The sequence below is a fragment of the Pyrus communis genome, chromosome 16, assembly GCF_963583255.1.
Source record: "Pyrus communis chromosome 16, drPyrComm1.1, whole genome shotgun sequence".
NCBI lineage: Eukaryota > Viridiplantae > Streptophyta > Magnoliopsida > Rosales > Rosaceae > Pyrus > Pyrus communis.
In genome coordinates, this window is record NC_084818.1 from 15025015 (window position 1) to 15097103 (window position 72089).

The 72089-nt window shown below is 39.2% G+C and overlaps 3 protein-coding genes across 3 annotated transcripts; 1 reads left to right on the forward strand and 2 right to left on the reverse strand.

Annotated features, from left to right (window-relative positions):
* The first annotated feature begins 23705 nt into the window (after nucleotides 1-23705).
* On the forward strand, nucleotides 23706-24447 carry LOC137719538 (uncharacterized). The gene has a single exon (XM_068458577.1). It carries the CDS (start codon nucleotides 23800-23802, stop codon nucleotides 24418-24420), a length of 621 nt encoding a protein of 206 aa, XP_068314678.1. The 5' UTR covers nucleotides 23706-23799; the 3' UTR covers nucleotides 24421-24447.
* Nucleotides 24448-24874: 427 nt separating this feature from the next.
* LOC137720515 (ATP-dependent RNA helicase DEAH11, chloroplastic-like) lies at nucleotides 24875-31354 on the reverse strand. Its single transcript, XM_068459594.1, has 3 exons — nucleotides 30317-31354; nucleotides 26782-29902; nucleotides 24875-26322 (listed from the first exon to the last, which is right to left on the reverse strand). Exons 1-3 carry the CDS (start codon nucleotides 31145-31147, stop codon nucleotides 25109-25111), a joined length of 5166 nt encoding a protein of 1721 aa, XP_068315695.1. The 5' UTR covers nucleotides 31148-31354; the 3' UTR covers nucleotides 24875-25108.
* Nucleotides 31355-45161: 13807 nt separating this feature from the next.
* On the reverse strand, nucleotides 45162-51658 carry LOC137720478 (bifunctional riboflavin biosynthesis protein RIBA 1, chloroplastic-like). The gene is made up of 7 exons (XM_068459551.1): nucleotides 51303-51658; nucleotides 50113-50449; nucleotides 49747-49962; nucleotides 49044-49366; nucleotides 48449-48578; nucleotides 46503-46799; nucleotides 45162-45912 (listed from the first exon to the last, which is right to left on the reverse strand). The coding sequence occupies exons 1-7, from the start codon at nucleotides 51350-51352 to the stop codon at nucleotides 45646-45648; spliced, it is 1620 nt and encodes a 539-aa protein (XP_068315652.1). The 5' UTR covers nucleotides 51353-51658; the 3' UTR covers nucleotides 45162-45645.
* Nucleotides 51659-72089: the final 20431 nt, after the last annotated feature.

Genomic DNA, 72089 nt, shown 5'->3' on the forward strand with positions numbered 1-72089 from the left:
GCCTCCTTTAGCCTTAAGGCACTTCAAGAAGTTAAGAAAACACTCACTAAGTTGTACAAGGCTCAACAAATGTCAAAAAGTCCAATATGAGTCATTCATCTCCTTCTTTGAGAACTTGAGGGCTCTAAGGGATCAACATCTTTAGGCTGAGAGGCAAGCCAACCGAGTGAAGTGTTATAAGGAGAAGCATTTCATAACATTCAGCTCCTTGCAATAACTAGTGGAGGAGGGTTCGGCCATGAAGGATCACATCATGATGGTTGCTGTTGATATCCAGAAGTTGGAGAAGCAACTTTCTACATTGAAGGCTGAGCAGATGACCCTCTCAAGCAAGTTATATCAGAAGATTGAAGAGGTGAAGAGGGTCAACCAAGAAGTGGAGGATTCTAAAGCCCAATTAGCTAACCACAACATCGTTTTAGAAGAGCCTGGTCGTATATTCACCATTATGCAGGCCTATCATTCTAGGATAGCTGCTTTAGTTAGGGATGTAAACTTGCTAGGTTATGATCTTTTGTAACCTCCTCTTTGATGAAATGAAATGAACACCTTTTTGATGTAAACTTGCTAGGACAATATAAGGCATGTCCCATTCCCCCCTTAGTGAGAGAAAATCCTTGCTTTAGGAGCTTTTGGGCCGTCACCTTGGTAGGGCGGTTGTTCTTATCAACACTTAAGCATTGTAAGATACCAACACTAGGATTGTAAAAAATTTCCTCTGCAACATTGGCTATGAGGAGAAATGGCGTAATTCGGCCTCCACTATCTCCTCGAATCCTGGTTCCTCAGTTATGGCTTTATGGTAGACAACAACTTGTTGGTGTAAGGTTGTTGGCACATATAAACTCTGGTAGATCCAATCTCACCCCAGCAATGACCTATAGGTAAATCTGTTGTCCACCACAAAGAACGCCAACATGATTTTCTTGGATCCCAAGTCTTCCTCTAAAGGCAATATCCTATAAGTTCTAGTGATAGCCCCAAAGAAATTGGACATTGTGAGATCAGTAGGAATAAAATCTTCCTCACTTATGCAGAGTCTCCTCATCTATTTGAGTGGAAGCACATTGACTGCTACCCCACCATCTATTAATACCTTCTTAAAGGGTACTCCCTCCAGATGAGCTATCATATGTATGGGCTTTAGATGGTTTACCAAGGCTAGACTTGGCTTGTTGAACACCATTTTGTCATAATAAACCTTCTCGAGCTCTTTTAGTGTAAAGTAGGGCAAGTTGGCCAAGCTTGATCCTTCTTTCCCAGCTTCTTCAATGTTCACAAGTGCCATCATGGTTATGGTGCCAAATAATCACCATTCATTGCTGCTGGTTGATCCGGTTCTGCATAGAACATGGCTGATAAGACATAAGTCATGTTTACATAGAGGTTGTTGGGTCCTGGCACTTCTTCTTCTTTCTTTCCTCAAATTTGATACACAAATTGATCCATCCATGCCTGTGCATCCTTGGTTAACATTAACTCGAGCACTTCCTTTTCTTTTGTTATACCAAAGTCATGCAACTTCCTAAGGATTTCACGGAGAGTATCTACCAGTAGAGGTAGAGGTATCCCTCTCTCAGGGGAGATGGTCCCAAAACAGATAGGCTCAGGATTTCAGCTTGGTGTAGGCATCATCACCACACTCTCTTGAGCTCTTCTCAAGATTCTATACTTCCTTAGATGAGGGTTTTGAGGTACATGATCTCCTTCACCTTCAGCTTTACTATTAGCTCTGTCTATTTCTTTCTTACTTCTCCATTGGAGTTGTCTTCTTCCCCCTTAGGTGACCTTTTCGAACTTGACATTCTCAGAAGATTCTGAAATGGTAGGGATTTTCAACGAATTCATATGAGCCTTATGTTGCCTTTGAACCCTCCTTATCATGGATGCCCTCATCTTTCTAATAGGTCTTTTATTTTTCCCAACTATGTGCCACCTTCGGCCGAGTTGGGCTGAATCTTTTTTAGTAACTAGGGAAATTGGGTTCATTGTTCTCTTTTGCCATCCTTATCTTACACTACTTTGGTAACTTGGCTGGGGAGGTTTCACATCCACCCATCTTGGCAACTTTGCTTATTTTTTCTCCACCTCTTCAGAGGCTTCATAGTTTTTGAATACCTAAAATAAGCCCTTAGGTTCTAAATCTCCTCCCAATCTCTGGAACACATTCTTGGAGATTTGTTTTTATGAAGCCCAAATAACACTTATGTGGGCTTCTTGTTCCTCCATCTTTCTTCTTTTGACTAACTCTTGATCAATAATGGCGCTTGATGCTGGCACCTCGAGTGCACACTCACACTGAAACCTGCTGCATAAAATCACTCATCTGACCACAGTTGCTTGGGGTCTGTCGGGCAACCTTCTAATACCTTCTGTAGGCCTAACAGCTTGCCTTCTCTCTCCCATCATATCCTAAGTAGCTTTTGCTTTTCCTTTTTCAACCCAGTTAAGGTTAATCATGTTGATTGAGGCTTCTAGGAATGGATTTGTGTCAATCATCATATTGGGTTGGGGTTTTTCCAATAACAACTTTCCTTTAATTATATCCTGGATCCAATCCCTGAACTGCACACAATTAGCTATGGAGTGATTGAAGGTGTAATGAAGCTTGCAGTACTTTTTCCCTCTAAGTTCTTCTGGTTTGGGCATCTTCTTGGTGATGTCGGGCAAGATCATCCTAGCCCTCGCTAATGCCTCATAAATGTTTGCTGCCTTGGTTAGATCAAAACAATAAGCCTGGTACTTTGGGGGTTTCATAGGCACAAAACCTCCATCATTCATCACGATCTTCTGGTCCTTGACAGGCTGGACTAATCCTTTCACCATTAAAGGTTTGAAAGGAGTGCTTATCTTTGCAGCACATAACTCAATCCTTTTTTCCACATTACTATCATTTTCTCCTAGCTCTAGGCCTTCAAACTCCAACTAATGTATTGGGGCTTTGTTCTTATAGAAATGAGGCACTTTAGATAAATGCTCCACTTATTGTTCCTTTGTCAGCAACTTCTCATGCTTAGTAGCTACAATCACCAACTCTTGAAGCTCATTAAACTGTACATCATAGAACTTCTTTCTCAAAGGTAGCCTTAGAGCCTTTTGGGCAATGGCTATGAGCTCAGCGTGATTGATTGGGAAGTGGCACCTCATCTTGGTTCTCCTGAACCTCATCATAAAATCCTTTGTAAACTCATGTTCATACTGCTTTACCTCCACCAGATCGTTGATGGTCATTTCTGGCTCTATCCTACAGAACTGCTCATGGAAGGCCATCTTTATTTGCTCCTCAGTTGGCAATGGAATTAGGGGGTAACAGGGAATACCATTGAGAGGCTAATCCTACTAATGAATTTCCAAACAATCTCGACTTGTAATTAGGGTTGTCTTCAAATGTCACACAATAGTTTGAAAACTTAAAATTATGGTGTCTGGAAGACACATTACTGTCTTCCCCATTGAAGGTTGGGAATGTGGGCATCTTGAAGTTAAGAGGGAAAAGATTTTTCTTACCAATGTACTCCAAATAAGGCTTCTAGTATGGTATCCTGAATTGTGGGCAAGCCTGTGGTTGAGCATTGTAGACCATCATCCTTCTTAGTTGTGCTAACCCATTTCTGAGTTGCTGGTTAGCCACGTTGTTGTGTGGGGTGTAAGAAGTCCCCCACTTTGGGTTATGCTCATTGCCTAAGAAAGCCTCCCTCTATGGTTCTGGCTGCCTCCACCTTGCTTATCCTCCCTTATTAACCAACGATGGTGGCCTATAAGGTAGGGGTTTGCCCACAGCTATGGGTAAACCTTTCTCGCTTGTCTCTCCCACTTGATGGGTCGTCTCAAACTTCCTTCCTTTTAGCCCGATCTGCCCTCTGCATCTAGTGGGAATAGTAGAGGGTCTGGCAAACTTGTTTCTTGAATCTCTTCTTCCTCTGGCCGATTAGTTCCAGCATCCCTATTCTTCTTCCCCTTGTCTTTCTTTTCCTTGAGTAAGGGGAACAAAAGAATCACTGGTCCTTTCTCTGGACTTGCTTTTCTGGTTGGATCCCTGGCATAGCCATCCCTTAGTGTAGAGTACTCTAACTCCAGCTTTTTCTGCAGAGTTCCTGTTAAGGAAAAAAGTCTGCTAACTTCTCCTCTGGTCTCTAGAGTAATCTTCTCCATACATCCTAATACTTGCACCATAGTAGCTTACAAGTCTTCATTAGTAACTTTTCCACCTGAGTTTTCAGAAGAAGACGGGCTCTCTAGAATGTCAGGACCTTGTAATGAGGGAAAATCTTCCGGGTGATTTGTCATGTTCACTTTTGTCGGACAAGGGGGTTGCCCAAACTCTGTTTTCCACCTGAACTTTTGCTTATTGCTTCTTCTTGGCATACAAGATTATCAATGGTCCTACCAAGCGTGACAAAACTATGTTCGGGCAAGATTTTTGGATCTGGTCCCATGCACAGCTCCTTGAGAAAATGGTTATTTCTTGCCTGTCGGGTAAGATCTTGCTGCTTGGTGTGCTGCAAGACAAGTTTATGGTTAGTTTTAGGGGTAGAAAAAATTCCCAAAAATCCCGAACCGAACCGAAAAAATCCCGATCCCAAACCAAAAATTTCCCAAACCGAAATTCCCGAAATTTTTGGGATGCTATCCCGAACCGATCCCAAAATTTCGGTATGGGATTCGGGATTGGCTTCTCGATATTTCAGGAATTCCATACCAAACCGAAAATATATAATATTAATTATTATTATATATATATATATTATTCTTTTATAATTGATGCTAGTAGTTTTTAATTCATGCTCTGCAACCTGGAATGCCCTACACCTTGCATATTTTTCATGTTTTGTTTGATATTCATGTGGATTTTATTATTGCTGCTGCCATGGCTGATGATTTTAGAAGGCTTGATTAGTTTGTCTCTCAACATATTGCAAAAAGGGTTTAATTAATTTGAATTTTGACTATGATAAAAACAGTCAGGCATGCCAGTGTTCAATTAAATAGTAGTGTGAATGAAATGAAATTCCTAGTTCATGAATGTGTTCTTGAATTATATATTTGAAGAACAATTCATAATTTCATATTTCAATTTGGGATTCCCGATTTGTCCCAAAATCCCGAAAATATTTCGGGATACCCGAAATTTGGGATTCCCGAAAATTTGGTTTGGGATTGGTCTTCAAATTCCCGTCCCGAAAAATTTTGATTTGGGATTCGGGATACTAGTTTCGGTATAGTATCCCATACCGAACCACCCCTAGTTAGTTTGAAATGTGGCTTTATGGGACCTTTGGTGTAGGCCTTAAGGCTCACAATCAAAACTAACAAAGATCTGAGCGTGCCACTGTTATCTTTGTATAATAGATTGTTGAATAGATGTGATTTAGGTCGATTACTTGCACCGCAAGTTATTTAAACTTCCTGTTTATCAAAGGATTGTCGCAAATGGGTTAATTCTACATTAAGTTCTTTTTCTTGCCTTGTAAAAAAGGGCTTTTAATTCATAACATTGTATATCCAAGATGAAAGGAGTTCAAGGCCCTCTCAACCATTTCCTCAATTAAAGTTTGCTTTAATAAAAACAGGTTCATTAAGTTACCCAGATTCGATCGCAAATGAAACTTTTAAGTGTAAAACAGTTGAAAATGACTTAAATACATAAGGGAAAATGCATTAAATGATAGATCTACAATATATAAGTACAAGCAAAAGAGATTTGGGCAAGATTTAACCTTGTCGGGCAAGGTTGAACTTCTTGCAATGACTTTTCTTTTGGTTTACAGAGGTTTGTATATTGAGAGGGATGAAAAGTAAATAGGTTTTACTAGAGGGAATCAACACTAAGGGAAGGTAGAAGAGCTTCTAAACTTGACAAAAGATGGTTTTGCCTAAGGGAACTATAGCTAAAAAGGACTGGATCTGGACAAAATTCAGCTTTCTCTGTACGAACTAGCTTGAGAGTAGAGTTTGGATGTCTTTTGATTGGGTGGTTGAGTGTCATTGTCTCTGGTGTCCCTCTCTGCTTTTATAGACAATATGGCCTAATTGTCCCCTCTTTGCCTTTAGCTAATATCTTTTAGAGGGCTTTTAGCTGATATCTTTTAGAGGGCCTTTAGCTGATATCTTACAGAGGGCAATGAGTCATCACTTAATTACCCATCCATACCCTTAAAAAGTGCTTTTTGGCTGGTGGTGAGGCATTCTCTACTCCTCATCACTTCAATCATAGGCATGAGGCCTATACTTTTGCTGAAATGGCTTCCCACCCCTCTCGAGCCTATCGATTAGGCTCGAGCAAGTCTTCATTTGCTTTTGCATCTCTGGGCCTCCATTATCACAAAGCCCAATGTTAACTATAAACCCAAACATAAACCACACTCTAGGAGGCTGCTTGAAATCATACAAGGTCTATCGCAATCTGCACACAAAACCTTTACATCTTGGAGATGCTATTATTCAAGAAAACTTGTGGTTGATCATGGTAGGCTAGCAAGAACAAGTCATCGATCTGTTTCGTACTTTCCTATTGTCAAATGTGTTGGCGTGCATACATATACCAAATCCATTAATAGATTATGGATGAGTAAATAATCATGGAGCCCCTCTTGGATTATTTCTATGTACTTTCCTCAACTCATTTTCCCATTGAACCCAAATAGCCTATATATACTAGAACCGAACAAACAAACCTCGCATGACCAAAAGTACTTGAACAAACCTCGCATTCACATAAATTGATTTTTGCAGGTTGTCCCACATGTAAAGCCAAACGGCTACAAGCGTTCCACATCGCCTCGTTGAGCTACTCCCCATCACCTTGTTGAGCTACTTCCCATATTACCAATTGATTTTATGATGGAATCCTAACTTTTTTTCACGATTCTCCAAAGAATAAATTCGACCAAATATAACCAACCTCTATTATGCTCAAATTAACATGTTTTCCACCTAATGTTTACTAATAAACAGATTATCGCATTTTGCAAACACACCCCTACCTTTTATAAAAGGTCCAATTTACAAACATACCCCTGCCTTTGATTTTATTTTTCCTTCGTTATAATCCTATTTCACGAGCAGCTTTTACCTTCGCGTTTATAGAATCGAGCTCTATCAAAAATACTAAAAGCGACCTTGTGAAGTCTATGAATTTTCAATGACTAACCATGATATATCGAACTTTAACTAACTAACAAAAAATCCAAAGATTAATTTAAAAAAAAATTCTCAAAAATACAAAATACGAACAAGTGAATAGTGAAATTTGGGACAGGATTCACATCCTTCCTCAATATAAAAAACTTTGTCCTATAAATTTTCAGTACCTTAGTTCAAACCATAACAATGTAGGTAAGAATAACATAAGACTTCAAACCAACAAAGTCAACCGCTTATGTATAGTCTCGTCTTAGTTACCCATAACACTACCCAAAGATTTTCCTCACGGTCAAATCCTAAGATACGTCTACGATCGATAAGTGACGTTTAATCGTACATGCTCAACAACCATGTCTCGCTTCCGAGACATGACCAACAACAAACTAATGATTCTACAACATAGTAACCTTACTTTACTTTCTGGCTACATCTAACAATTAGATTAGGCTGCCTACATCTAACAATTAGATTAGGCTGCCTACATACCCTAAGTTGGGATCAAGCCATTCGTAGTTCACCATTTGTTTAGCTCCGAAATTTCTCATGCCATTAACTGGCCATAAACATAAAGTTCCAAACCTCTCCCAATAAGAGTGATGCATCCATCTTCCATATATACATTATATTTCTTTTTACAACAATTCCACAATCACAATAAAAAATAATCGATTCAATGAATCAAGGATGCTAAATGTTAACATTTAACTACATTGATTAACCATTAAGATCATATATCGCTTCACTAAGTTTAATAAAGCCAACCTCCGTAAGGTTTGTCGTATTTCCCTACTTGAAATCCAAATATCAACGGAACGGAATAACAAAAAGGATTCCGAACCACTCAAGGGAATCCAACGAAGATAGGATTCCAGACTACTCAACAAAACTGAATAGGAAAAGGGATTCTAGACAACTTAACGGAATTCAAATAGGAAGAGGCCGCCCAACGTAGATTTATCAAGTACAACCACTCCTTAGGTAGTTATCATCCACCATGGATATACCATCATGAACACCCGTAGAATGCTTATGGTCCCCCAATGCAGATTAACCAAGCATGAACATAGACATGCATCTAATAATGAGGCCTCCCAATGCTGATTAACCAAGAAGGACTGTATCATGTAGTACTAGGTAGTGGTCAACTATCGTGCTATACTAAGCATGATCACACCCCTTAAGTCAGATTAACCAGCAGAACCATAGGCATAACCTAATAGTGTGGCTCCTACTGTGGATTAACTAGGCATGACTAGTTCATATAATACTAGGTACTGATCACCCATCTCGAATATACCAAGCAAGATCATCCCTGGAATGTGTATGATCCCTCATTGCAGATTGACCAAGCAGGACTATCCATGTACCAAACTACTACATGGTGCAGTTGCATCATCACACATCAGACAACATACGTCATACATCCTATATCAACACCCATGATTTGTATTGTGAGCACATACACTATCGATTCCACTTGATGACCAAATATCTAGTCATATAGACATACAAGTTCTACAAAATACTTCTAATATGGTCATTGGCTCATCTTTTCGTACTAGCAATCACACATTATTCTTACTCTCCACTAGAGGTCTAGTACACACTTAAATCTCGGTAAGGTGCCACTTAGACACAAACCATGGGGTACATGATGGCCCGCTGACCAAAGTAGGCTCACTAAGCTCTATCAAGTCTTTAATAATACTAATCTCAGTAATTAAGGTTGATACAAAACATGTTGACAAAAAATCAACCCTCCATCAACAGGGTCAACTTCCCTTTTTTTGCCAACCAGTTGATTGAACATGAATCAAACTAAGCTATCCTTAGATATGTAGGGTTTTAACATTGTGGCTTAGTAATATTCTCTCATTTGTAAGTAAAAAGTTGTAGGTTTGATTTCTATGAATAGCGATTTTGATATCAAATTATTCTAACGGTGACTTTGCATGAATCACACACTCCTTAGTGCAAATATATTATATTTAGTATAAAAAAATAATAATAATAAAAAAGGTTATGGGTATTAAATATGAGAACCACCTTATCATTCTCCCACATGGCTGGCTTATCCTTCGTTTTTTTTCGAATTAAAATGATATGAATATATACCCTGTTCGTACCTAATTCTAATGGACGAAGGGGGCATATTTACTAAATGTTGTGTTGTCCGTCTATATCAATAAATTTTCTCTGCGACGTTGTTTGTATGGCGGCAATGTGAAAATGCCATCTCTGGTACATGAAAGATTCAACTTCTATGAAATATTATTAGATTATATTGTTCGATGTTCCAAGTTAGTGAGCCTGTTTAACTGTGGCCACAGACATGATGGAATTCCCAATAGCCACTATGGGCCCATAAATGATGGATACTCGTAACTTGCCACCAACTGTCCTTATTTTGAATAAATAAATAAATAAATAGCTACCAATCACTTTTATATTTTGTCTAATTTTTTTTTCCAAGTCACAGAATAGTGATTAATTTGCTTGATTTATTGAAGCAAGATTTTTGAAAGCCATTGTGTTAGCGCAGTGATGATGAGTTAGGGTAGACCAGATTCAGTTTCGAAAATATCCATCTCAATTATCATAAAATGTAGTTGGAGGTCAAAAATGGCGAGAGCGCCCTTACATTTAATAAAATAAATCAAAAGTCGTTATCCCCAACAATAAAAAAATCAAATGTTTTTTCCCTTCATGAATGGGATACAAAGTGCCTTTGAGAATATCTATATCCGTCACAGAAGATTTTCTTGTCTACTAAAAGGTGATGTACGTGTAAACTAGTCTGTTCTCCTTTTCTTTGCTCTTCCTTGTTCTATTAGAAACATCTCCTTTCGGAATTGATCTATGGCAACCATCAATGGCTTCCGATACCCTAACATGTACAAGTCCCAACTCCTCCATACCACGTTTGCATATCAAAGATCATCATTCACCAAAATCCCATGTGATCGTCATCAATTGATCAGAAGAAATCATCATCAGAGACTAGTCACCTTGTAAGCTTCAGTTCACTAGTATTATATATTTTTCTGCATAAATCTTCCACTTATTGTTTTTCTAAATTGTCACAAAATCTGGCTGTGGTTAAGGGGTCACTCATGCATCAAATAAATCCGCACCAGATGCTTAACTTCCTGCTCATAACTCCCCATTATCTTCTTGGTGACATTATTTGAATCGTAGTTGTTATTTTTTTGATACAAATACAAATGATATTTTACTTTATAACTAATCTAAACTGCGGATGCTTTTGATTAACTTGACTTGGCACACATATTAACTCGGGTGCTTTTGGCCTTCGTTGCAGGAAAAACTAGATTGTGGGATTAATGTTGACAATCATAATACCTTCTTTGAGACACAAATGGGGACCCTTGCTAGCCCTTAAAGGTACTTTTTCAAACCTAATTATCATTAATTTTCCATCGTATTAACTTTTCTATTATTATTATCTCGATTATTAAGCTTCTAATTAGTATATTTAAATTTTGGGGTTTTAGGCAAGGTGGACATGGTAATAGAAACAGTGAAATCTGTGACACAGGTGGTGGAAGAGTTAGTTGAGGAGGTAGAGAAGGTTGCTGAGCAAGTGACAGACAAGCTTCCTGAGGATGCCAAGCTTAGAGAAGCTATGGATCGTCCATTGAACATCTTGCTGACGAGGCAGTAAGAAAGCTGAGCTAGCCAAGGATGTCATTCATAAGGTGAATAATTAAGGGAAATGATAAAGACACTATTTTTTTCTTCTTACACATCCAGTTTAATTATATTTTTTTTTATTTGATTTATTCAATCATCAATAAAAATATTGTGAGAGGCTAAAAAATATAAAATCAGCTCGCATAATTAATTACTATTCCGTTACAAAATTGTAATTTGCTCTGGATTTTCAAAAGCATTTTTCCACATTGTAGGTGCATTATTGATGAATGGTGATATGATGTCTCATATATTTTAATTGCAGGTAGAGGAAATGGAGAAAGACGTTGAGAAGGCACTAACAACTGGGTCAGATACTATTGATCCTGGGAAGGGAGAGGAGGGCCAAAAGAGTCCTTGACTACACTACACTACCAATTTATTGAGATTTTCTCATTGACCCATTGCAGCATAAACCTATTTTGCCATAAATTTATAAACAAGTATTTTCTCATTCCATGTCTATTCTGTAGATCACAAATCTCTCTCTCTCTCTCTCTCTCTCTCTCTCTCTCTCTTATCCACACAAGGCCGGCAGAAATGACAAGTAGCTTCAGGTTTAGTCATCAATTACAAGTTTTCTTCCCCCTCAGAACAATTAGTAAGAAGTAAGAACTAACTCTTGGATAGAATAATCCTTGGTCCCCTCAAGGCCTCAAGCTCCAATCTAGTTTAATTTAAGAATTTTTTTTTCTGCTTTTTTTTTTTGGAAATAAATCAAATGTTATCCTTAATGCAGAAAAGATTGAACTTCTGAGTACAAAAATAATCAAAGCTTATCCTATTTTGGTTCGATCGATTAGTGGTTGTTGAGTCGTTAAGAGTTTGTTATTTGTCACCGTTGTTTTCTTTTGAGCACAAGGTAGCATCAAGCTTTACCTTGTGTAGTGTAACCTCAACTGTCAACTCTGTTTCTCTAAAGTGGTGTGACATGCAATATATTGAAAGTTAACAGGAGTTGCTAAAGAAAGAAAATTTAAGTGAGGGAAAATAAAAAGACTGCATAGGGAGTGATATTATTCAATGATCCTGCAGTTTATTTATTTGTTTGAGCTGATTAGTATTTTTAATCTCTTTACGTTTCTCTATATTTCTAGTCATCGAAGTGGATAAATTACATAGAAACAACGAACATGATTAAACAAGAGTGTGTGAAAGGAGAAAAGCGTATGTGTTTATCATTTTTCTTGTTTCTACAACAATATATTAATTTACACTAAATTCATGTAAAGCACGGGTTGGAGGATTCAAATACGAACCTAGATACAAGAAAAAATGCTCTTAACCAATTGAGTTATAATCCCTTTGCAAATTCAACTTTTTATTCAACTTATTAAACTTGAAAATGGCAGAAGAGTGAATCAACTCTCTTTGGTTGAAAAAGAGAATTCTCTTAAATGGAATTTCTGTAAACCATCATGGGTTTCAGGCCAATGAACTTGTGCCCCTTTAGTGTTCAGAGGATGGGAATCTTGTGGGATTCGGAGCTTTCTTGCGGAGGTGACGTAAGTGATTTGCTCATCGCGCGACGAGCCTTTACTCGGATCACCGATGTCTGTTGGGGTCGAAGTAGTGGTCGACATGATGACCTCTCCCTCAGGAGTTATGATACTTATGTTACCATATTTAGAAGCAGGAATCTGAGTTTGGGGCGTAGTCCCACTGGAGTTCTTTAAATTCTTCATCCGTTTTTCGATGTCCACAAAGTTAGAATGGCTCTTTGCCCGAAAGGCCACGAGAGTTTTCTGTAGCTTGTCAACATAATCGTTGATGTTTGTCAAGGCCTCCCAAATCTGATCCATGGATGGATGAGGCCGGTTCACTGGGACCTCATTGTTTCATGGGGTAGCTGTCGTCTCCAGAGGTTTGTTGCTTGCCCTAGGAATGATGGAGACATGGGCAAGCCGGTTGCACTATTCGGGAGAGAGACCTTTTAAGGATTGAATTCTATATTAAGCCGGGAGAATCCTAGAGGATATCTAAGAGGAAATATTGCATCCTCTTCGAAATATGATTACTTGCGGCACACGTAATTCCTAGATTGTTGGAACTACAACAATACAGGGAACCTGGCTGATTCCATGCTGGATCATATTCCCGTGTCTTACGGAACAAACGTGGTCAATATTAGTGAAGTCGTTTGGACTTCACCCTTTGCTACAAAACAAGATGATGGTGGCACTACTGATCCGTTCATTTAGCCCCACTTAGAACTGTTGAGTCCATGACCGGACTTTCAAGGTATCTGTATTTTGATCCGCCTTCCTCCCCTGGAAAATCATGGTCCCACAAACATTAGATAACCAGCCCCCAATTTCATGTTATAAGGAATAGGTCAAACCGTTGCTAGCTTCCAAGCTTGATTTTGCATGACAATTTTCTTGTTGTACTTGAACTTGAAATTTCATTGTCTTTTACAGCATTGCATGCATGAGCATGTGAAAGGAATCAAAATTTGGCTTTGATGGAAGAGACATGTAGCTACAAGAAGAAGCTTCAGGCCCTGCTGAATGAAGTTTTAGTTGCCGGGGGAAGCTTCCGGCGCTGGTGAATGAAGTTTCAATTGCTAGGGAAAGCTTCTGGTACTACTGAATGAAGTTTTAATTGCTGCTAGGGAAAGCTTCTGGCACTGATGAGTGAAGTTTTAATTGTTGGGGAAAGCTTCCAGCATTGCTGAATAAAGTTTTAGCTGTTGGGGGAAGATTCTGGCACTGCAGAATGAAGTTTTAGTTGTTGGGGGAAGCTTCCAGCGCTGCTGAATGAAGTTTTAATTGTTCGGGAAAGCTTTTGGCATAGCGTAGCTAGCATGTAAATTAGTTGTTTTCGTTTTTATTTGCATTGCTTGGCATGAGTTCGATTGATCCATAGAGCACAAGTTTGTCCATTTTCTTTATTTGCTTGGCATGTCATTTTTTCAACAAGTTTGTCCATAGAGCACAAGTTCGATTGATCATATCGAGTAGTTCGTGTAAGCAACTTCCAGCATGTCATTTTTTCTTTCCTTCCGGCAGCGGCCTTGTTTGAACCTGGTTGTTAGTGCTGACAGACCTAGTAGCCACACAATTTCTGGCGTCAGTTATACATATAGAGTCCCAGGGCTCGATTTTCGAGTGTAACTGGCATGGAACGCAATTTATCATGGAGTAATATGCATGGACATGATCTTATACAAAACGAAAGCTAGAGTTCGGACAATTACATATAATTTGCATATAGATACGTATCACCAATTGAGTACCTGGCAGCGTGGAGTCGTGAAACTTTAATATAAACTTTCATGTGATTAGGTACTAGTAAATAATGAATGACAAATAAAAGATATGATCATGATTTGTTGAACCAATGTCGACAAGTTAGTATAATTTATGTTCGTGCATAGGTCACATATTAAAATGGTGAGACAACCAAATTTAAGATATTAAGCATAAGTCATATGCTTCAAAATAGATTATATGATAAATAGTTTGTAGATATAAATATATCATGTAAAACCATGATGCCTATTTCTTGGCGCATAAGCCTATATTTGACCTATATAATCGATATGCACGTGTATAGCATAGTGTGAAAAATAAAATGATGCGTGTTGGCTAGTGCCAAATAGTGAGTGGCTTGCCAAAAAACTTTCATTCTTGGCATGTACGCTTGTATTAAAAAAGTGGAGTAAGAAACATATAGTTTGTTTGTACCATACTTGACCAATCCCGAAACTACTAAGCATTGGTCAACAGTATACCGTCAAGGACCCACAAGACTTTTCCTCCAACCAAGAGGCCAATCACAACACGACACATGTCGGTATCAGAAGCCAATCACAGCGCGACACGTGTCGATATCAGAGGCCAATCACAACACGACACGTGTCAATGTCAGAACAAAGCTAGAAGCTCTCTTCTATAAAAGGGGGTCATTCTCCCACAATAATCCCTAATGTCATTTGTACTAAACTATTCACTAGAACTCACAAAAAGAGAGCTTGAACCTATATATTTGTGTAAACCCTTCACAACTAATGAGAACTCCTCTACTCCGTGGACGTAGCCAATTTGGGTGAACCACGTACATCTTGTGTTGTTTGCTTCCCTGTCTCTATTCATTTACATAATTATCCACACTAATGACCAGAGTAACCTAGCGAAGGTCACAAACTTGACACTTTCTGTTGTACCAAAGTCCTCGCCGATTTTGTGCATCAACATTTGGCGCCGTCTGTGGGAATCACGCTTATTCCTACTCTCTCCAGCTTTGTCAAGCTGGTTCCACCATTCGCACACTTTCCTTCAACCAGGCACCCCTCTCCAACATGGGGAGTGAAGGGAGCCACAGCATGCAGAACGACACCCCCCTCACACTTTGTGCAAAGCAACGAAAGAAAGAACGAAAGAGGTTTGCTCTTCAGGCTAAAGTCGATGAGCTAAAGGCTCAGAACAACAAGATAACGATAAAGAATGAGATCCTCCAGGAGCAATATGAGAAGCTCTTCGGAATGCTCCATGAAGCTAGGCATACTTAAACACACGAACTCATCGTCCCCGGGGAAGTCAACCACCACTTGGGTGCCCCCCAACACGGGGGATCACCTGCCTTCAACATGGATATCCATAATGGGGAGTGAGTTACTCATCAAGGTGTTGATCAACATGAGACCTCTCTCGACCCAGCTGCTTCAACCCGAAGCAGGAGAAATGAAGGAAGGCACCTTCTTGCAGAAGGAGTAGAAGGATCAAAAGCCGTTTATCCCGACTGTCGGGACTTCCTGAGGCAACGTCGAGAGAACCCCATCCACATAAGCTCGAAGGTCAATGATCCAAGGGTTTTTGAAAGGTTCGGTCCTCTTCCATGCCCTAAGCCAATTGCCAATCTAAGGAATGAGCGACATATCCTAGAGGAATATGAAGGTACGAGGGACTCGAGGGCGTTTCGACAGGCTCGCCCTGGAAGTCAGTACGGTGAGTCCAAAGAAAAATCCCATGCCCTTGACCAAGCTTTCCTACTTCCAAGAGGAGATGGAGACTTACGGAAGAAAGATCCAGCAGTACCTGACTCCACTCAGGACCTCCTTGTCCTACAACTCCTTGAGGAAGTAAACAAGTTGACGGCCGAACGTCAAGCCGAAATACCTGACTGGAACCAACCTAGGCCTGGCCCTCTTACAAGGAGGATCCTCGACACCCCCCTCAAAGCAAAGACAAAGCAGAAGCTTGGCTTACAGCTCTACACTGGAAGGGAGGACCCGATTGAACACCTTAACCTCTTTGAGTCCACCATGGCATATCGGATGCACACCGACGAAGAACGATGTCTTCTCTTCCCCTCTACCTTCTCTAGCGGAGCTCTGAATTGGTATTGTCGTCTTCCACCTGAGACAGTAGACTCATTTGAGGAATTGAGGAAACTGTTTATCTTTCAACACATCTTCCAGACAGATCGCTTGCATTCCGCAGATGACTTGTACACTATTCGCCAGAAGCCGGACGAGCCACTGCAAAAGTATGCCGACCACTTCAGCCATAAGTCTTCTCGCTGCACTGAGGCAGATGACAAGACCGCCCTTAAAGCCTTCATGGCAGGTCTACGTGATTGTTTCTTCAAGTACATAATCAATGCCAACACTTGGAAGACTTACTCTGGGGTGATGGCACATGCTTACAACCACGCCTCCACCAAAGCAAGGACATACCAAGGGAGCCCCTATATGGTTAACCCCTATCAACAAGTGGGAAGTGGAAGTCAAGTTCTACCAAGTGAGGAGATCTTGGCCATTCAGACACACATTGCATCATCTCTTACCTCATTTAGCTACTCGCTAAGTCACCAAACGTATTTGTCTCTTGGTAAGAGGAAGAATTTTTACTCTCAGCAAGCTTATTACAACAAGAGGGATAAAAGTTCGTATCAAGACAACCATAGGTGAACGTACCGTTGACTATTATGACTATGGGGCCAAGCCTCATTTTTTCAAAGAAGAGGACTGGGTACTAAAGGAAATGCTATTATAAGAAGGCATACACATTACAAATGTTTTGACTCTCAACCACTTGAGATCTTTTGTCACACAGGCCGAATTCGGCAAATATTTAAAGAAGAGGGAATTCAGACAACTTATTCTCTGAGTCTTTTGCATTCCTAGCACTAGAACACTTGGTCTACGCTGACCTACCCCTATACTCCAACTCAGAGCTTCAACATGCGTACTTTGACACAAAGTATGTGATACTAAGTGTTACAACCAACATGGTTCACATATCGAAAGCATGGATCCCTTCATGCATAACAAAACATTCATAAGCATCACTCATGTCAATAAACATGAACATCATACATTCCAACACATTCATACATAAACATCATACATTCCAACACATCCATACATAAGCCAATTGTGCTTCGAAAGGGTTCAACATACTTTGTGTCATTCGACACTTGCTATAATGTGCCTCGACACCTCGCCCTTATTCTCACCAACCAAGTGATGAAATGTACAACCTATACTCTCCTTCATGCCACCAACCAGGTGATAAAATGTACAACCTGTACTCTAATATCCTTTGGCAACTTGCCACTCATGCCACCAACCAGGTGAAGAAGGAACTTATTTTCATGCCACCAAACAGGTGATGAAATGTACAACTCGTACTCTCCTTCATGCCACCAACCAGGTGATGAAATGCACAACCCATACTCTAATATCATTTGGCAACTTGCCACTCATGCCACCGACCAAGTGAAGAAGGAACTCATCTTCGTGCCACCAACCAGGTGATGAAATGTACAACCCGTACTCTAACATCATTTGGCAACTTGCTACTCATGCCACCAACCAAGTGAAGAAGGAACTCATCTTCGTGCCACCAACCAGGTGGTGAAATGTGATGAAAGGTGATAAAGGAACTCACATTCGTACCACTAACCAAGTGATGAAAACAACTCACCATTCATTCTACCAACCAGAAGACGAGTGGTACAACTTGTACATATGAACGCCTAGCATTCATAAATAATCAAAAACCCTCAAGCTTTACAACTCAACTAGGGGAGCACTTATGCCTAACAAGAGTTATAGTCACCAACAAAGTCTTATTGCAAGCCAACAACGGCTTCAGTGCATGGTATACGAAGATCAAGCTCTTCAGCCCTCTTACATCTGCTTTACACATTTCTCATCTGTAACAATGCAAACACTACAACTCGTAGAAAGCTTCACACACTCTTGATCAAGACTGTTCGAAGCAAATTCAATTTATATGGTTCATCCAAACCTTCGACTATTACAAGGTATGGCTTGCATCACAATCTCTTGCTCAACAATGTGGAAGCAAAATTTGTATATGATGTCTCTCTTCCAAAAAATTTGTATATGTTGTGTTTCCCACATTTTCAAATTTCTAATTCCCCCCCACCCCCCCAAAAAAAAAAAAAAAAAAAAACCAGAGGAAATTGGGAAATTCAACAACTTCAACAAATAGAGGGTAACTACAATTCTCAAAAGCTTCACACACTCTTGATCAAGATAGTGTGAAGCAAAATCAATTTATGGTGCCGAACAAAGCTTCAACACAAAAGCTTCACCTACAAAGTTTCAACATCAAACAAAGTTTTAACAACAAAGCTTCATCAATGGAGAGCAACTACAATTTTCAAAAGCTTCACACACTCTTGATCAAGATAGTGTGAAGCAAAATCAATTTATGGTGCCCAACAAAGCTTCAACACAAAAGCTTCACCTACAAAGTTTCAACACAAGAGCTTCACTTACAAAGCTTCAATACAAAAGCTTCACCTACAAAGCTTCAACACAAAAGCTTCACCTACAAAGCCTCAACACAAAAGCTTCACCTACAAAGCTTCAACACAAAAGCTTCAACTACAAAGCCTCAACACAAAAGCTTCACCTACAAGCTTCAACACAAAAGCTTCACCACCAAAGCTTCACCCGCAAAGCTTCAATACAAAAGTTTCAACACAAAAGCTTCACCCATTAAAAAAAAAAAAAAAAAAAAAAAAAGGAAAGAAAGAAAGAAATGAGCCTAGGCCTCCCTTCTTTGGGCCTAACAACTTTCATACCAAATATATATATGAAGGAGGAATTTTGGGCAACCACTTAGAACGGAAAATGGTGAAGTTTTGTTTGGAAAATTGCCTACTAGCAAGACACCTCCCTCGTCAACTCTCTCGACCGGAGACTTGGGGGACTCCTACCATATACCACTACACCTTGGTACTCAGAAATTTCGCGACTACTCAGTGCCTTAGATTTTTCAAGTCCCCAACCGAGAAGTTTTCCTCACTCAAGAAATTAAGGGAGCATTACTTCAACCTACAGGGTCCACCCACAAAGTTTCAACATGCAAACTTCAACAAAATAAAAAATCCAGGCTCGGTATCATTGCTCTAATTGAAGAGATCGAGAAGCCTTAACAGCCATTTGCCAACACCGTTGTCGAAGAACAAAGCCTCGCCATACCACATCTACTACTTTGTCAAACAGCAAAAGTATCCCATATCATCAGGATCGAACATACCCCAGGTTTGACGGACTTGTTTTGACCCTCAAATTCTAGAGTCGGCTCGCTCCTTTGGAGGAAACTAGAAAACCCTCCAGCCCAGTTCAAGAATACACCTGTGGAAAATCAAGTACAACAAAGCACGTGCCGATTCGTCCGTCTTCTCCAAAAACAAGAATACCTTATATCATCTCTTCTCCCTGTTTCTTCTCTTTATCCTTGTTGCTGAATGAGAGATAGGGAGAATGAATACAATCAACCAGAACCCAAGATCAACCTACCGATCTGAGATTGATTGATTGGAACCCTGATTGCTTTCCTTGCCTGTCACTTCCTTCGGCAGATCTCCTCGCTTAGAGACTTGGGGGACTCCTACTATATGGTTTGTATCGCACTTGACCAAACCTGAAACTACAAGTAAGCTTCAAATGAAAATGATACATTACCTTGTGCATCAACGCCAACTAAAGATACCACTCCTGGATGAAGGAAAAGTACTTCCAAGAGAAGATGCCACATCTACTTACAGGATAAAGAAGGCAAGTGAAGGCGACACCACACTTCGGTACTTGGAAGTTTCGTGATTACTCAATGGCTTGGATCTTGCAAGTCCCCAACCGAGGAGCTTCCCTCACTCGGGAACTTAGGGGAGCACTGTTTGTACCATACTTGACCAATCCCGAAACTACTAAGCACCGGTCAACAGCATACCGTCAAGGACCCACAAGACTTTTCCTCCAACCAGGAGGCCAATCACAACACGACACATGTCGGTATCAGAAGCCAATCACAGCGCGACACGTGTCGATATCAGAGGCTAATCACAACACGACATGTGTCAATGTCAGAACAAAGCTAGAAACTCTCTTCTATAAAAGGGGATCATTCTCCCAAAATAATCCCTAATGTCATTTGTACTAAACTATTCACTAGAACTCACGAAAAGAGAGCTTGAACCTATGTATTTGTGTAAACCCTTCACAACTAATGAGAACTCCTCTACTCCGTGGCCGTAGCCAATCTGGGTGAACCACGTACATCTTGTGTTGTTTGCTTCCCTGTCTCTATTCATTTACATACTTATCCACACTAATGACCAGAGCAACCTAGCGAAGGTCACAAGCTTGATATTTTCTGTTGTACCAAAGTCCTCGCCGATTTTGCACATCAACATAGTTGTTGAACACATCATAAAGGCAAGTATGTCACATGTCATTTGAACTCTAACGAAATTTATCACGTTAAATTTTTTAGTTTATAAACATGCTTGGTTCTTACATATATGCATAGATGTGCGAAGGATATTTATGTAGCTATCCAAAGTTCATGCATTTTCTATATGCATCATGTAATAAATGGCAATGGTAGATGGAAACTCTTGAGACACACAGATTCCTAAGTAGGGATGGGCAACCGTTAAGACGGACCGATAACCGCGGTTATTTACCCGTAACCATTTATATTCATACTCGTATAACCGTTTACCTGTTGGGTAATTGCATAAATGGTTATCCTTATACTCATAACTATTTATAAACGGTTAACCATACTTATAAATGTGTACCCATTTAACCATAACCGTTTACCCATTTAACCATAACCATTTACCCGTTTTTGAACCCATTTATCCTTTGTTTACCCATTTACCCCTTTTTTCACCCGTCTACATGTTTTTGTTTTTTTTAAACAACTTGAAAATTACAAAAGAAAAATTTGTCATAATTTTCATTTTCTGACAATTAAACACTGTTATAGGTACATTTAGCATGCATTTTCCTATTTTAATCATTTAAGTCCTCATACAATTCCAATAATTGAAATAACAACATTTTTCTGCTACACCCAAGCAAGTCTTTAATTATAATCCATATGATTACAAAGTAAAGCTTCTAAAAACAAAAAGTTATCATTATCTCGAATACTAGATGATTCAAAGCTCCAAAATATTTCGATGAATACCCATTATAACTACCACCTCCAGGCTTTGGAAGATCAGTTAGGACTCCCTTATAAGCATTTTCAGAAGTTGAAACATGATTCGTAAACACACAATAACCATTTCATTCCCCGTTCCTAATAGCATCAATGGCAACTGAAACATGATTTAAGAAAACCATTTCATTTCATTAGTCCAAACACACAATAATCATGTGAGCATCGATTATTTTGTAAATGGATACCTATTATAACTGCAGAAAATTCAAAGCTCCAAAATAAATGGGTAAATGGATATCCTTTATATTAAATTAAATGGGTAAATGGATACCCGTTGTAACCACAGGTAATACCCATAACTGATGGATACCGGTTATAACCGTGAGTAATACTCATAACCACCCCATTTAACTTTCATGGATAAATGATTATACCCATAACTGTTTGTTCATCTAAACGGTTACCTATAACCGTAACCGTGGATTTTAAATAGATGGGTAACCGCGATTCTAAATCCATGAGTATTTTGTCCATCCCTATTCCTAAGTCACGATATGCATGAGTAATATGTAAATATCAAAATTATCACTTGACATGGTATAAGTGTGAAACCGGGAGTTTATAAAATATGCATTTGACTTTCTAATTGATTTAAGGAATAGAAAAGCAATATACAAAAAATAGCATGGGTTAAAAGAGTGCTTATCTTCCGTACGGAGCTAAGCTCAAGGGAGTTGTTGGTAGCAGTGATATGGATGTTATGGCTGCATGAGAGGTGGCCTGCATGACAACTTTGACAATGGCATGGTGGCTTGAGTTCGAGTTTGCCATCGTTGTGGTTGTTCCTCCTTCTCTTTCTGACGCCTCTGTGCTTAACTATGACAAATTAGCAGAGTTTGCTTGGCTTTGATAATTGATGGTAGTTGAGCACGACATTTTGCTTGTAGGCTAGTACATGAGTTGTTTGTGGATTCCTTTCCGGCATACGTATGCACCATTATGCTCAACAGTGACGTTCCCCAACCACCCCGCCCCCCCCCCCCCCCCCCCCCCCCCAAAAAAAAAACATCTTTATACTCAATATGGTTCGGCGATTTAGTGGTGCATGCTAATAAAAAGTTATTATGCTAGCACGGGCATTATAAATTGTAGGTACCAAGTAATCTTGCTCATTCAAATTGGATGGTGGAACGTAGTAGGCAGAGGCTCTAGTAGAGCTGGCCTGGACTCTAGCGATGTCACGGGAATATTGAGCATGGACAATGGCATGGTGGTGTCAATGTCTCGAAAAGAAACCTGAATCATGTGAACAAAAAATGATAAGGGAACCGAGGATGATAATGTCCTTGGATCTTGCTGTGGAAAAGCGAACTGGGCATTATGAAATTTTTTTTTCTTTACCGGCATAGAGCCCCCGAGTTGCTGAATTCATTTTGCTTGAGGGTAGACATCTGAAGTATAAACCCATAGAAAAGGGTAGGTAATCTTTATGCATAGTTATTTTGAAAGAAAATATAGGTAAAATAAAATTTGAGAGAAAAATCTTATCTTTCAATTCTTTTTGGCAGCTTGTGCATCAAAAGTCTGTTAAGGTAGGGAGCCCCTAAGTTGCTGGACTTTCCAGTTTGTCATTGACTTGGTGCTTTCCATCACAACAACACAACGCATATTTGTCTTTCCTAAGCACTCGACAAGCCCCCTTAAGTGGCTTGAGCTCATTTAAACATGTCGTCTGCTTTGCGTGACTCGAATTAATGTATTAATATTATAATACAGCTTAGCACGAAAAATATACATGAGTTGTATGAGATGGACGTCTAATAGACTATTATTTTATTGACATGGCATGATCGTAAATATGCATGCTCTTCATTTCGTACTTTATGCATAGATTTAAGCTCGGTTTGTGACACTTGCACAACGATTGGGATTTTAAGTGACGTTTTTAGGCCCTAACATATCCAAAATATTTGTAGTAGTAAAACTGCTATCATTTCATTTTAAAAAGACCAGGCATTCTGTAGAGACAATTTTTATCTTGTAAAAAGCAGGCTAAAAGTCTTCGATATGTTAGTTAAAAGGTTAATTACAAGCGTTGCGATATTGGTGCATTGAATTTTTCATAATCCCCTTTTATATTGAGTAGTTAAGATAAAATTATAGTTGCAAAGTGATTGTCTAGGTGGGGGAATCTCTCTCCCCACCACCAAATTGTATAATGTATTGTTTGTGTGTAAAGCTAATCAAACAAGCAAAGCAATGACCAACAATTACGTTCGTATTCAATCCTCGTAGCTTTTGTTTTGCCAAATCCTAATTCCTAACACCCCATTTCTTGCGGGCACACTACTCCCTCTCTCTCTCTCTCTCTCCCCCTCCCCCTCCTTGTGTTTCCCAACCACCCCACCACCACACCCACCAAATTTCCAATTTTCTTTCTGTTTACATTTTCAATCCTCAACAAATTAAGCAGTTTTCAATTTCTGATCAATCACACACATCAATGGCTGGGTGGATATCTAATAACACAAAGTTGAATCCTAAAGCTGTTGACGGGAACGAAATGTTTCTGGGTCTAACTGCTGTTTCTCACAAGACTGCTGGCTTACACCTCATACAGAACTGCGATCTTCCTCCACCCTCGAAACTCTTTACGGGTTCGGGTCAAACTGTTGTGTCATCCATGAAAAGGGTTTGCAGCGTGAACTCGGATCGCCATAATGATGATCACACGGATGATCAGTGTGACACGGATGGTAACCAAATTGACGGCGAGAATGAGAAACTGGAGCTGCTGAAGGCGTTGAGGCTGTCGCAGACGAGGGCAAGAGAGGCGGAGAACAAGTCTGAGAGGTTGGAGAAGGAAAAAGACCATCTCTCTAATGCCTTGCTTGCGAAGGCTAAAGAGTTGTTTGCTTACAAGCAATGGGTGAGGTTGCTTGAGCTTCAAGTTTCAAGGTTGCAGTCACATTGGGCGGAGGAAGAGAATATTCAGGCGAGTTGTGGTTGTGGCAGATCAAAAGGAGACGATGATGGGGATGGCATCACTTGGGTTGTAGCTTTGGCGCTTTGTTTCGGCATCACCGGCGTAGGATTCGCATTCGGATGCAGATTCTTGTACTGAAATTTCATTTTCGTACTGGAAAATATATAGGTGTATATATATATATGAACAAGCACCTTGTAAACTGAAAACACAGGTCTATTTCGAACGAGATTCTTTGGGATAATATGTTTCTGATTTAGTGGTGCCATTGAGTATAGGACCCACTTTGCACTCCTCCATGGTCCCAAGGGCAGTTGCCGAATACGCGAATGGAGCAACACCTAACCATTGATGCAATGTCGACCTACATAGATCAATGGTCAAGAGCTGTACACTCGCGCTTGAGCGACTTACCCTAGCACAGTTCAAAATTACTAAATAAAAGAGCTTATTAGAGTTTCCGATCCGTTTCCAGGTCATGGTTAAAATCAAGCACAAAATTGGATCAATGATCTCATCAGAGCTCCTCATTTCTTAATTATCCAGACTGGATGAGAACACCGAAAAGCTTGGCTAGAATTCACTCAGCTGGTTAAAGGAACTTACAGAGAAAAAGCGCTTTACAGTTTACACAGAGAAAAGCCCTTTACAGTTTACACAGAGAAAAGCCCTACCAGCTGTACATGTCTCGGCAACGCTGTGCTGGGAAGAAGCTATAAATAGAAAAGACGCTACTACTTGCTATACTCTGTCTATGTTACCTATTTCATATCATGCAACAATAATATAAGCCAACTGATAAGTAAACATCATGAGCGCTTCATATTCAAATGATGGCCAGGTGAATAGTCCTCAAATGGGTATAGCATTCGTCGCTCGTTCCAAAATACTCCAAACAGACCCAACAAATATGCTTCCCACACCGACATTCTATATGGTTGCACCCATCTATCTTCTCAATTGTATACCTGCAAACCGGGCAGCTCTTCACATGTTCTTTTCCTTTGCACCACTTCTTCAACGATGAATCTGGGTCTTCCTTGAACTCTCGGTACTGCTCACATGAGAGGTATGGATGATGTTCTAAATGGCACCTAGTACATGTCTCGGCATAACATGCACCACAAACAAATGGTTCACCGTCTGTTCCCGGAGCAGCTACCTGATACACAGAAGAGCAGTCGGGAGACGGGCAAAACCTGTAGATGCCCCCACTTGACGCAACAAATGCCCCCAATGAAGATCTAAATAGCTCCTCCAGCTTCTCACTTGGTAATAGAGATTTCAGATCACTGAACAAAATAAGAGACCTGCAACCCATGTGTGCACAAAACATTGGGAAACTATCTTGGTTTTTAATTGCTGACTCACACTGCTCCACTAAACACGAGCGGCAAAATAAATGACTGCAGTCCTCAAGCCGGTATTCATCTTCAATCTCACACATACATATGGGGCAATCAACATCAGTCTTAAACCTCTGAGTTGAACTACCTGACATCTGTACAATCTCGTAGATACTCTCTTCTACTTTCTGCTTCACATCCTTGCTTCCATGGATGGAAATTACTTGACGGCGAACATTTAGACTAAAATCAGCCCCTGGGACCTTCTCTTTGAGCCCCCGGAGGTCTGGCCCAAACCTGTTAACAACCTCTTTCATTAACTCAGGAGGCAAGGCATTACCTTGAAGCCGGACCTCAAGCAGCTTATTGTCGTGGAGGGTTAAAAGGGCGTCAACCAATTTCTTCTCGACCACACCAACTTGGCCTGAAGAACCAAAGACCTGTACACTGAGGCTACGTCTGTCAAAAAGAATATAAGTTCCCGTCTCTCGCTGGAGTGCATGCATTAGACTGATGCCATCTCTGGAGAAAAGAATCTGTAAAACTGCTGGCGTAAGGCTGGCGTGGTCGATAGTCTTCCCTTTCACAAGCTCCTCCACACGTCTTCTCAGGTCTGCAACAATTTTTGTAGCATTGGCAGATATCTTCACTCGGTAGGAACCATTAGAATTTCTATCCAAATTGCATTCTACACCTGTAAACAACACAAAAATAAAAGATGGTCAAACACCCACCTATGTCTAAGAAAACAGACCTATTGTGCTTAGTTTTAGCCATCGGTAGTATAAAACGAGTGACCAAAATAACAATATAATTGACAAGATATAGCTGAAGAGTGCATTAGATTGTAAATATTCCCATATAATTATGAAAATTAATATGCTTTAAGAAGAATGACAAGACTCAGTCAGTGCAAGAACCAAGTTCTCCAGAATGGTTTTTATCATAATGCAGCAGTTACATTTTGTTTCCAGGATATTCAAAAAACAGCCAAAAATATAACTACAAAAATCCCAACAAGACGTGAAGGATAAATTAAAATGAAAAAAAAAAGGGTGTGACACTAAACTAGTAGAAGAAAATGCCAATATACTTGCAACCACAGATAAATATAAGATCAAAAGAATACATAAGCTTGGATAAGAAACGGTACCATTTAGATGCATAAAACTTGAGAGTAAACCATCCAGCTGCTTCTTGATCACAAGATAGACAGGGGCAGGACAGGATAGAGAGCTATGAAATAACTGTTGGCACTTCATCTTTTGCCATGGAAGGAACCCAGGCAGTACTTTCCCTTCTAATTCTTCTAAAGCTCTCGCCGCTTCCAAGTGTAATCTTCCGTCAAAAGTAATCAAAGCTCTCATGAAAACATTCTTTGGTTCAGGCTCGAAAACCTGAACACTGCAGCTATTGTGGGAATACCTCTTAGGCATAAAGGGTGATATTTCTTTTAAGAGTGCTCCTTCACAAGAACTACATGACGGATTTCCTACAGCATCTCCTCTCAGCAGGAAAAAATCAAGGATTCGCCTACTTGTAGCAGTCCTCAACACATTTAAAATTTCAGCCTCAGAAAGATCTTTGCTTAGTCCATATATCATGATAGCATCTGTGTCCCTTTTGCTAATCTCACAGCGAATTACTTTTCCTCCAACTTCAAGGTTAGAAAAGTCATCAATCATGGGATGGGTGTCATTCATGTGGCATTTAACAATTGCAAACCCCTTGCTTAGCCTGCGAGGCCAATAAACCTTAGCTCTAACAGCGGGGAATGAAAACATTTTATGATCACCACCTACCTGCGAAGGAATAACCTTCAGTATGGAGCCATTAAATTCAGAATCGTTTAGCTCAGCTGCTTTTTGAGCCGCTTCAGGAGTTTGAAATGTTACCCTCACCCCCTTTCCTTTGTCAAAATTTTCCTGCCCAGTGTTGGTGAACTTGTGAATAGCACATATACTGCCAGAGATAGACTTTTCAAGCTCACTAAGTAACTCCTTATCATCTTCAGAGTCCAGCTTTGAATGAAATACATCAAAAGTCAAACACCTTTTTTGAAGCTCCAGATGTTTGATCTCAGCACCAGCTCCAAACAATGCTACAGGAGGCAACACGCCTGAACTGTGATATAAGCATTTCTCCAAGCATTCATTACGCATCCATTTTTGTTCACGCTCCAAGGCATCATTTACAAAGCTTTCAACCCTATCCATGTTATGTGAAGTGGCAAACAACATAATCTCATTCTGACAGTAATCGACTTTGATGTTGATAAGTTCATCCCCGCAAATTGTCCTAATACGTGACACGAGATGAAGCAGATAACTGTTGCCCTTCCCACAAAATCTTTTAAGGACAGTAATGCCAAAACCAGTCAACATTTTCAGCTCAAGCTTTCGACTTTCCATCTTAGATACATCAAACAAAGGAGGAGGATAAAGCGTAGACAGAGAGTTGAAATCAAAGGAGGTGACGCACACCAAATACTGATTAGAAACTGACAGAATTTCACCAAAAACTACCCAACTAGGTTTCTCCCCGAATACTAGCAATGAACACGAAGGATGCAGTCTAACATGCTGCCCATTTAATGCCACTTCATAACCAAGTTGATCATAACCTGAGAACATTGCAACATTATCTGCAAGGGAAGATAGTATAACCTTTTTCAAATGTTTATCACAACCAGTTGATTCATGTGGATCCCAACGCCAGGTACCAGAAATTATCATGTTGAGTTCATGTTTAAGGCAAGATTCCAATTCCATCACCGTGTCTTGGCATCTCCTCATAGTTTTTGCATTGATGCTGTTTTCCCAGCACCATGTGTTTCTCTTGTCTCGAGACAAGGAATCCCATTCCTTGTACACAGAGAGAAGGGTAAAGAGGTCACCATCACGATGACAAAATTTCACCTTAATGCAGTCTGATCTAATCTTTTCTTCGTCATTACCAACTCTACAAAATATGCTACTGGAATTTGCCATCACGGCTGCAAGAACAAGACCCTCGATACGCAAGTTAAGGTCACAACAACCAAGAATTAATTTACCAAGCCGAGGTTCAACACCCAACTTAACCAAGCACCGACCTTCCTGAGTTAACTCAAAAACATCATCCTTGTGCATAACAGCTCCCAACTGAACAAGGTTCCTGATAGCCAAGTCAATAGCTTCAGAAGAAGGTGCATCGATAAATTTAAAGTCTTGTAAATTCTTGACGCCTAAAGCCAGAATCCTCAGAACTGCAACACCAAGATGAACTCTGCGGATCTCAGGTTCCTGACAAGGAGGCATAGCCTCAAAGTCATATTCTGAGTAAAGTCTATAACATACTCCTGGTTCAGTTCTTCCAGCACGGCCACTTCTTTGATTAGCAGAACTCTGGCTGATCATACAAACTCTGAGAACATTCATGCCACTTCCCGGTTCAAATTTGCTTTCTTTAGCCATACCAGAATCAATCACATACTTTACCCCAGGAATTGTCAGTGATGTCTCAGCCAGATTAGTGGCGAAAATAATTTTCCTTTTTCCAGGGTAGTTTTTGAAAACATTAAATTGGTCTTCAAAAGAAAGTTTTCCATGCAATGGCAATGCAATTGCACCAGGTGCTATAAACTTCTCACAGCACCATTCTACTTCCAACTGGGAAGTCAAAAAGGCGAGAATTGTCCCCTCTTTCTCTTTCCTGTGTACATCTGCTGCTACCCTCAGCACATCAGAAACATAGGAAGCATCACTAGAAGTTCCTTCGCTGAAACACGGTACATATCTAACATCAACAGGAAAGCTCCTCCCCGTTACAGAAAATATTCCACAACCATAAAAATAGTCGGACACCACATTGGCATCAACTGTTGCTGACATTATAATAAGTCGTAAACTAGACCTTCGACCAAGTAAATCTTTTAAACATGCCAACAGGAGATCAGTATTCAAGCTCCTTTCATGAGCCTCATCAACTATGATACAAGAAATACCTGACATATTCGTATCATTCATGTAGTGCTGCAGTAAACAGTGATCTGTCATAAATGTAACCTTAGAAACCAACCCCTGCCCTGACAAAAATGTTGAATTGCATGATACTGAGTTTCCTCCGTAACACCCACTACTTTCTTCTCTAACTCTTTGCGATAACGACATGGCAGCAATCTTACGAGGCTGAGTGCATACAATGGATTGCTCAGCAGCAATTCCAGAATCAGCAAGATACTGCACCATCTGCGTACTCTTCCCTGAGCCAGTCTCTCCAATCAACACCATGACCTGTGCAGATTGAAGTTAGAAAGATAGACAAAGGGGAAAATCTAAATTCTAAATAGAAACCTATGTAAGATGTCTAAAGCACCTAAATTTGAGCTTAAATAATTAATTATTGCTTAAAACAAACAAATAAACAAATAACCTACAATGCAGAAAAGCATCAATTTTTTGTATTAAAAAAAAAGGCATATTTTTAAACTATTCAGGAATATTTAGTACATGCTTGAGCATTAGTTTTCACAATCATAAAGTTCACTCCCAACAAATGCAATTGAGCCTTTAGGCAAACATGTACCGTTGACAATCAAGAATGTTGAAAATTGAGTAACACTAACAGAGATTACTAATCAAAACCAAAATCAAACATAAAACCGAAGACGGAAAACAACTACACAGCCAAATTTAACCACATTGTACCTGCTGGCTAAGAATTTGCTGAAGAATTTTCTGCCGATAAGCATAAATGGGCAACCCTTCTTCGAGCCTGCTGCATTCCCGAACAATTAAGCTCTGAATTTGACTCCAATCATAATCTTGACTCGAAAATTTGAACACTTTCACGCCTTCTTCACCAGTTTCCTCCGCCCCCTTCTCCTCAAGATAATCAAGCAAGCAATTCATGGCGGACTTGAACTCCCTAATCCGGCTCTCAACCAATTGAATTTCACTCCTGTTCCTCTTCATCGTCTCATTCAACTCGCTGAAACTCCGCAGATTGTTATGCCCACGAAGCAACTTCGAAACTCGCTCGTTGTCGTTGCACAACCAGACCCTCTTCGCTTCCCACTTCTTCACCGCCCCTCCGTCCATCAATTTCTTAATCCGGCCGGCGAACAGGGCTTTCAGCCTCTCCCGGAGCTCGTCGAGATCGGAGGGAACCGAGACGATCCGGTTCAACTTGGGAGTGAGATCATGAACCTGGTCCAGCCGGGACTCCCAAAAATAAACGAGGGCTTCGAGAACGTCGACCCATTGCGTGTAGAACAAGGAGGCGACGATGCGATTGGCGGGAGAAACCTCAACGCCTTCGGGCCTGGACTTGCAGTTAGCGATCACAGCGTCGATTTCATGCTTCCGGAGGCTCCGGTGGTCGGAGAGAAGCTCGACGATGAAGCTTGCGCGGCAGGGACGAAGGCGTTGGTGGTAGAAGTTGTTGGGCGGGTAATTGGGTCGCCGGGGAAGCAAACGGCGGGGAATTTCCGAGGGCTGAGGTTGCCGGAAAGTAGAGCGAGGGTACGACGACCTCATGGCATCGAAAGAACCGGAAAACCCCTAGAGAGAGCAAGAAAGCAGAGAGAGAGTGAGATAGTGAGTGCGGATTTGAAGGAAGAGAGAAGGACAGAAGAAATACAATTTTCAGGGGAAATTGCAAGTGTGAATCCGTGGCGGGCAATGCCTTAATATTAGGGGTAAGAAGGTGTCGACTCACTTGACCGTGGTCTATAATGTAGTCAATTACAATTGGCTCTCTCTCTCTCCTCTCTTTATCTCTCTCTCTCTCTCTCTCTCTCTCTCTCTAACCAACCAAATTCGCTTGCATTTTCAGTAAGTGCTTTTTTTCTTTAATTGCTTTGTTTCGTGCTTGTCAAGATTATGGAAATCTAGGGTTTCTTTTGGGGGTGTGTGGGGGGTGTCATTGGTTTTGTATATCAATAGGAGAAGTGAAAGGTCTTTGTGACTTGGGGGTTAAGTTTGGTGTGTCTCTAGAGATTTCGTTTTGTTCTTTTCTATTTTTAATTTTTGGACTAAGAATCATTATAAATTGGTGGGTGAGGAGGTAACTAGCATGATTGACATGTGTACATCGTTTTCAATATGCTACTAGTACTCATCAATTTATGAGAGGATTCTACACCACTAGGTAGCCGTTCATGCGTTTGTGCATGATGTACACATGAACGGCTATTAAATTACCTTTTTTGATTTCTTCTAACAATCCCTTGTCATTTTTAATCAGTTACTGGTCCAGTCAATTTCTAAGTGGATTTTACATGCACCAATAGGTGTTGTACACATGAGCGGCTATTCAGTACCTTATTCCAATTTTTTTTTTTTTTTTTTTTTTTTGAAACAAGGATTCATTACCAAGCCAAAAGGCCAACCAAGAACAAAGAAAGCCAGAAAAGGCTAACAAACATGGAAAAACCATCAAACAACATGAGACTCAGGATTACATATAGACGCTACCACATATGGCGAACACGTCGTCCCAAAAAAACAACAGCCTATACTTAATACTTGAAGGACAAGGCATGCCATCCTTGTTCAAAATTCTAACAAAGGAAGATGGGGACCTGTCGACCCAAACAAAGTTGCACATCTCTGGAGTATAACTCTTCGCAATGAAGTTCGCCGCAATATTTGTTGGTCTTGAAATTCAAGACCAGGAGAAAGCTTGCAAAGTCTTCCCAACCACACTAATACGATTACAGATAGGAAAGATTTCCCAAGCACATCTCAAAGAACAGTTGTTCAAGCATGATATAACCTGTTTCGAATCCAATTTGACCACTACTCGAGGGACAGTGGCAGAGCCAGGAATTTACAACAATGGGGTCAAAAATAGCTTTAAAAATTTTATCATACTAATAGACGAAGCTACGTGAGGGCAAGGAAATTTCTAGTTTTCTGGCCTTTAGGGTTTCCCTGCTCTAGCACAGAGCAAGCTGCGTACAGGTTCTCATTTTTTTTTTCTTAAAGAAAAATATTAGGCTTGGCCAATGAAATGAGAAATGAAGATCTGCATTTTGCAACTTTTGGAAATGGAGTTCTAGTTCTAAGTCTAACGAAGAAGATGAGGGAGGAAGAAGAGATACTCTTTCTCTTTCTCCTATCCCACCCACGTGCCCTTTCAAAATTGCCCCAATTTGTTTTTTTTTTTTTTTTAGCCATTGACCAATCAATGTGCGCCACGTAACTAGAATTGTCGACATACAACTTCTATTCTCTCAACTGCAGAACCAAAAGGCATAATAAATGCCTTAATATATTTTGGATGCTGCCAAAACAATGTCTTTTCCCATTTTTTCTCTTATTTGCACCGAAAAGGAAAAGAGCAGTCTAAACTTATTGGGGTCAAGGAATCCCAATGCACCCACCTTGGCTCCGCTAGTGCCGAGGGATATTCAAACTCTTCGCCAGATTGTACCCATCCAAGACCGCCAAGGATTCAGCCAAGGACGCGCTAGATGCTGAAACCTCAACCCTTTTGACCACGATACATCTGGACCCCGAGTCACGAACCACCATAACCACTCTAACCCACATTGAACATACACCATGCTTCCAACTCGCATCCACATTTATCTTTATTGAAGGGCAAACAGGAGGAGTCCACATTTATCTTCCACCACGATACTGTTAAAGTATTTGAAGTCTCCTAGCCGTTAGGGTTAGGGTTCCTTATTTCTAGGGATCAGTTTCTAACCATGCAAATAATCTCTCCTATTCTTGAGGGACAAGCTTATCTTTCTGTTTCTGACTTAGTCATGCACCACGATCTTAGGCAATGTAAATCGTGGGTTGTTATTTCCTATTTCATTGCATTGTAAGGCTATTTAACGGCCACAAGTTTCATTCAATAAACAAGGACATTCTCTCAGGTTTCTAGTGTTATCTGACTATACAAGTACAAAAGCTTTCTGCCATTTTCTCTTACTTCCAACATCTGGTATTAGAGATCTGGTATTAGAGCCCCACCACGGGGCCTGATCAAAACCTGCTACACAGGAACTAGTATGGAGGAACAAAGATATGATGTCCGAAGGCAGCTTTGTGCAACCTGCAATTCCACGGTTTGATGGACACTACGATCACTGGAGTATGCTAATGGAAAACTTTTTACGTTCCAAAGAGTATTGGAACCTAGTGGAAATGGGAGTCACTGCAGCATCAGAGGGAGCTGACTCAAGCGAAGCACAGAAGAAGATGATTGATGATCAGAAGCTGAAAGACTTGAAGTGCAAAAACTATTTGTTTCAAGCCATCGATTGTTCGATCTTAGAGACCATATGAAGAAGGACATTGCGAATGACATCTGGGATTCCTTGAAGCAGAAATATCAAGGAACAGCATGTGTCAAATGTGCTTAACTGCAGGCTCTTCGAAAGGAGTTTGAAGTGCTGCACATGAAGGCTGGAGAATTTGTCAATGAATATTTTGGACGAACTCTCGTCATTGCCAACAAGATGAGGATTCACGGAGAGCACATGGAGGATGTGGTGATCATAGAGAAGATCTTAAGGTCTATGGTCCCAAAATATGACTACGTTGTATGTTTTATTGAGGAATCAAATGATCTGGATGCTTTGTCCATCGATGAGCTTCAAAGCAGTTTGTTAGTGCATGAACAACGGATTAGTCGCCATGTTGTAGTGGAGGAACAAGTGCTGCAAGTCACTTCTAAGACTCAACAAGGAGGACGAGGTGGAGGTCGCAGTAACTATTGTGGAAGAGGAAGAGGAAGGGGCAAATCTGGGTTTGATAAATCAACCCTAGAATGTTATAACTGTCATGAGTTGGGACACTTTCAGTGGGAATGCCCAAAGAAAGCATGGGATCCAAAGGCAAACTATGCAGAAATAAAAGAGGAATCAAATGATCTGGATGCTGTTTGAGGAATCAAATAGTCGCCATGTTTGAGGAATCAAACTATGCAGAAACAAAAGAGGAATCAAATAGTCGCCATGGTGTAGCAACCATATGAGTGGCAAGAGAGACATTTTTGTTGATCTTGATAACAGTTTCAAGGAATCAGTAAAGATGGGAAATGACTCGAGTCTTATTGTTCAAGGTAAAGGCACGATTCGAGTGGAGGTAAAAGGGATAGTTCATGTGATCACGGAAGTTTTCTTTGTACCCGAACTGAAGAACAATTTGTTAAGTATTGGGCAGTTGTAAGAAAAGGGACTCACTGTGCTCATTCAACGAGACAAATGTAAGATATTTCACCCTGAGATGGGGCTCATCATTGAAACTAAAATGACTCTTAACAGAATGTTTATCGTGGTTGCTCACTGCCCACCACCAAGTGAGACAAAGTGTTTCTCCTCTCTAACCACAGATCAGGCCACTATTTGGCACCATCGATATGGGCACCTGAGTTGGAATAGACTCAAAGTACTTCAACAAAAGAAGATGGTGGAAGGGTTACCCTAGTTCAAAGCCATTCAGCAAGTATGTGAAGGCTGTTTGGTAGGACGACAGCATCGACATCTATTCCCAAAAGAAAGCATATGGAGGGCTTCCAAAGTTCTTCAGGTGGTGCATGCTGACATTTGTGGTCCGATCAACCCAACCTCGAACAGCAACAAAAGGTATTTAATCATCTTTATTGATGATTATAGTAGAAAAACCTGGGTTTATTTTTTGATAAAGAAATCAGAAGCCTTTGCTACCTTCAAAACCTATCAAGCTAGAGTGGAGAAGGAAACTAGAGCATTCATTCGAAGTCTGAGAACATATCGAGGGGGTGAATTCACATCACAAGAGTTCACAAACTTTTGCAATAAGAATGGGATACATAAACAATTAACTGCTGCATACACTCCACAGAAACACGGTGATGCTGAGAGGAAAAATCGTACCATAATGAATATGGTATGAAGCATGCTGATAGAGAAGAAAATTCCTAAAACTTTTTGGCTTGAAGCTATGAATTGGACAGTACATGTGCTAAACAGAAGTCCAACCATTGCCGTGAAAAGCAAAACACCTGAAGAGGCGTGGCAGGGTCTCAAACCATCAGTGGAGCACTTCAGAGTCTTCGGTTGTATTTCACATGTTCACATACCTGACAACAAAATAGTGAAACTTGAAGCCAAAAGTCTCAAATGCATATTTTTGGGGGTAAGTCACGAATCTAAACCTTATAGATTGTTTGATCCTATATCTTCCAAGATAACTGTTAGCAGAAATGTGGTCTTTGAAGAAGACCAAGAATGGAGTTGGGATGAGGCCCACAAGCAAACCATATTGGCTGATTTAGAATGGGAAGTTGATGAAGAAACAAGTACAGAAGAGGAAAACGATGAAAATTGTTCTGAGACAGCCGAAGAACTAGAAGAACATTGGTCCAACAGCAGTGGTTCTTTCGAAGAAGACACTTCAAATGTCACCTCACTCCCAGAAGGACGAACATGAAGACCTCCTACATGGATGAGAGATTATGAGACTGGTGAAGGTCTCTTTGATGAAGAAAATGTGAATATAACTCATCTAGCCTTATTCACTAATGGTGATTCGATGACGTATGAAGAAGAAGTGAAAAGTGAGAAATGGAGGCAAGCAATGGATCAAAAAATCAAGGCAATAGAGAAAAATGAGATGTGGGAATTAACTAATCTGCCACCAAGAGGAAGATCTGTTGGAGTGAATTGGATTTTCAATACCAAACTCAATGAGCATGGGGAAGTAGACAAGTACAAGGCACGGCTAGTGGCGAAAGGGTACAGTCAACAGTATGGAGTGGATTATGCAGAAGTATTTGCATCGGTGGCTCGCTTGGACACAATTCGCATAGTGCTTTCACTTGCTGCGCAGAAAGGTTGGCTGATATACCAACTTGACGTCAAATCAGCATTCCTGCATGGCGAAATCAGTGAAGAAGTGTTTGTTGATCAACCACCAGGTTACGTACAGAATGGAGAAGAATCAAAAGTCTATCGACTCAAAAAAACACTATATGGACTCAAACAAGCTCCCCTAGCTTGGTACAGTCGCATAGAATCATATTTTGTCAAAGAAGCCTTCAACAAATGTCCTCATGAGCACACATTGTTCACTAAAACAACAAATAGAGGTAAAATATTGATTATTTATTTGTATGTTGATGATCTTATATACACTGGGAACAATGGAAATATGATTGAACAATTTAAGAAGTCTATGATGGTTGAATTTGACATGACTGATCTCGAAAAAATGAGATATTTTCTAGGGATTGAAGTGTTGCAGAAGGAAGATCGGGTTTTTATAAGCCAACGAAAATATGCTTACGAGGTCCTTGAAAGATTCAACATGGATTAGTGCAACTCGGTTCAAAATCCAGTGATTTCTAGTTTCAAACTCACAAGGGATGAAGAAGGAGTAGGAGTCAATAGTACTTTTTACAAGCAACTGGTGGGAAGTCTTATGTACCTTACAGCCACATGCCCTAACCTGATGTTTGTTGTAAGCTTAATCAGTAGGTATATGGAACGCCCCACGAAGACTCACTTGAAGGCAGCAAATAGGATTCTAAGGTATGTGAAGGGAACATCCAGTTTTGGGGTGTTTTATAGGAAGGGAGGAGATGAAAAGCTTTTTGGCTACACGGACAGTGACTATGCAGGAGATCAGGATGACAGGAAAAGTACATCAGGATATGTCTTCATGGTGAATTCAAGTGCAGTATCTTGGTCCTCAAAGAAGCAACCAGTGGTTACTCTTTCCACTACCGAAGCTGAGTTTATCGTTGCAGCTTCAAGTGATTGTCAAGTTGTTTAGCTAAAGAGGATTATGAAAAGTCTAAATTGTGAGCAGTCTGAACCTACTGTCTTGTACTGTGATAACATCTCAACCATCAAACTCTCGAAACAGCTTCAAGTGATTGTCAAGTTGTTTGGCTAAAGAGGATTATGAAAAGTCTAAATTGTGAGCAATCTAAACCTACTGTCTTGTACTGTGATAACATCTCAACAATCAAACTCTCGAAAAATCCAGTAATGCATGGACGTAGCAAGCACATTGACGTTCGGTTTCTTTTTCTTCGAAATTTGGTCAATGATGGAGTAGTGGAGCTCAAACAGTGTTCAACCCAGGAGCAGATTGCAAATGTTATGACTAAACCATTGAAGTTAGAAGTGTTTGCAAAGATGCGAGAAGCAATGTGTGTCTGCAAATACCCAAAGATAAACTGATTATCAATGATATTCAGTTTAAGGGAGGATGTTAAAGTATTAGAAGTCTCCTAGCCGTTAGGGTTAGGGTTCCTTATTTCTAGGGATCAGTTTCTAACCATGCAAATAATCTCTCCTATTCTTGAGGGACAAGCTTATCTTTCTGTTTCTGACTTAGTCATGCACCACGATCTTGGGCCATGTAAATCGTGGGTTGTTATTTCCTATTTCATTGCATTGTAAGGCTATTTAACTGCCACAATTTTCATTCAATAAACAAGGACATTCTCTCAGATTTCTAGTGTTATCAGACTATAGAATGAATTTTTATGACACTACCAACATTAACTTTTCATAAGTGATCTTGTTAGATAACTAAACACTTCTCAAGTTGAATGAATTTTTGTAAGGATTATATTTCAATGATGACATTCAAACATAAAAAATTGGTTTCAAATCATCAATAATAGGTCTAAACGAGTGGTCGACATTGTATTAATTTAGCAACTACTTAGAGCTTGAGTTCTATGGTATACATATCACCTATAGTATTATTAACATAAGATGGCTTGCTCTTTTAAAAATACCTACCATATCCCCGTTTTTCTTTTGTTATCCTTACTTACAATAAACAATATTTACATAATAAGTAGGGGTGGCAAAAAGTCCCATGGGTTTGGTTCCCTACGGGTACCCGACCTTAATGGAAAGGTTATGGAGCAGAATAAATGGGTAACGGGTGGGTTTGGGGATTCTTTTAAAAACCCGAGTCGTAAATGGACCGGTGATGGTTGTTGTGAAAATTAGGTAACCTAAACTTACCTCTTTAAGGTTCAAATTTTAGTGTTCACAAGTATACGGATTGAATGATAGTATAGCAAGGAGCATCATGGACACCCTCAATAATTTTTCTTCTGTTTTTGGCCAAAAGATTGATTTCAATAAATTGACTCTATTTTTCTAGTAATACTACGAATAGCTTGAGAGATGATATTGTTACTATCTTGTATAAAAACGACTATTGGCAAGTACTTGGAATTCATAATATAATATTTTGGAAGGATTCCTGTCACGCCCCGGACCCGAGTTGGTAGAAAAAACCAAATCCGGAACACGAGCTAAAAATTAAATAAGTAAATAAAAACTTACTAAAACAGTATGGAAAATTAATTCCCCTTATAAATAGAAGTTAAGAACTCTTTGCAAGGCTAAAAAATAAATAAATACAAACTCTAGCCTCACATATAGTCCGGCCTCATCCCGCCTACTTGACAATCTAGTTTGTAAACTTGCGTAACAATAAAGGGGTGAGCTTTGACAGCGCAGTAAAGACATAATCTTACAACAGTAAATTGATTAAACCAAATTAAGTGTCATGGCAACACAAAATTCAATTATAACATGTAACCAGTCATATAAATTAAAATGTCAATGCGTGAATGCAATGCGATTTAACATCCTTTACCCAACCCGTTAATCTCTATAATAAAGCATGTAGACATGCAAATCCCATACCGTGCATTTTACCTCTGCAGTGGTGGTTCAAATGTTCTATTACACAAATTAACCCCCTGTAACTTAATCATCCTAATTTCCCCTTAGTCATCTTGCCAAAACCCTTCGTCGCCAATCCCGAATTACCCTAAAAGAAATTGTGCACTATGAGCTTGCCTGAGACTTGGTAACTACTAAGAGTTTGGCTCAACCAAGGTTCTAAAAAACGTTAGGTGCTAGTCGGGTGGCAGAAGGGGGCTTAGCTCCTAGGCGGGTGCCTAGGCAAACTAGTTGGATTTGAGTAAATTTATTATATATCATAAAAATAAGTGTCTGTTTACACTTAAAAAATTATACTTATATTGAAAATTTGGAAGAGATGAAATTCAAAATAGAAATATCCATAAACTAGAAAGAATACAATTAGTATTTTATTTTTAAAAAGGTTGTATGGGTTAAATGAATGGTAAAGAAACAATTTTATCAGGAACATAAACTGAAATAGGTTTGCTTTTGAGTCTTGTTTGGTGTGCCCAAGGGGCCCACCTTTGGTTTTTGTTCCCCGGGCCCAAAGCAACTCAGCTCTTTCTCTCTCATTCTCTCCTTCACTTTTTCTCTTTTCTCTGATTCCCCCAAGCTCTCTTTCTTTCTCTCAGCTCACTCTCTTCATATCTCTCCCTCGCTGCATCCCTTTCCCCCGAGCACCACACACCAACGACGACACCACAAACCACCACCCCTCCCCAACGAACCTCTCGACTTCCCGACGTGGGAAGGAAACCAAACCCAGGTTCCCAGCGTGAACCATGGGTTTCAAACGACTTCCTGAACAACTCCGGCCACCATGGGAAACAAAAGGTAAAATCCTAATCTACTCTTGGTGGTCTTCATTTTGGTGGGCAAATCGCATGCTAGGGTGGAGAATCAGAGTTGAACGGAGCTCGAGAAGCTCCGGCTTCCTTCTTTATCAAGTTTAGCCAACCCGACCCGAAAACGGGTTAAACCCAGACCCAACTAAACCGGCTCAAGTTTTTAGGCCATGGATTTCGGCCTACTAAAACCAACCCAAGTTTAATAGCCCAAAACCAAGGGCTCCAGCCCTATCTGAACTCAAACCCAAACCTAAGCCAAGGCCCAGTTGCCCAGACGCAACCATGAGGCCCAACTCAGAGAACCCAAGCTTAACTCAAATGGAACCAAACCTGACTTGGATCCCAGAGCATTGGCCAGCACGTGAATGGCGCGTGGGCCTGCACATAAGGGTACCCGAGGTCCCCTTTTACGTTTTTTTGACGTCTTGAATCCGTTTATGACGTTCGGTTTCTGAAATTCAATCGTTAGGGTAGAGTTTTATTAATGGGACCCTTTATGTGCTTAGGTACAATCATTAGCGGTGTTTCTATCCCTCATATTTCACACGGCTCTTCGATGGACGAAGTATCTATGAGTTGACCCCTTTCAAAATGCATAATTTTGCTATTAGAAATGCATACATGAAAAGCATGATTTAATCATTACATTTTATGAAACGTTTAATGAGTAAATTAGATTTTACTTTTTATGAGATATCATGCTTTACTAAGAATATTTTGGAATACCATGCTTTATTGATTTCATGTTCTTTGTAATATATATGATGGATGACTATATACTATGAAGAGGTTTTGAGATATGATGTTTGAGCTACTGAGCTCCATTGAGATATATGTACTTATGTTGGAAATATTATATACAATGTTTTTGTGATTATCTAGTGGTCACTGTTCTGCCTACATGCATATGTCCTGCCTACAGGCGAATGTCTTGCCTTCAAGCGAGTATGATACCATTAATTAGCACACTATATATGATATATGTTTTATGAAAGGTTTTATGACATGCCAGGTTTTTGGAAAACCTATTACTTATTATGTTATACAAGTTTTCTAAACTTGGGGGTTAGTACATTAAAGATTAACTGTTTTAGTACTACTTATATATCAACTTGGTCCACTCATGTTTTGTTTTGTGCCCCCTTAGGACTTAGAATCAAGGCGTACAATCCCGGTGTCAAGGCACTCTCGCATTGGCACCTTCGAGTCCTCTTGGTGTATGACCCATCCTTTTGTTTGTTCAATTTTAAATTATTCATTTTTTATTGTCTCGGATTAGCTGTATGCTCTAAACATATTCCACAATTGCATATTCATTATAATTAAGTTTACAAGTTTTATTTATGTAGGTTAATTGTTTCTAGTTCTCATGCATCCTAATATGGCTTTGTCACCTTCGGGTGTCGGTCAGCACGTGCTTACCCTGGTGTTTGGAGAATATCAGGGTCAGGCGTCTCATGACTCCTCGAAGTGAACACCTATTTGATAAAAACAGAAACGTACGTGAACCCATTGCCTTCTTGTTCTCCCTTTGAAGCTGCAAACCAGGTGCGGTGAGATCGTGAGAGATGCCACGCGAAACGGTGCAGAAATGTAGTGCAAATGCGATAGGATGCAAGTCTAGGAGATGTAGTGATTGCGAGAGATATGAATACGAAGGGATGAAGAAAGCCTACAATTCACGGCGAAAGTGCAGAATCAACAGCGACATTTCAAAATCATGGACCGCCTAGACTGGCCGCCTACCACCACCTAAACCGCCTAAACCACCTAGAATGCCTAGAAAATACCTAGGCAGCCACCTGAACCCTCCTCGATTTTCATCAACAATTTGGCCTAAATCGGATTGGCCTTCACTGTTTAGCGCCTAAGCAGCCACCTAGGCCGACTTTTGGAACACTGGGCTCAACTACACAAAAGATCATTTCCATTACCCTCTTACCACAATTCCTTTCACAAATTCGAATCTCCAACCACAAGACACATCATGAATGATTCACAAATACTTTCATTTTATCATTCATGTGTTCCAAAATATATTCTCAACCAAGAGTAATTCCATAGTCAATAACAAATAGACATCCAACAAAACAATGATGTACGCATATCCAAGTAACACTCAACAAGAGTAATCAATCAATAAGATAAAAAAATAAAATAGAATTCTATGAAATTTAATATAATCAATCTCCGTAAAAGTCTGCCATATTGCTCCTACTTGAACTCCAAAGCATTGCTCCAACTCTTTATTACAAGAGTTCACCACCTTGATAAAATCCTATTCACAAGTATAAGCAAATCACTATATGCAAGACATGGACTCTAACTAATCAAAGTACTTGGGTTACTAATATACCATCACTCAAATCAAATATCAATTGAGTTGAACTATAATACTATACAAAATAGTTTTGTATATCGTAAACATATTGTGTAATTTGTATAAAATAACATGTACATAAAACCGTTTTACCAACATGCTTATTCATTTTTAACGTAAACGATTGAAATGAAATACAGTACTTTCTAGCTACCCATATTACTACACATTAACCAAATACTCTCACTCTAATGAACTCAAACTGATACAAGTTAAGTATCAACAACCACTAAAGTACAAAGTTCTAAGGCCATCTCCAATGGATTAGGTCATAGGGTTATAGTGAATGCTATAGCCTGAAATGAGAAGAAAAAAAACCCATCTCTAATGGAGGGTTGGGCTAACGGAGAAAGGGACCCACTGGGCCAAAGAGAAGCCTGATGGCCATCGGGCTGGACAAATCCAGCCAGCCTGTTTTAAGGGCCTAGTTTGCTGCAACCAACTGTCACATGACGTTAGCTAACGTCATGTAACCGTTGGATTTTGAAATTTTATTAATTTTTTTAAGGAAGAATTTTTTTTTAAAAAAAAATTCTATTTACTTTTTTTATTTTTATAAATACCGAAGTATTTTCTACACCATTTCTCATATCATTTTCACCCTTCCATACTATCTTACCTCTTCCATCATTCCTACACCATTTCTCACATCATTAAGTTGTTGTACTTTAATATTTAAGGTGTTGTATTTCAATGAAGTTGTATTAAAATTAAAGCATTCAATAACATTAAACTTAAACAACATGAAACTTAAAACAACACTTAACAAATAACAACACAATCTCCACCCTAGTCACTCGAAATCATATATGAAAAATTATTGAGATTATATAAAGATAAGAAATCCGGAGGCTTATTCATTTAGTGACATGAGGCACTTAAAATATGTTCAGAAACCTTATTTTAATATGGTAGTTTAATTCAATTAACCAATTAAATTAAAGAAAAAACATAAAAAATAAATTATTGAGGGGCTAAAAAAGAGCCCATTCGGTTGGAAATGGTATATAAATATGGTCTGATACTATTCATTAAAAAATAATTTATTGCAGGGTTATATTCTGGACACGGGCTAAACATAGCCCCTTTGGTTGGAGATGGCCTAAGTACCCCAGTTCTAGTTCCTTTGTACCAACTTATCCAAATGACACCACAACTTTGTCCAAGGTTGTTTTATACCTATGCTTTGATACCATTTTGTCACGCCCCGAACCTGAGGTTGGCCAAAAAAATAACCCCACGCACGGGTAAAAATAAAAATAAAACGAAAAACAAACTTCTCTTATAAAACTAACTCCAAAAACATTACAGGGTGTACAAAAATAATAAAAACTCTTAAATTCATCACTGTATATCGATGCACAAAAAGAAATTTATCTCCAAAATAATCACTTAATCCATGTGACCATAAGCATCAATATAATGTTCAAGAAGAGTTCAACAAAATCTTGCTTATGTATACATCAGTTGTCAACCCTTTGTCATTTAAATATGTATATATAATCCCCTGAATCCTATATGTTACTCCCAGTTCAATACTACTTCTATCTTAATTGGATCCACACAATTTCCATATCTAGATAGAGTAGTATTGAATTGGGAGTAACCTATAGGATTCAAGAGAGTTCTAATTTTATAAATGCAGGTAGTTTAGAAGGTGAGTTTAAAAAGTAAGTTGGATATAAAGATACAAAATATAGGGTCAAATAAAATTTTTCTTTATCAAATTCTTAAAAGCAATAACAGGTTTCAAATTTTATAGTTGCAGAGATTTTATATGAAAGTTTACTAAACACTGTGTTCCATATATATGTTTTTTTTCCTTTCTAAAAGTACTTTTTAGCATTTTTGTTTACCAAACTAGCCCTTGATCTGTCCCCAATTTTGTTGACAGTTTCATCTTTTTCAGCAGGCCTACTCCTCCTAGACGCCAAATGCCACGTAAGTTGCAGACCACAGTCTTTATCTCATTCAAAAGCTTGCGCATGCACTTTTTGATGCGCAAGAAAACGAATGAGGTTCATCTGAATCTTTAAATTATGTCTGTTCATCGTACATTATGTAGTTATAAGTTATTTTAAATACTTTATTTAAAATTAAATATGAATAATACCTGATAAAAACTAATTGATATACTATGAACATACATAATTTGAGGATCTCAAGAATCCTCACAAAGGTGTAAAATTGATTCCCTTAGAATAAAACAAAAAAGTCTCTCCGTGCCTGCTTGGGATAAGACCGGACAGAAATTCCGTACAATGAAAGCCTGGTTTGATCCAACGTTATTTCTTATTGCTAATCTAATATATAATCAAAAGATTGCGTCATTCGACGACGTCGTAATTCATTTTTATGCTAAATAAATAAGAAAAAAATCGCACAAAAGCTTATTTTAGTCGGTTTATTGCGAAAAAAGCATAAATTACAAGATTAAACTAGAAGGTTGAAATGAAAAGAAACTAGAACGAACCACTTTGAAAATGGTTCGTAGTGAAATGAGGCTCTTCAGTCAAACCGATTCCTTCGGCTGAATTTGTAGTACGATTATTGCACCGAAACTTTGATTTGGGATGTTACGTCAATTGAGAATCATGCTATGCTAGATGTAGCAAAGCGATAAGATTAAGAGATGATGATCAATTTTGGCAAACGTAAATTCATCTAAACTATATGGAGAACAGAGAGTTTGAACTCGGGACACAATGAATTAAAGAAGAAAGCACTACCCGCCATTAGCAGTTACTAGGAAATTATTAAAAACTGTGTGTGTGACCATTCAAGGGGTGAATAACAAACATTTAATATACGATCAAGTCCCACAAAACTTTAATAACAAACATTCAACTTAATGTTTCTATTTGTATTTGGAAATAAAGACACATTAATAAGGTGTGGCAACGACGAAAGTTGCAACATGTCAACAATAAAAAATCCACTCACGTTGATGTTACAAATGCGAGAGATGCCGCATACAACAGAATGCATGTAAGTTTCTCCCGTGATCTTGACGAGAGAAATAACAATGAAGGAAAGAATGTGATAGCCATGAATATAATCTCAGCATCAGAGAATCAGCTACCCACCTGAATCTCCGGTTGAGGAGCTGATACCGACATTTTTTCATGTCTCGGACACACCATTAGATTGGTTGTCAATTTTCGAACTACTTTCATCGATTGTGCCGTTTACATGACCATTAGATTTTGAACCGTAGATGTGCCCCATTTTTGCCCGTTTAGTCTCCAAGTATTTCTGGTTCTCCATAGTTATCGGTGCCAACAATGGGACTCTGCCAGCAATGGCCAAACCATAACCCTTGAGACCAATATATTTTGCAGGATTGTTCGTCATCAGCTTCATTGTTCGAACACCTAGATCTCGTAGTATCTGCGAAAGAATTTAGTCATGAATTTAGATATCAAGACAATCCACCTTACGATATGGGAGATTGTTTCAAGAAACAAGCCTAGGAAAATCTATATGCAAATCTGCCTTAAAAGCATTAGTGTAACAATTATAAATATCAACATATAGTCACAAGAAAGTAATTCAAATAACAATTTGATAACAGTAACCAACTCAAAAGACCTGAAGCAGAAGATTCCCAGCCCCAACGCCAAAACATTTCCACCATGGTGATGAGAAAGGAACTAGAATGTGATGAAAAAACTACACGGTATTTTATGGATTCACATCTAAATCAAAGTAATTATAGATTTAATGTTCTAGATACTGTATAAGGCCATTAAATCCATTGTCCATAATGAATCCCGATCCTTTGTAATCCCCAACAACTAGCGGAATTTATTAAAATGGGATCGAATCAATTCTGCAGTCCAGTCAGCCAAGAAAGGTACAATTTTCTAGTGAATGAAAGGCTCATGTAAGCAACAATTTTAACAATATCTACGAGAAAAGATACGCAATGCTGAAAATGATGACACAGATGATATGATTTACTGCTAAGAAACCAGTACCTGTGCACCTATGCCATACTCGCGAGAATCAACAGGTAATCCCAGCTCCTCATTGGCTTCAACAGTGTCACGCCCAGCATCCTGCAGTGTATAAGCTCGGAGCTTGTGACCCAAACCAATTCCTCTACCTTCATGTCCACGGAGATACACCAAAACACCCCTACCAGCTGCTTCAATTTGCTTCATTGCAAGTGCAAGCTGGTTTCCACAGTCACATCTGGCTGACCCAAATATGTCACCAGTGAGGCACTCAGAGTGTACCCTCACAAGTATTTCTTGCCCGTCAGCAATTTCACCCTGTACATTTTAAAATCCTGCAAATAGTTACTTACATGAATAAACATTGATCAACCACAGAATATTGTTTTACTTTTCATCCAACCCTCACAATTTAGTGTATCTCCCAACTAGTTATATGAAAGTATGATACAGAATACAACCATGCTATGGAAAGATAGTAGGACAAAAATTGTTGTGATATGAATTTATGTAGGCAGGGAGAGAAATTGATGCAGTAGAAAGGAGAGAAAAGAAGATGGGAAAGATGTTGAACAGAAGGATAATGAGAGGCAATTAGGGGGTATGACAACCTGTTTCTTTATTATCACACCAATCTGCCAAAGTCTGAAAACCTATTACAATGAGGCCTTTCAGTGAAGGCAATCCCATGAAAACAAAGTACCTTAGACGTCCTCATAAAGTATTGAGACAACATGATAAATAAAACCCTAAACTATTAGAAAAACAGGTAGATAACAGCTACCCACAATTCTAATTCCACGAAATAAACATTCAATAAAATAAAGGGAGGTCTAACAAAACACTCCCAGTACTGTTCACTTTTAACGAAAAACCACATTCATACCTTTCTCTGGTACTATTCACTATACCTTTAAAAAGGGCTTTTCATTAAAAGAGAAGTTTTTTTGGACTTTTTGTTAGTTTTCCTTAAAATATAAACATAATTTCAAAGCTCTTCCTTATCCCTCAATAAATAAAAACTATATTCTTAAATCCATCATCAAATAGAGTCCGATAAGAAACTTAGGATACAGAAACAAGCTAAACATAATTAGCTGGTAGATGGTGGAGGATAGACAATTGCACATCCAGCTAGAAAACTGTGGAGTCTTGAGAAGGAAGACGTAAGGGCAATCTCCCATAGAAAAATATAACCTAAGATTACCTTCCTCTTACTTAGCTTTCAAGTTTCAACCCTTCTGGCAGATCCTTCATTGGATAAAGATAATATCCCTGAAGGTTTCTAGGAGCTGCCAATAAAGAAAACTATAACAGGTGTCTATGAGCTAGTTCAATAAAGATAATTACATGACACCAAATGACTCCTTGTAGCATCAAAAAATTTGACCATTGAACAGTCGTAATATCTCAAGTTCATTTGCTCACAACGGATGACTGTTCATGACAAGACGCTGCCAATAATATGAAGCAAAGACTTAAAAGCATGAGGTGCAAGCCTTGTGATTAATTGATATAAACCTTTCACGTTTAGGGGTATTATCCTAGAGTCACTTGTCGAAAATCGATATATCATCTCAAGGGCCTTTCATGTCATCTCTTGTCATTTTTCTGAAGTAGTCTCGATAGACTCACATCTGAGGATTCCCAAATAAGTGATTCCATAAATTCATCCTAAGAAATCAGGCACACAACATCTGGTATATGTACTCAAAAAATTAACTCTAAGAAGTGAGCAAAAATAATATCTACAAAAACAATCGCTGGTAACTAAGCAACCAAACACTGACATTGTAGAATGCTAACACCAAGAGAATTCTACAGCACAAAGATAGCAAAACAATTCACGAATTGACAATTGAGTACTAAGGGAAGAATTCCAACCAACGGCTATTTATGATGGGTGTCGGATAATGAAGGTTAGATAGTTTTAAGGGGAGAATACTCTATGTCAATGATTTACTTACTTTAACCATAGCAATGTGCTCAATCCCATCGAGCAATGATTTATAACAGTAGGCTTCAAATGGCCCCCACATTGTGGGTATTTGTGCAACTCCGGCCCTCTCCACCAACTTATCTCTTTTCCTTCTATATCTGAAAGTTACAATTCACAGACATCGTAATTTGAATTTCTTCCACTAAATCTGAAGAACATGACAAAAATCAACATTTAAATTTACTTGTCCTAACAGAAGTATACCAAGAAGTAACAATAACATTAATTCATTACTTCACAAAAACGTTAGTCTCTTGAAGAAAAGGAAAGAAAAGAGGGCAAGGTTTTTGGACAGCCCTTAAACCATTCTTAGCTGAATGAAAGAAATAGAGGTTATAATTATTTAAAGTATATATAAGCTGTCAAATAAACATTCTTCACTCACTCGTAGATGCTAACTCGAGGATTGCAGAATGACCCAAAAAAATATGTAATAACCTTTATTCAGTTAATGAAACAGTTGTGTAGTCATCTGTGAACTAGTCAAGCATTAAGGATTTATTTGGTAACTACAGCTAGTACACTTTGAACACATAATGTCCAGACACAATCATTCAGAGTACCTTATCAAATCAGCGATGGAAACAATTTTCAAGTTTTCTGCCCTTGCAAATTCGAGAAGCTTTGGTAACCTAGCCATAGAACCGTCATCATCCACAATTTCACATAAAACTGCTACTGGATCCAGCCCAGCCAACATAGCAAGATCAACTGAAGCTTCGGTGTGACCGGCTCTTTTTAGAACTCCTCCCTCTCTGTACTTTAGGGGAAAGATATGTCCTGGGCGGTTGAAATCTTCAGGTGTTGAATCTCTTGATGCAAGAGCCAAGACTGTTGCAGCTCTATCACGAGCAGAAACACCAGTTGTTGTACCACGTTTTGCATCCTATGGAGTCCAATACAATTGAGGTCATCCACATAAGAGTTATTATAATTCACAAAACAGGTATATAATCAATAAAGTAATAGATTACACTATTACTACCCATCCCTAAGACAAGGACAAGGTTGGCAATACCAATTCTAGTCAGCTCCACTGTCCCTAGAAAATATTGAGTCAAAATCCAGCTACGTATATACAATATCCTTTTCACTCTTTCCCTAGCCATTGAGAGATCCAACAAACTCGGATGCAGTTACTGACCAGAATTGTAAAATACATGGAACAAGAAACCTGTGATCCTGATAAGGTCATTGTTCCTCTCCTAATCGCACATCTCAATATGTATAATTGGGTTTAATTTAATGGAAAGTTTAAATACATACCACTGAGACAGTGAATGCTGTACAAAGTTTTTCTTCATTCTGTGTCACCATAAGTGGAAGTTGCAACCTCTCCAAGTCTTCTCCTTTCATGCTCACACAAACAATCCCAGTTCCGTGCTTGACAATAAATGCCATAGCTTCTGGTGTTGCCAAGGAAGCTGCCATTATAAGATCTCCCTCATTTTCTCTATCTTCATCATCTACAACGATAACCATCTGCAATATTTTCTTGAATTAATGATCTGCTATATTATCCACCTCCAGAAAAATTAAGCACAAGAAAAGAAAAAAAAAAAAATATATATATATATATATATATATATATTCCTTAATTTTCCAACAGAAATAATTGAGAAAATGACCAACCTTGCCTTGACGTATATCTTCAATGGCCTCTGGAATGGAAGAAAATCCGTGTATAGGGTGATCTAGATCACCTTCATCATTTTCAGAAGAGAACCCACTAAACGTTGGGGTTGTTTCTGCTGAAAGTGTTCCAAAACCTAATGCATCAGGTTGTATTTCACTCCCAGTTGGGTTGCCATTTGGGTAAGACAGGAGACCATCTTCTCCCAGCAAAGCTCTTGCCTTAATTGATCCCTTGGAATGAAAGCACAATTTCCATGATACACTCGGTGTGAAAAAACCGGATAATTGCCCATTTGCTGCAAGTGAAGTCCCAGGATATAGAATAGTGTACCCTCTGAATATAAAACTAATTAGACATGTATACATAAACATAGGGGGAAGGGACTACAATTTCAGAACGAAACTAGCATAGGAGAAGAGTTTCTCAATTGTGCAAACAGCATTTTTGATAAACCGTGTTTACCTGCTAACCTTAAATCACATATAAATTTATTAATTAGGTCATAAAACCCATAGTTCTTAAGCAAAATTGTTGAGGGGTCAGGTATAGTTTGCCCTCACTTTCATATATTTCTATTCTTCTACCCTCTAGAAAATAGATCTTTCTTATCCACCCCCTACTCAGACACTTGTCTTTTTTATAGTTTACCTTCATTATCATACTTTCCATTCTATTTACACTCTAGAAATCTTCACTGACAACGAGTTTTTCAGCGTTTCGACTCAAGTTAACCAGTTGGCCCAATTACAAAAGTTATTTCACGCGACCTTCTCTACGTACATATGCATTTTATTAGGCCGCTAATCAACAATTGAGTGCCCAGATTTCAAATCTGGGACCGAAAGATAAATGGAAAATTTTAGGGGGTGCATGGAGAAAAAAATGTTCATAATAGTGGGGTTTTAATAATTCCCTAAATTCTTAATCCCAATTTAGGGTTACAAAACTAAGAATTTCTGAACTAAACAATGAATTTCCAATTTCGATTAACTACCTGAATCAGTGTAATGTCAATTCATCTCTCCCATATGAAGATTTGAACATTAAACAGACATTACATACAATGCCCCGATTCTGAAACACGAAAAACCTCCATAATCTTCATCAATTTCAGGATTCACATTTCAGATCACTGTAATTATTCAAATCAAATTACGAAGAGAGAGAGAGAGAGAGAGAGGCTTACGGATAAGGGGAAAGAGCCTTTGAGGAGCAATAGGGGTTGATGGAAGCCATTGGAAGCCTGGAGGTGGAGCTGCTGCTTTCAGGCTTTCAGCCCAGCTGTGTTCCGTGAGAGAGAGAGAGAGAGAGAGAGAGAAAGGGCGAGAGAAATAGAAGAAAAGAGAAAGAGAGAGAATTCAGAGACTTTGAGGTGGTTGCGCCGGTCGGTTAACGAAAGCCACCGCAAAGCAATTGCAGAGAAACGAAACGGAATGACTCAATTCAACGATGCATATCCAGTATTTTCAACAACAACAAAAAGACAGTTCATATCCAGTGGACATTCAATATGACGTCAGCCTTATCCCGCCACCACAGTTTGTGTTAGGAAAAGCATCTTCGTTTTCGTTTTGCCAAAAAAATAAAAAAATAAAAACAAAGAATAGTACTTAGTTATTCAAAGGATGTATAAGAATCCTACTTAAAATTGTTTATTGCCGATCTATATAATTTTGTATTTATAATCATAATCGTTCATATTATAAATCATTCTATAAAGGCTACCTTTGCAAAAAAATAAAAAAATAAAAATCAATTAGAACTCAAGTCGTTTAATCATCGAATTGTATAAAAACAGATGGATGGAATTGGTAAAATTATTACGAACCGTTTATGTATTTGCTACAATAGATTAACTAAACAACTTTAGTTTTAATTCATATTTTACTGAGATGATCTTTACTGAGCGATTTATAATAGCGATTTATAATATGAACGGTTCTAATCATAAATAAACTTCTGTAATTTGAACATGAAGAGTTTTGAGTAAAAGTTCATCTTTATCCTTAAGTAGGCAATCATGTTCAAAAACAAAAGCACGCAGACAAGGTTATATTAGAATATTCAAAAAAAGAAAAGTTCAAATTTATTTCTACACTGAACTTAAATTTTAAATGTGAATTGTCTTTTACTCTGTTGACAATTACCATCAAGCGGAAACAAAGTGTTGTATTTGATTCAATGGTGCTATCATCATAATAGGTGACCTATCATCATGATCCATGTCAAGGTTTTCTTGGTCCATATGAGTGTTCATGTTATGATGTTCTATTTGATTCTATTCAATGAAGCACCCAATGATCGTGTAGAGGGATAGGATTCTTGAACTTTTAGAAACAGATCAAACAAAATGCCTCAATTAGTCCACTTTGGTGAGCATGATGTTTTACTACTGAACAAATTGCATATACTTCATCGAAGCAGTCAATATATAATCATTCAATTAGAACAGTATTGAATTGAGCATGAGAAGCGATCCGGTGGACTGCAAGAAACGGTTCCATTTGACATAGAGCATGAGAAACAATTGGCCACAATGATTCACTTATTCTTTCGAATTTCATTTCTCCACTTCGGTATTATGCTTTTATTCGGATGCAGTATATATTGTCTTGATTAATCTTCACGTGATGGAACCTGAAGTTGGCTAATTTTCTTTCCAGCTTAGTCAAGCTCCTCAGTTGTCTAGTTTTCGAAGATTATCGTCACAAACCAACCCACGAACCAACGATCTAATTAAATATTTTTGCATATATAGTTCTCAGTAGTACTAACACTAAGCGCATGAAATAACAGGTTTCTGTATTGAAATTCAATTAATGTTTAAAAGTGAAAAAAAATTAAGTGTTCTGCTAGATGGTTGCTTTCATTTCCTTCCATTTATGTGTTATTGTTTGAAACTTGCAATATAGTTTTATGTATCATATGCGTAAATAATTACAATGACCGAATTCATTTGTGCAGATGTGTTTATTGGTGCGAATATAGGGACACACCTCTCAGACATGCCATGCCCAACGCAAGCTGTAGCCCTCCTAAAAGCTCGGCGAATTCGACATGTCCGGTTATATGACACTGACTGTGCCATGCTTGTTGCACTTGCAACTACAGAAATTAAAGTTATAATAACTGTCCCGGATGAGCAGATCCTTGGAATTGGCCAATCTAATGCCACTGCAGTCTGCACCTAATTGGCAAGGTGGGTTGCTCAGCTTTATTACAGGGAGAACCATGCTACGAGCCTGACGACGTGACTGCACATGCAATTTGACTGTTACTATCATCAGATGGGGATGACTTTGGCATCATGCGACTTCAATGGAGTGGCTACAATCACTACAACAGATCCAAGTAATACCTCAACTGTATAGATGCAACATTGTTACTCTTTTGTGCATGGTGCATGGGGCATCATGGCTCCATCTTTGAATTCGACTAGAGTGGATTCTTCTTCCTACGACTTCTATAGCAACGCTTTTACAAGCCTTCTTCTGATACTTGGAGTTGTCATCGGGGTTGCAGTTTTCTTGTAGACAGATACATATATGTGCAAAACATTCAGAAGAATTTTGAGATAAACAGTGCTCAGGTGTACGTTTTGCTTCGCTTGGAGGAGGAGGTAGTAGTAGTTGTTTGGGGCAAGATTTCCTTGGCACAGCTCCCCGGGGGTTTGGCACTTGGCGTGTTGTGGGGCTTGCTCTCACTGCTTGATGTGCAACAATGAGAGTTTTGTAGTTAGTTTGAAAGGTGCCATTGTGGGGCCTTAGGTATAGGCCTTGAGGCTCACAATCAAAACTAACAAAGTGTTAGGCATGCCACTGTTATCTCAATATAACAAATGTTTGAACAAGTGTGATTTAAGTTGATTACTTGCACCCCAAGTTACTTAAACTTCTTGTTATCAAAGGATTGTCACAAATGGGTTAAGTTTGCATTAAGTTCTTTTTCTTGCCTTGTAAACAAGGACTTTTAGTTCATAATCTTGTAAGTTCAAAACGAAGGGAGTTTAGGGTCCTTTTAACCATTTCCTCGAACCACAGTTTGGACTTAGCAAAAATAGGTTCATTAAGTTAACCATATTCGAATGCAAATGGGACTTTGAGATAAGAAATAATTGGAAATAACTTGAATACATGTTGAAAAGTACATTAAGTGACATATCTACTAAATGAAAGTACAAACAAAGAGATTGGGGCACGATTTCACCTTGTCAGGCACGATTGAACTCTTTGCAGCCACTTCTCTTTGATTTTACTGAGGTTGTAAGCTAAAAGGGATGGATGGTAAACAAGTTTTACATGAGGGAATCAATGCTACAACACTAATGGATAGTAGCAAAACTTTTACACTAAACAAAAGATAGCTTTTCTGAGGGAACCATAGCTAAAAGGACTAAATGTGGGTAAGTTTCAACTTTTCTGGGTACGAACTGGCTTGAGAGCAGAGTTTGTATGTTGATTGATTGGTTGTTTGAGTGTCCTTGTCTCTAGTGTCTCTTTCTCCTTTTATAGATAATTTGGCCTGACTGGTTTAGCTTTACTCTTGGTCGAGATCTCTCGGATGATAGCGAGTCATCATCTATTTACTTATAATGCCACTAGAAAGTGCTTTTTGCCTGGTGGTGAGTTGGTCTCTGTCATCTGTCACTTCATCCCTAGGCACATGGCCTATGCCTTGGCTGAAAAGGCCTTCTTTTGCATTAGGCTTCATTGGTGGGCTCCGGGCAAGTCCCTATTTCGCTGTGACACCCTTGGGCCTCATTTCATAAAGCCCATTGTTAAATATTAACCAAAACAGGTCCTCCTTTTAATCATTGTTAACTCTGCAAAACCTAGACCTTAATAATAATTAAATACCAGTCGCATGCTTTTACTAAGGACTTGCACCATTTAAACAGCCGTTTTCGAATAAATCTTTGCACTAACCCACGATTTCCAACGTAACTAACTACCCACTATATAACCTCCATTTAAATCTCTCGGTCAAACACTTCAAGTAATCCTATTTTCTGAGCTTCCAAACTTCCTAGAATTTCCAGAATTCTCTTGCCTTCACAGTTCTTTCTTGTTTTCTGCCTTCAATTATCTTTACTTCCTTTCAAGAATTAACTATGGCACCTAAAACCCATCCCGAACTCTTCAATTTTCTTCGAGGAAATAGAAGTGCATTCTTTGGGGCTAGCCTAGACTACCTGAGTCCCAATTGTGCATGGTGCACTCTTGGCAAGAATGGCAACATGGGACATCATGGCTCCATCTTTGAATTCGACTAGTGTGGATTCTTCTTCCTACGACTTCTACAGCAATGCTTTTACAAGTATTCTTCTGATACTTGGAGTTGTCATCGGGGTTGCAATTTTCTTGTAGACACATACATATATGTGGAAAACATTCACAAGAATTTTGAGATAAGCAGTGCTCAGGTGTGCGTTTTGCTTCGCTTGGAGGAGGAGGCAGTAGTAGTTGTTTGGGGCAAGATTTCCCTAGCACAACTCCCTGGGGGTTTGGCACTTGGCGTGTTGTGGGGCGTGCTCTCACTGCTTGATGTGCTACAATGAGAGTTTTGTAGTTAATTTGAAAGGTGCCTTTGTGGGGCCTTAGGTATATGCCTTGAGGCTCACAATCAAAACTAACAAAGTGTTAGGTGTGCCAATGTTATCTCAGTATAACAGATGTTTGAACAAGTGTGGTTTAAGTTGATTACTTGCACCCCAAGTTACTTAAGCTTCTTGTTATCAAAAGATTGTCACAAATGGGTTAAGTCTGCATTAAATTCTTTTTCTTGCCTTGTAAACAAGGACTTTTAGTTCATAATCTTGTAAGTTCAAAATGAAGGGAGTTCAGGGTCCTTTTAACCATTTCCTCGAACCACAGTTTGGACTTAGAAAAAATAGGTTCATTAAGTTAACCACATTCGAATGCAAATGGGACTTTTAGATAAGAAATAATTGGAAATAACTTGAATACATGTTGAAAAGTACATTAAGTGACATATCTACTAAATGAAAGTACAAACAAAGTGACTCGGGCAAGATTTCACCTTGTCAGGAAAGGTTGAACTCTTTGTAGCCACTTCTCTTTGATTTTACTTAGGTTGTAAGCTAAAATGGATAGATGGTAAACAAGTTTTACATGAAGGAATCAATACTACAATACTAATGGATATTAGTAGAGCTTTTACACTAGACAAAAGATAGTTTTTCTAAGGGAACTATAGCTAAAAGGACTGAATGTGGGCAAGTTTCAACTTTTCTGGGTACGAACTGGCTTAAGAACAAAGTTTGTGTGTTGATTGATTGGTTGTTTAAGTGTCCTTGTCTCAGATGTCTCTTTCCCCTTTTAAAGATAATTTGGCCTGACTGCTTTAACATTACTCTTGGTCAAGAGCTCTAGGATGGTAATGAGTCATCATCTATTTACTTATAATGCCACTAGAAAGTGCTTTTGGCTGGTGGTGAGTTGGTCTTTGTCATCTGTCACTTCATCCCTAGGCACATGGCCTATGCCTTGGCTGAAAAGGCCTTTTTTTCATCAGGCTTCATTGCTGGGCTCCAGGCAAGTCCCTATTTCGCTGTGACACCCTTGGGCCTCATTTCATAAACCCCATTGTTAAATATTAACCCAAACAGTGCCCCCTTTTAATCAATGTTAAGTCTGCAAACTGAGACCTTAATAATAATTAAATACCAGCCGCATGCTTTTACTTGGGACTTGCACCATTTAAACAGTCGTTTTTTGAATAAACTTTTGCACTAACCCACAATTTCCAACGTAACTAACTACCCACTATATAACCTCCATTTAAATCTCTTGACCAAACGCTTCAAGTAATCCTATTTTCTGAGCTTCCAAACTTCCTAGATTTTCTAGAATTCTCTTGCCTTCGCAATTTTTTCTTGTTTTCTGCCTTCAATTCTCTTTACTTCATTTTCCAGAATTAACTATGACACTTAAAACCCATCCTAAACTCTTCAATTTTCTTTGAGGAAATAGAAGTGCATTCCTTGGGGCCAGCCTGGACTACCCGAGTCCTAATTGCGGTGGAGACCAACATGCCTACGACCAATTGGTTCACCTCAAACCCCTACTCCGCCAAGGCTGGCATCTCGACCTCCAAATGGTCAAATCATCGAATGGGCTTCCCATTGATGAAAGATGAAGCTTGGACGTGGTGGGTGAATGAGCTCAAGCCTATTTGGAACAAGAAGTGGATGGACAATGGCATTTACAAGCTCACTGTGCTCTCTAAGGTCACCGTCATTACCAAGCATGAGCTCTTAACCACGGCTCTCCTCTTCTAGAACAATGGGACCAACACTCTCGATTTTAGAATGGGTCCAAAGTCTCCTACTGTCCTTGACATGGCTCAAGTCTTCGGGCTAAGGCCCTCGGGCAGGTGTGTGGATATCACCCAAAACTGGTCTTTGCCTTCTTGGCCAATTGCTGAGAGCTTGGGCGCTTCTGATCCTATTACTCGGCTGGAGTACACCCTCACAACCTTTAAGAGTATAAGACGTCCTTCGCGGGCTTCATCCTATTCATGAAGAAGATATTCAGCCTACCTTCAGCCACTGCAAATAAGGATTAGAAGCACATGTATTTCCTTTTGTACTGACTGAACAAGCACGTTTTCCTCAACAAATCCAAGGGAGTGAAATTGGAGTGGATTCCTTTGGTGGAGGCCCTTCATTCATTTGATGATGTGGCCACAAGGCTTTTCCTCCTTGCACACCTCTACCATTTGTTGTTCGAGATGACCAGAGGTAAGCCCTTTGAGACTAACCTCAACGGGCCAACCTGGATGGTCCAATTGTGGCTATAATGGTATTTCCCCGAGTTCCTGGCACCCAACATGGAATTCCCTAAAGGAGTGGCTCCAGCCCGCATCATGGCCGTAGTGTCTCTTACCAACAACTAAACCCTTGCTTGCCTATACTTCTTCAGAGTCTGTAGAACTTGGGTAAGCTTAGAGTGGGGTGCCTCTGTGCTCAGGAGGTACCTATGGTTCTCAGACCATATCTTCCAAGAAGCCTTTAGGGAAGACGTCAACAGCCTCTGCAAGGGGAAGTTCGTGAACTGCATCCAACAGCGGGATCTGGCGTGGGGAGTGCAAAGTGACCGCACAAGCTACAAGCGCGAGCTAGAGGTCTACCACCCAAATTTCTATGTTAGGGAGCTAGGTTTTAGGCCAGCCATCCCAGTGCTATTTTTCAACTTTATGCACGGTGGAACTTCCTTCCATCTTCGCTCCCCCGTCGACGTGACTTTTCGGGTAGCTTGGCGCAGCCTAAAAGTGATGAGCCGCATCGCATATAAGCCCGTGGCTCTTAACTTTAAGTGCACTCCTTCCTTCACCATTTGGTGGGAGGCCAAGTGGTCGAGGAAGTATGAAGAGGACATTAAAGAGGCCCATAACCACTTATTCGGGCAACTTTTCTTCAAGCCTTATCCCAAGAAGGATGAACTTGAAAACTGGAATAAGACGATCCACCAAAAGAACCAGCTTTTTCTTATAGGTACATTTCATTGTCTTATCTTTTCTGTTTTATTTCTCTTTGGGTTGCCTTCATAACTTGTCATTTACTAATTCTTATTTTAGTTTTGCAGCCCAAGGCAACATTGAAGAGGTAGATGTTGGGCTAAAAGAAAAGGTTGCAGATGCATTGGTTCTTCAATAGGTCACAATTGAGGCTGTGAGGCAAGAGGCAGGGTCCAGCCAAGTTGTCGGAGATAATGGGGACATCTTCGAGCTATTTGGGGGACTCAGAGGACGAGGCTGGGCCTGAAGTGAAGACTCGAGCATCTCAGCGGGTAATAGTGACAGTGGTAGAGTTCTTCGAGTCCGAGCACAAAGAATGACCTCAGCCTCACCTTGCTCTACCTGGTCTGAGGGCAACTTCTACAAGGAAAAGGACTAGGTCCCAGACATCTCAATCTTTAAAGTCCTCATCTGCCCATCCAGCTAACGTGGGTAGAAAGAAGCAAAAATCCTTCAGTAAGTACTTCTAACCTTAGTCTTTTTTTCTCAGTTTCAATTTTCATTCTTCTTGAGGCATGAACTAATAACCATTTTCTTTTCTTATGACCAGGGCCTCAACAACCAATAAACCTGTCCTCACTACCAAAAAAGGGCAGTTAAGCGGAAAAGTCTAGCTAGAGGATAAGGCAATCCTTGACACAATCATCAAGGAGTTGAAGGTAGAATTCAAGCACTAAATTATTCTTGGAGTGCACTTTCCTTAATATTCGTGCTAATTCTTGACTAGTTTTCTTGAAATAGGATATTAAAGGTGAATAGACCACCCAGCCCGAGCCTTCATCTCCTCCAGCCCGAGTAGCGCAACTTTCCCCTCGTCAGGCCAAGCCCTCATAGGTATATTCATTTCTTAATGTTGGTTAAGTTTGTGATGACTCCAATTTAAGGGATAACCAACATCTCTCATCATTTTCTAGGCAAAGGTTAGGGCATCAACTTCCCAAGTCTTGCAGAGTTCAGCCTTTACTTCTGCCACTTTCTGGGCTTTCTCCCTCACTCCCACCTGAATTTCCTTATTCTGTTGCTGCCTCCGGGGGTGCTGGAGTAATGCCCCCACCCCTTGCATCCCTTCTAGGCACGACGTCCTTGCCCGAACTTGTAAGAGAGTTCAGGCAAATCAGAACCAAGGTGAGGTCGCCAAGGCGCCCTTCTGAGCCTTAACATCTCTAAAATTAGTGTTAGATCTTTAAGGAGTAAATGCAGATGGATTTCACTGCCTTCTTTAGCCTTAAGGCTCTCCAAGATGCAGAGAAAGCACTTACTGAGCTGTACCAAGCGCAACAAATGTCAAAGGTCCAGTTCGAGTCCTTTATCTCATTTTTTGAGAACCTGAGGGCACTAAGGGACCTACATCTTCGGGTAGATAAGCAATCGAACCGAGTGAACTGTTACAAATAGAAGATTCCAAAGCTTCATTCTCTTTGCTTTGATTGGTGAAGGAAGGCTCGGCCATGGAAGCCATGATCGTGGAGGTGACTTATAAGATTCAGAAGTTGGAGGAGTAGTTATCTGCACTGAAGGCCGAGCAGATGTGCCTCTCGAGCAAGCTCTACCATAAGATTGAAGAAGTGAAGAAGGTTAACCAAGAAGTGGAAGATTCCGAAGCCCAACTAGCCAACAACAACATGTACTTAGAAAAGCCTGGCATGATTTTTACAATTATGCAAACTTATCGCTTTAGAATAACTGCCTTGGCAAAAGATGTAAAACTGTTGAGCTAAATACTTTGTAACTTCCTCTCTTTATGAAATAAAAAGCCACTTACTTTTGATTTGCAGCTTGTCGTACACTCATTTAACTGCTTAAAAAATAAGCAGACTTCAATACTTTACTTTATGTTTAAGCTTCATCAATATAACAATCTATAATATCCCACGGAGTTGGGTGATATTCCTTCAAAAAACTTAGCATTGACGGGATGTCTTTGCAAGTTTCCTTCTAAATCGGCTAAGTAATAACCTCATCTCTAACACTTGGTTGATAATGAAATGACCCTCCCAAGTAGGACTTCACTTCCCAAAGCCTCTAAATTAAGCTCCCAAGGGTAGAATTGCCCTCCACACTAACTCTCATTCCTTGAAGGTTTTCAACTTCACTTTCTTGTTATAAGCTCGGACAACAGCCTTTTTCCCTAAGGCTTCAATTCGAGCTACATCTAAATCTTCAACTCCTTAACGCATGGCTTGAATATATTCCTCACTATGTAGACAAAATTGGTTTTGAAGCCTCACAGATGTTACATTGATTTTCATAGGGAGTATAGCATTTTGTTCGAAGGTTAAAGCATAAGGGGTAGTCCCAGTTCCTGCCCTCTTTAAGGTTCTGTAAACCCACAGAGTATTTCCCAACTTCTCATGCCACTTCTCTGGACAATCTGCCACCATTCTCTTAATGATATTCACCAAGATCTTATTGCTAGCTTCTGTTTAGCCATTTGATTAGGGATAGTAGGGGCTAGACTGGATCATCTTTATTTAGAACTTGTCTGCAAACTCCTCTACTTTTCTCAAGATAAAATATGGCCATCTATCTGTGACAATTGTCTCAGGCACTCCATATCTGTGTAAGATCTTGGTTTCAATGAACTTCTTCATAGCAGTTGAAATGATAGTCTTCACAGCTGAAGCTTCCACCCATTTGGTGAAATAGTTTATAACCACAATTATGAAGGTATTGCCCTTGTTGGAAGCTGGATAAATTTGCCTGATGAAATCCATTGCCCATACTCTAAAAGGCCAAAGCTTCACCATAGAATTTAAGGGTACTGAAGACACATGTTGGAGAGGTCCATGTCTTTGGCATTCTTCACAACCTCTGGCATAGACCTTACAATCTTTTTCGATGTTGGGCCAAAAGTAGCTTTACCTCTTCAACAACCACCTAATCTTAGTTTCAGCTTGATGTGCTCCACATATGCTCTATGTACTTCAACCATCACTCTCATTGATTCTTCCAGGCCCAAGCATTTCAATAGAAGTCCATTTGGAGTCTTTCTTAGTAGAGTTTTGTCCCATATGACAATCTTAGTTGCTTGCTGCCTAATCTTCTTACTTATGAGGAAAGAAGGGTCATTTAAGTACTGGATGATAGGTGTTCTCCAATCTTCTATCTCAGGTTCCTTGGTCATTACCTCTAAGCTGAACCCTCTTTCAAAGATAGAAAGGAGATTTCTCCTTTGTACTTCCACATCCACCTCGAACTTTTTTTCTTGGATATGTACTCCAGAAGCTAACTGTGTCATCTCATTAGCAATTAAATTTGCTTCTCTAGGAATATGATTGACTGAAATCTCAGTACCCCAATAACTCAACAGTTGAGTAGCTGTTAAGTAATAACCAGCCATAGTAATGTGTTTGCACTTGTAAACCCATTTAACTGATTAATCATCAACTCTGAATCACCAAATACCTCCATTTTAGTTGCTCCCAACTCCATCAAGATTTCCAGGCCAATGATTAGTGCCTCATACTCTGCTCGATTGTTAGTAGTATCTTGATAATCTAGGAGAAATGAATAGTAATGGTGAATTCTTTTGGGATTAATGATGATAATCCCAGCTCCAACAGCATGTTGAGTGCAGGATCCATAAAATACAACCTCCAATGAGTGATCCATAGGCTGGCTATTCTCTTCATCTTTTGCTGAATTCATTCCTCTTTGCCCGAGTGATCTCTACTTGGTGGAATCCAAAGATTGGCTACCTCCAAAGCTCATGGGATATTAACAATTTCATCCTGTGATTCTTGGTGCTCGACCAAGAAGTCTGCAATTGCCTACCCCTTTATAGCTCTCTGAGGCACATATTGAAGACTAAACTCTGAAAGTGCTAGGATCTATTTCCCAATCCTTCCAGTTAGCATTGGTTTTGACAAGATATACTTGATCACATCGGTCTTGGCAATGATATAGATATGGCAAGGCAACATGCAATGCTTTAGCTTGCAGGCAGTGAAGTACAAAGCCAAACATAGCTTCTCAACTAGGGAATATCTTGTCTACCTCAGTAAGGATTCTACTGAGGTAATATATTGCTTGCTTTTCCCCCTTCATTGTTCTGAGCTAGCAAGCTTTCTATTGACCTTTTCAGAGGCAAAGATATAGAGCTTTAAAGGTTTCCCTTTCTAAGGTGGCGATGGAGAGGTTAGGTAAGCCTTTACGTTGTCAAAAGCCTCTTGGTGCAGTCGGCCCCATTCAAACTCTTCTTGATTCTTCAGTCTTAACAGAGGAGCCAACGGCTGGATCTTGCCCTCCAAGTTAGCAATAAATCTCCTCAAGAAGTTGATCTTTCCAGTAGCATTTGCAACTGTACTTTGTTGGCGAAAGAAAGTGACTCCATTATAACTCGAGCCTTGTTTTTGTCTACCTCCACTCCTCTTTAATAAACAAGGAATCCTAAAAAGTTACTCGATCTAACTCCAAAAGCATATTTCTTTGGATTCATTTTCAACTTATGGGTCCTCATTCTGGTTAAGGCTTGTCTGAGGTCTTCTAAATGTTGCTCTTTAGTTTTAGAGTTAACCATAATTTCATCAATGTACACCTCCATGCTACACCCAATTAAATCGTGAAAAATGGCATTCATTGCCCTTTGATAGGTTGCAACAGCATTCTTGAGCCTATATGGCATGACAATGTATTCATATGCTCTAATATGTCCTGGGCGCCTAAAGATTGTCTTATGAATATCTTCTTTAGCCATTTTTATTTGGTTATATCCAACATTACCATCCATAAAAGATAGAACTTTATGGTTTGCAACTGCATCTATGAATAGATCAGCCATTGGCAGGGGTACTCATCTTTAGATGTGGCTTCATTAATATTTCAATAGTCAACTCAACATCTGATAACATTAGTTACAGGTTTTAATACAGGCACAATGTTGGCCAACCACTCGATATATTTGGCAAGCTTAATAAATCCTACCTTTACCAGCCTTTCGATCTCTTCTTTGACCTTTTCTTTTATCTTGTTCGACATTTTCCTTGGAGCTTGCTTCATAGGTTTGTATGCCTCCATGATAGGCAATTTGGGCTCTACTAAACTAGGGTCTAATCCCGAATCTTTGTGCAAAGCAGTCTTTAAATTCATGCAGAAGGTCTACTATCTCTGCTCGATCGCTAGTTTTTAACAAGTCACTGAGTTGTATTGGCCTTAGATCCTTCTTAGTCCCCAAATTAATGGTTTCCAAGAGGTCTTGTACTTTTGGTGTTAGCTTGTCAGGCTCTATACACAAAAATTCAATCGACTTTGGACTATCAGGCACATCATCTGGCTAGTCCAAGTTATATATACACTCAGCCATATGAATGGTTGCCTCTACTCTTCTCCCAAAAACTCTTCTTCTTTTCAGCTATTGGTACTTGAAATTTCTTCCTCCAACTATGCTTCATCCTTGACTGAGCTGTCTCTCACTTCTTTTCTCTCTCTTCCATACACCAACAGTTTCTTAATTAAGGACTTGACTACAATTACTTGGTCCTTCCTTATTTGTTCTGACATCATTGGTGTTAGTGGGTTAGGACAATGTGAGGCCTGTCACATTCCTCCCTAGTGAAAGACAGTCCTTGTTCTAGAAGCTTTTAGGTCGTCACCTTAGTTGGGCAACCGTTCTCATCAACTCCTAAACACTGCAAGATTCCAATACTGGGATTGTAGAAGTTTGATTTTACAACATTGGCAGTGGGGAGAAATAGCTATAACTCGGCTTCCACAATCTCCCAAAATCCTAGTTCTTCGGCTCTAGACTCGTGGTAGACAACAACTTGTTGATGTAAAGTGGATGACATAGACAGACTTTGGTGAATCCAATCTCTACCTAGCAATGCTCCATAAGTAAAGCTGTTATCCACCACAAAGAATGCCAACATAATTTGCTTGGACCCTAAGTCAACTTCTAAAAGCAATATCCCATAAGTTCTAGTGATGGCTCCAGAGAAACTAGAAACTATTAGATCAGTAGGAATAAGATTTTCCTTACTTTTACACAACATCTTCATTTGCTTGATTGGGAGCACATTAACATTCGTTCCCCTAACCATCAAGACCCTTTTGAAAGGTACTCCCTCCAGATGAGCAGTTATATATATGAGCTTAAGATGGTTGGCTTAGGATATACTTGGTCTACTGAATACCATTTTGTCAGAATATACCCTATTGGGCTCCTTTAGTGTAAGTTCGGGCAAGTCTGCCACGCTTGGTCCTTTTTTCCCAGCTTCCTCAACACTAACAAGTGCCATCATTGGTTCTGGTGCCAAATAATCATCCTCCATTGTGGCTGGTTGATCTGGTTCGGCCTAAATCATGATTGATAAAACATAAGTCATGTTTACATGGAAGTTGCTGGGTTTAGGTACGTCTTCTTTCTTTCCTCCAATTTGACACACAAACTCATCCATCCATGCATGTGTATCTTCTGGTAGCATTAACTCGGGCACCTCCTTATCCATTACTATATTAAAATTAAGCAACTGCCTCGGAGCTTCACAGGGTGCATATTCTAGTATAGGTAAAGGTATCCCCTCCTCAAGATAAATAGTGCCAAAACAGAGAAGTTCAGGTCTCCAACTTGGTGTAGGCATCATCACTGCACTCTCCTAAGCTCTTCTCAACACTCTGTACTTTCCTGGATGAGGATTATGTGGTACATGATCTCATTCACCTTCCATCTTGCTATTAGCTCTTTTTATCTCATTTTTGCTCTTCCATTGGAGTTGTCTTCTTTCACCTTGTGTAGCCTCCTCGAACTTAACATTGCCTGAGCCTCTAGAATGGTGTGAATTTTCAATGAGTTCATATGAGCTTTATGTTGTCTCTAAAGCCTTCTGATCATAGATGCTCTCATCTCTTTAACATGTCTTTCATCCTTACCAACCACATACCATTTTCAGCCGAGTCGGGCCGAATCTTTCTTAGTAACTAGGGGTGCTGGGTTCATGGTTCTCTTTCTCCAACCTTGCCTTGCACTGTTGTAATAACTTGGCCAGGAAGGTTTCACTTTTATCCATCTTGGCACCTTGGCTTCTTTGTCCTCAGCTTTTTCAGAGGCATTATGGTTCCTGAATACTTTATAAAGACCCTTAGGTTCAAAATCCCTTCATAATCTTTGGAACATACTCTTGGACGTTTCCTTCTCTGCTGCCCGAAAAACACTCTTGCGTGCCTCTTGTTCTTCTATTTATTTTCTTCTAATAAACTCTTAGTCAATAATGGCGCCCGATGCTGGTACCTCCAACTCACATTAACATTGGCACTTACTGCATAAAACTACTCCCTTGATTACAGCCGCTTTGGGTCTATCAGGTAACCCTTTAACTCTTTCTATAGGTCTAGCTACTTACTTTCTTTCTCCCTTTACCTCCCGGTAGCCTTTGTTTTTCCTTTCTCAACCCAATTAAGGTTGATCATGTTGATTGGGGCTCTGGGAAGGGATTTGTATCAATCATCATATTTGCTTGGGGTTTCTCAAATAATAAATTTCCTTTGACTATGAGGTTTTGTATCCAATCCCTAAACCGTACACAATTGGCTATGGAATGATTAAATGTGTAGTGGAGTTTACAATAATTATTTCCTTTTAACTCTTCTAGTTTGGGCATCTTTTTGGTGGTGTCGGGCAGGATCACCCTAGCCCTTACCAACTCCTCATAGATGTCAGCTACCTTGGTCAGATCAAAATAATAAGTCTAGTACTTCGGGGGCTTCATAGGCATGAACCCTCCATCATTCACTTTTTGGTCCTTGACATGTTGGACAAATCCTTTCACTATCAAAGGTTTAAAAGGAGTGGTCATTTCGATGGCACACAAGTCAATTCCTTCTCCTATATTGCTGTCATTTCCTCTCGACTCAGAACATTTGAACTCCAGCTGTTGTTTGCAACTTTATTTTTTTAGAAAGGGGGCACTTTGGATGAATTCTTTACTTGCTGCTCCTCAGTTAACAACTTCTCATACTTAGTAACAACTATTACCAGCTCCTGTAGCTCATTAAACTATACATCATAGAACTTTTTTCTCAATGGTAATCTCAGAGTTTTCTGAGCAATAGATATAAGCTGAGCATGGTTGATAGGGAACTGGCATCTCATCCTTGTCTTCCTGAACCTCATGATGAAGTCTTTAGTTGACTCATACTCATATTGCTTCACCTCCACTAGATCATTGATAGTCATCTCAGGATCCACCCTATAAAACTGGTCGTGGAAAGCCATCTTCATTTGTCCCCAGTTGGCAATGGAATTAAAGGGTAATAGAGAGTACCACTAAGATGCTAAGCCAACCAACAAATTCCCAAACAACCTTAACTTGTAGTTAAGATTGTCTTTAAACACCATACAGTAGTTGGAAAACTTGAAAATGTGGTCTCTGAAGGGCACATTACAATCATCCCCACTGAAGCTTGGGAATGCGGCCATCTTAAAGTTAAAAGGAAAGAGGTTCTGTTCACCAATATACTCCGGGTAAGGCTTCCAGTAGGTGATCGTGAACATCGACTGAGCATGTGGTTGGGCATTTTGGACCATCATCATTCTCAGCTCTGCTAACTCATTTCTGAGTTGCTAGTTAACTGCATTATTGTGTGGGGTGTAAGAAGGTCCCCATTTCAGGCTACGCTCATTGCCCAAGAAAGCTTTCTTTTGAGGTTCTAGTTGTCTCCATTTGGCCTCCCCTCCCTTATTAGACAACAGTGGTACCTATAAGGAGGGGGCTTGCCCGCAGGTTTAGGCATACCTTTTCCACTACGCTCTCCTACTTGATGAGTCATTCCAAACTTCCTTCCATCTAGCTCGATCTCCCACTACTATCTAGTGGGAATAATAAAGGGTCTGGTAAACTTGTTTCCTGGATTTCTTCCACTTAAGGTTGACTGATTCCAGGCTCCTCCTTCTTTTTCCCTCTATCTTTCTTTTCCTCGAGCAAAGGAAACAGGGGAATCACTTGCTCTTTCTCAGGACTAACCTCTCTCATCATTTCTCTAGCGTGACCATCATTCAGGGTAGAGTACTCCAACTCCAATCTTCTCTGCACACTCCCTGTTAATGAATAAAGTATGCTAACCTCTCCTCTAGTTTCTAGGGAAATCTTCTCTATACTTTTCAACACTTGTTGACCTCTCCTCTATTTTCTAGGGAAATCTTCTCCATACTCTTCAACACTTGCACCATGGTAGCTTGCAAGTCTCCGTTGGTAACCTTTCTGCCCAACTTCTCAAAAGAAGTTGGGTTCTCCAAAATAGCAAGACTTCGGAGGAAAGGGAAATCTTCCAAGTAATCTATCATGTCTGATCTTTTTAGACAATGGGGTGGCCCGTACTCTGTGTTCCTCCTGAAAGTTCTCTCATTCCTTTTTTTTCTTAGCATACAAGACTATCAGGATCCCACTGGGCGTGCCAAACCTACGTTCAGGGAAAGATTTCCCTCTCACAGCTCCTCGGGGGTTTGGTACTTAGAGTGTTGCGGGGCTTGCTCTCGCTGCTTGATGTGCTACAATGAGAGTTTTGTTGTTAGTTTGAAAGGTTTATAGGGCCTTAGGTATAGGCCTTGAAGCTCATAATCAAAACTAACAAAGTGCTAGGCGTGCCACCGTTATCTCAGTATAACAGATGTTTGAACAAGTGTGGTTTAAGTTGATTACCTGCGTCCCAAGTTACTTAAGCTTCTTGTTATCAAAGGATTGTCACAGATAGGTTAACTCTGCATTAAGTTCTTTTTCTTGCCTTCTAAACAAGGACTTCATATTCTTGTAAGTTCAAAACAAAAAGAGTTCAGGGTCCTTTAAACTATTTCCTCGAACACAGTTTGGACTTAGCAAAAACAGGTTCATTAAGTTAACCATATTCGAATGCAAATGGGACTTTTGGATAAGAAATAGTTGGAAATAACTTGAATACATATTGAAAAGTACATTAAGTGACATATCTACTAAATGAAAATACAAACAAAGAGACTCGGGCAAGATTTCACCTTGTAGGGTAAGGTTAAACTCTTTGCAACCACTTCTCTTTGATTTTACTGAGGTTGTCAGCTAATAGGGATGGATGGTAAACAGGTTTTACACGAGGGAATCAATACTACAACACTAATGGATAGTAGTAAAGCTTTTACGCTAGACAAAAGATAGTTTTTCTAAGGGAACTATAGCTAAAAGGATTAAGGCCTGGTTTAGTACTGAGGTGATTCTGAAAAAAGCTGGGAGCTGTTTTTGTGTTTGGTAAACATTCAGCTTCAGCTTTTTTTTCACAGTTTTGAGTGAAAAAAAGCCAAAAACAAGAAGCTGCAAAACCCAGCTTCGAAAAACTGGCTTTTTTCACATTTGTTTTACATAAAAGTTTACCAAACACTATAATACTGTTTTTTTTTTTTCAAAAGCACTTTTACAAAAAAGTTTACCAAACACTCTGCTGCTTTATTTCATAGCTGCTTATTCTCACAGCATAGCAGAAGCAGCTTTTTTTCAAAGCACATCAATACCAAACCAGCCCTAAATATGGGCAAGTTTCAGCTTTTCTGGCTAGGAATTGGCTTGAGAGCAGAGTTTGTATGTTGATTGATTGGTTGTTTGAGTGTCCTTGTCTCTGGTGTCTCTTTCCCCTTTTATAGACAATTTGGCCTGACTACTTTAGCTTTACTCTTGGTCGAGAGCTCTCGGAGGGTAGTGAGTCATCATCTATTTACTTGTAATGCCACTAGAAAGTACTTTTTGGATGGTGGTGAGTTGGTCTCTGTCATTAGGGATGGCAATTCTAACTGTTAAACCCGATAACCGTGGATAACCGCCCGAATGGATTGGATTTGGATATGAAAATTCGGGTATGGTATGGATATGAGGAAAAACCATGAACTTTATTCAGTTATGGTTTTGGATATGGTTATGGGGTCCCCAATCCGTATCCATCCCCAAATCCGACCCGAATATATATATATATATATATATATATATATATATATATATATATTTGATATAATATAATTTTATTCAATTTACCGAACCCTCCCTATACTAATTCATTATGCATGCATCAAACCCTATACTATCTTTATTATGCACCAAACTTCATGCATGGGGCATAACAACAACCTCATCAATTCAATACTCTTATTGTTATACTCAACCAAATTAATTCATTGAATCATTTTATATATCAATTATCAAATATTACAAGTTTATCAGATTCATCTCTCTTCAAAAGTCTCACTGTCAAGAAATTGGTGCATCTTATCATGAGCAACTTCAAATATATTGTTAGTTTTTTGTAATTGGAGGTTGCTATTTAATGACGGAATTAGTATCTACTAAAATTTATAATGCGTCAATTGGATAAATATAATTTTTCTTTTGTTTTTTGACGAAGATGGATATAACCGATAACCAATTGAAAATCTGTTACCCGGTGAATATGATTATGGATAATCCTCGCTGGTTAATTTCCAATTATGGATATGATTAATTTTCGTGGTTATGGGGATGAATATAGCATTTCCATCCCCAAACCAAACCATTGCCATCCCTATTTGTCATCTATCACTTCATCCTAGGCACATGGCCTATGCCTTGGCTGAAAAGACCTTCTTTTGCTTCAGGCTTCATTGCTAGGCTGTGGGCAAGTCGCTGTTTCGTCGTGACATCCTTGGGCCTCATTTCATAAAGCCCAATGTTAAATATTAACCCAAACAGTAGTAAGCAGGTAGTTTTAGAGAATTGGTCCTCTCAATTTGTTAAAAACAAAGTTGAACAGCCTGAGCTTCAATTAAGCCAAACAGTAGTAAGCAGGTAGTTCTATTTTCTTTCTTTTTCTTGGCCCCCATTCTCGTAAATTTTAAAGTTGCAGCATGTTTGTTTGGCTCTATGACTCAATATTAACTACATTGAGAAAGAATCAAAGAGTAATAAGATATTCAACACTCAATACCGCAACAAGCATTCCAATCTATAATATTGATCTAATTCTAGTTTGGCATAAAGAACTGAATGATTAATTGGTGTCTCTTGTATAATAACTATTTTGTATTCAGACTCCTTGAATCAATCATATACAAAATTTACAATATATATACTAGCATTTGTTTTTTAGAAAATGAGAAGGAGAGAGGGGGCAAGAGAGAACGTGGAGGGAGTGGGAGGTTTTTTTTTTTGGTTTTTTTTTCAATTTTTTTTAATAAATATTGAAGATATTTTAACATCACATGTAGGTGAGGCTTTGAAAAAAAACAGCAAAATTTGGTTGTGTGAAATTACATTTCTGCCCCATATTTCTTATTCATGTTTTGTTTTAATTAGATGGTTAAACTGGTAATTTCATAGAATTTTGGTTGACAATGAGTGTTTTATTAATTAGTAGAGATTAATAGAGAGAGAGAGAGAGAGAGAGAGATATACATACATACATATATATATATATATATATATATATATATATATATTGTTTGACATAACCCTTAAGTGAGGGAATTCTGAAAACATTAAATTCAATAAAAATTACATTCCAATAATTATAGAGAAGAATCCGAATTAACTGATTTATTATGAATTTCTAACCCCTCACGCAAACTGGAAGATCTTGATCAAACAAGTTTGAAGCAAAGAAAGAAGACCATGATGTGGGTGATGAATAGCTTTGATTGATTCTATTCTAACAGAAAGGCAAGCAGTTCATAACTATTCACCCATCAGAGATTTTGTGGAATTCTTTTGAAGTATGTTATCGAGCTTTTGTTATTTAAGTCTTATTAATTAGTTTAGTATATGGAGTTGATTTCTATTTAGCAACTGTTTAAATAGAATAGAGTGGAAAAAAAGAAAATTATTTTTAATGTTGGTATATTTGTTGTTTTGCCCTCCAAACTTGTATGGAGACGCCAATTTCTCTCTGAACTTTAATTTTATCCAATTAATCCCTGAGCTTTTCTAATTAGTCAATTTCCCTCTTGAACTTTAATTTTAGCCCATCACCCCCGAACTTTTATAAATAGCCAATTTTTATCCATCTATTTTGATCACACAAACAACACAAGACAACCGAATGGGGCAAAAAGAATGAAAAATTGGATGAAACTTTTTTAAATCTAACATTAGGAAAGAATTGGTTATTTATAAAATTTTAGAGAGTAACTAGCTAAAGTTAAAGTTCACGAAGGGAGGCAATTGGTAAGAAAAGGAAAGTTGCCTACCATTAGGGGTTCTAAACTCTCTAAAGCCACCCACCTAAACAATTTGTTTCTTTTCATTTTTTACCTTTTTCTTTGTTTTTTTTGTTATGTTCTTTTATTTCTACTCATGTCAAATTTTGAGCTAGCACTCTCGCTCATCTGTTAGCCATAGGAAAAAGATGGGGCTATCGGGAGGTACCCCAAAACAAAAAGTCCATCCATTTCCTACTCTCTGAAGCCTGGGGAGGAATTCATAGACAGTTTTCCGTTTGTTTTCCGAAACTTTAATTT

Coding starts and splice junctions, on each gene's coding strand:
- LOC137719538 (XM_068458577.1), top strand. CDS start 23,800: ATGGCTGGGTGGATATCTAATAACACAAAGTTGAATCCTAAAGCTGTT.
- LOC137720478 (XM_068459551.1), bottom strand. CDS start 51,352: ATGGCTTCCATCAACCCCTATTGCTCCTCAAAGGCTCTTTCCCCTTAT. Junction 49,367..49,746: donor CAGCATTCACTGTCTCAGTG/GTATGTATTTAA, acceptor TGGACTCCATAG/GATGCAAAACGTGGTACAAC. Junction 45,913..46,502: donor AGTATGGCATAGGTGCACAG/GTACTGGTTTCT, acceptor ATTCTTTCGCAG/ATACTACGAGATCTAGGTGT.
- LOC137720515 (XM_068459594.1), bottom strand. CDS start 31,147: ATGAGGTCGTCGTACCCTCGCTCTACTTTCCGGCAACCTCAGCCCTCG. Junction 29,903..30,316: donor AGCAAATTCTTAGCCAGCAG/GTACAATGTGGT, acceptor CAATCTGCACAG/GTCATGGTGTTGATTGGAGA. Junction 26,323..26,781: donor AAGTTTTATGCATCTAAATG/GTACCGTTTCTT, acceptor TGTTGTTTACAG/GTGTAGAATGCAATTTGGAT.